Source organism: Rosa chinensis, chromosome 5 (genome assembly GCF_002994745.2).
Source record: "Rosa chinensis cultivar Old Blush chromosome 5, RchiOBHm-V2, whole genome shotgun sequence".
Taxonomy (NCBI): Eukaryota; Viridiplantae; Streptophyta; class Magnoliopsida; order Rosales; family Rosaceae; genus Rosa; species Rosa chinensis.
Genome location: NC_037092.1, coordinates 74561070 through 74633158, shown reverse-complemented (window position 1 = coordinate 74633158; position 72089 = coordinate 74561070). Strand labels below are relative to the sequence as shown.

At 38.6% G+C, this 72089-nt stretch overlaps 3 protein-coding genes and 1 long non-coding RNA gene across 7 annotated transcripts; 2 read left to right on the top strand and 2 right to left on the bottom strand.

The window, feature by feature from the left end:
* The first annotated feature begins 19510 nt into the window (after positions 1 to 19510).
* LOC112201897 (2-oxoglutarate-dependent dioxygenase 19) lies at positions 19511 to 21197 on the top strand. The gene is made up of 3 exons (XM_024342821.2): positions 19511 to 19883; positions 19986 to 20552; positions 20690 to 21197. Exons 1-3 carry the CDS (start codon positions 19608 to 19610, stop codon positions 20933 to 20935), a joined length of 1089 nt encoding a protein of 362 aa, XP_024198589.1. The 5' UTR covers positions 19511 to 19607; the 3' UTR covers positions 20936 to 21197.
* Positions 21198 to 39872: 18675 nt separating this feature from the next.
* LOC112166578 (phosphomethylpyrimidine synthase, chloroplastic) lies at positions 39873 to 43676 on the bottom strand. Of its 3 annotated transcripts, XR_002923327.2 has the most exons (6): positions 43526 to 43676; positions 42815 to 43136; positions 42549 to 42676; positions 40899 to 42408; positions 40377 to 40477; positions 39873 to 40220 (listed from the first exon to the last, which is right to left on the bottom strand). XR_002923327.2 is itself a non-coding variant. In XM_024303453.2 (5 exons), the coding sequence occupies exons 2-4, from the start codon at positions 43132 to 43134 to the stop codon at positions 40901 to 40903; spliced, it is 1956 nt and encodes a 651-aa protein (XP_024159221.1). In that variant the 5' UTR covers positions 43135 to 43136; positions 43526 to 43676; the 3' UTR covers positions 40269 to 40477; positions 40899 to 40900. The 3 variants fall into 3 exon arrangements, 2 of the variants coding, with proteins under 2 accessions (XP_024159221.1, XP_024159222.1); XM_024303453.2 differs by lacking the exon at positions 39873 to 40220 and having other exon boundaries at positions 40269 to 40477; XM_024303454.2 differs by lacking the exon at positions 39873 to 40220 and having other exon boundaries at positions 40269 to 40477; positions 43414 to 43541.
* Positions 43677 to 43811: 135 nt separating this feature from the next.
* LOC121049444 lies at positions 43812 to 46531 on the top strand. The gene is made up of 3 exons (XR_005800236.1): positions 43812 to 44279; positions 45056 to 45162; positions 46236 to 46531. It is a non-coding gene; the product is annotated as an uncharacterized LOC121049444 (long non-coding RNA).
* A 16774-nt stretch (positions 46532 to 63305) lies between these two features.
* LOC112166577 (ATP-dependent zinc metalloprotease FTSH 9, chloroplastic) lies at positions 63306 to 68506 on the bottom strand. Of its 2 annotated transcripts, none has more exons than XM_024303451.2 (13): positions 67468 to 68506; positions 67096 to 67161; positions 66873 to 67007; positions 66684 to 66749; positions 66180 to 66365; positions 66001 to 66087; positions 65805 to 65918; positions 65562 to 65686; positions 65327 to 65435; positions 65105 to 65230; positions 64596 to 64913; positions 64395 to 64518; positions 63306 to 63947 (listed from the first exon to the last, which is right to left on the bottom strand). In XM_024303451.2, the coding sequence occupies exons 1-13, from the start codon at positions 68341 to 68343 to the stop codon at positions 63820 to 63822; spliced, it is 2460 nt and encodes an 819-aa protein (XP_024159219.1). In that variant the 5' UTR covers positions 68344 to 68506; the 3' UTR covers positions 63306 to 63819. The 2 variants fall into 2 exon arrangements, with proteins under 2 accessions (XP_024159219.1, XP_024159220.1); XM_024303452.2 differs by lacking the exon at positions 63306 to 63947 and adding an exon at positions 63983 to 64044.
* Positions 68507 to 72089: the final 3583 nt, after the last annotated feature.

Genomic DNA, 72089 nt, shown 5'->3' with positions numbered 1-72089 from the left:
TCCTAAAATATATTAAAGTTTCCTAATAAAATCATAATTTGATTTAGTTCCACTTTTTTATTTTTTTCATTCAATTTCAATGTTCGTTTATTTCAATCCATATTAAAAAAAATTAGTAAGTGCTACTATGAGCATTGAAAAAAAGATTGATTTTTTTTTTCGTGTTTTAAATTTTTTACTTTCGGTGTTTATAAAGGTATTATAAAGATTTTGATGCAGTTAACACTAATGGTTTTGTGAATTGAATAATGAATTAACGATGAGGACGCAACAAAAAGAAAAAAAATAAAATTGTAATAAATTAAAATTTGGATGGAGAAGATGAAAATTAATGTTATCAGAAGAGAAATTAAGTAGTTTTGTATTTAATGAAGGAAAAAACAGAGGTGAGGATGAGAGGGCCTCCGGTTTTTGCGGAGCAACCCGGAAGAGCGAAACCTAGGTTTCGTGATTGCGGTGTGGTTTCCAAACCAGACAGAGGTGAGTGAAGGGCGGCGTGGATGTGGAGAGGCCATGGTCTCTTTTGCAACGACGTCGGGATCTCGACCTGGCTTTTCAAAGGCTCTGGTTGAGTTAATGCTCGGCTGAGGGTGGTTCTATGAACATGGGGTGCTGGATCGGGTTGGAGCAGAGGCGTTACTGTCGACACCGTTAGGTTTCGGGGCGACTGGGATCTGTATCGTTGTGGCGGCTTCCACTGACCAAGGTTAGGCTTAAGTCGGGGCTGTTGGAGACGATGGCTCCGGTGTTGTCGAGCTATGGGGTTGTGCTAAGCTTCGTGGAGGTGGCAGGAGGGTCGGTGATGATCGGGCCGGTGGCTTGGACTGGTCTGCTAGAGATTAGTGCGGCGGCGGATCACGGGCAAGAAGACAGTCCAGAAAAATCGCCGAGAGACCCTAGTTTTGAATTAGGGTTGACTGGTTGGTTGACTTGGCTGCTTTCTGGGCCGATGATGACTGGGCCTAGGGCACAAACTGGACTGAAGGCAGGGACTGGGCCTATTTGGCTCAAATCTGAAAATGGGGGCTATATGCTGCAAACTCTCAGGAAGAGCCCAAAGAGCAACTTGATGCTGAGGTTGTCGGCTACGGAGGAAGCTGAATATGGTGTTGGTTCCAACCCTATAGGGAAGGGACTTGAACTTTCTTAAGTCCTCTCAGCTTTTAGACATTCTGGACTCAAGCCTTTTGAAGTAGGGGTGATTTCTATATGCTTTTCTAAGACGTTTCTAGTTGATATTTGTACCACAATTGCGTGTTTAGCAGATTAGACTAGATGAATATTTTTTCCCTAGAGAGCGAGATTATTCTTGCATAGGTTAGGCTTGCTGTTCAGAGAGCGTCCCTTTAGACTTTAATGAGTTTAGATATGGTTTAGATAGGTTATCTGGATTATCTCTGGAGTTCTTATTTAAGTTCTGTTAAACTCTGGCCTGTTTTCATGGCTTGATTACTAATGCAATCATTCCTATTCAAAAAAAAAAAAAAAAAATAGTTTTGTATTTAATTAGTTATGTATTTAGTTTTCCTTAAAGATTTAAATTTTAGAAAATTAGTGTACTTATTAGTCATTTTGCATTTGGGTAATATAGTCTTTCAATAATTCAAATATTTATAAGGTGAATAAAGAAAATGGTAGGGTGGCAATAGCCGCACCCTAATAGTAATTATAAGGAATGGTAATTAGGGTAATTTTTAAAAGAAAATTGAATTAAAGAAATAAAAAAATAGAGGGGGTGTGTGAATAGAGGAAAAGAGTGTGTGAATGGCACCACCCTTTATTAATACTAATTCTAAATTATTATTATTATTATTATTATTATTATTATTATTATTTTAGAAGAACTAATTCTAAGTCTAATCATGCAACACGTGACAAATGTGTATGGAATGGTCAATGGTAGAATCAGCACCTTTTGGTAAGGTGGGGAAGCAAATTTGAGTCCCTTTAACCCAAACTATCGAAATCCCTTTCCTTCCGCCCAAGGTTTTCTCTTTAAAAACATTCAGAGTCTGTTGGCGCTCATTTTCCCCACCATGGGCACTTTTGTCCGGAGCTCTTCTCCGATCCGAGGTCATGTGCCTCTCCATTGGCGTAGCTGCATTAGGACCGAAGGAGTCAAGCGACCCTTCTCATATTTCTAAACTGACACTATTAGTAGAAATTTTCTGATTTTTCCTTGAATGTAATGTCATAATAGCATGATAACTAACCCTTCTGGTAAAGAAATAAAAATTCGCGGCCCAATTTAAAACTCAACCTTCAGCTCATTGAATAACCCTCCCATAAATTTTTCCATTTGGATTTTCTTCTATTCCTCTTTTTATCTCACCACAAATTCAACCTCCCATGATTTTTTATTAATTTTAGGACCTAAGTTATTATGTAAATAGGTTACCGGAAGGATTTTATTATCAGTCTTCGTTTGTTTCTTCTATGGTAAATCCAATCAACAAGCTACTGAAATTATTATTCATAATATCATCTATATTCCTCAAAATCTTAAACACGCCTTTTAGTTGTTATTTAATTGTTTATTTTGTGTGTGTCTATATATATATATATATATATATATATATATATATATTTATACAGTCCGTCTCAGCTGCGGAAGTCCGTATAGTGCGGACGGCATGGATTTCCAGTTTCCCCCCACTTTCCAACCATATTTTCACACCTCAACCGTTCAGTTTATAGGTCCTAATGTATAGATCACCTCTGCAAAATTTCAGCCAATTTGGTGATCGTTAAGGAATCCAAAACTGCAATTTATCATTATAAATATGAATGGTTCCGGTTTGACAGATTCGGTCCGTTCGTGTAAATTGCAGTTTTGGATACCTTAACGATCACTAAATTGGCTGAAATTTTGCATAGGTGATCTATACACTAGGACCTAAAAATTGAACGGTTAAGATGTGAAAATGTGATTGAAAAGTGGTCGAAAACAGGAAATCCGCACCTGAGAAAAATCCTATAATTATATATATATATATATGTATGTATATTATATATATATATATATATATATATATATATAAGAAATTTCCTGAACCTATTCACTACGATTATGATTGTTTTAGAATAATTTTTTGAACCAAACATCAATTTTATTCAACTCAAGCCAGGATGGCACGGATACATACTTTTCCTTGCCATGCCAAGGACAAGTTTAGGACGTGGTATGCTAGCACCACTTATTAGACAACTAGTGCTCACTTATTCAAAAGCGAGCCTAAGAACTATGAAAACTAACGCATAGTAATTTGGCAAAGTTTAGAAAGAAAATAACAAAAATTAAATTTGTTCCTTGCCCTTAACATTAGGCTAGGAGGCTTGGAAAGATAAGCAAAACAAGTCTCTTGCGCATCCACAATCTTCTTGGACTTTGGGGGATTTTTATTCCTTGACCCCCAGAGGTCTTCCTCTTTTCTTCTTTGTCTCAGAGCTTGTTGGCATCACATCTTTAGGGGCCAGAATATTTCCAGGCGCTTCAATCATACCCAGGGACCTGGAAGAGAACTTACTTGTGAACATTGGCATTTTTTGCTTTTTTGCCTGAATATTAGGGAGAAGAGGCTTGAATAACTCTGGCAGCAGAATCTTGAGCTTTTGGGGAGATTCAACAGGAGAGGGAGGTAGCTGGCACTTGTCCCCCCTATGCTCTTTGTTACCTTTTACAACCGATGCAGCTGTGCCTTTGTCTTCAAAAGCTTTTGGGCCATTAGTCTTGCTAGCCGGTTCAGATAACTCCTTCTCAAGATCCATGTAGTCACTTGGAGCATGAGATACAGGTTCTGGTGTGTCTGTGTCTGGACCTGCAATCACCGCCAACGCTAAAGGTTGGTGTACTGCCTTTTCACTCTATGTTGGCTTTAAGGCTCTGTCACGCAGTATGATAGGTTTGCGTGCTTTACCTGTATCCTTGGGTTGGAATAGAGACCTGCAAATAGATGGGAGTATTGAAAACGAAAGGTTCCATCCATGAATTTGTTAGTAGCAAAACCTAGAGAAGAACTAACAATTTCCTTCCTTCGTTCTCCAGTCCCACGAACTGAATCTAGTGTAGCATGGGTACCATGTAATGGACAATGATCTCCCTCATGATAGATTAAATTACAATTATCACACTTACCCACCAGATTCTCAAAAAAAATAAGAAATTTCAACTTCAACCTTAGGAGCAAGTTTTAGGGTTTTCTTGAGGGAAAACGGTTTGGAGATGTCATATGCAATATGAACCCTAATCTTACCCTCATTTGCAAAAGTTTATCATCTAATTCAAGGAACTTACCGGCCACCGATGCAATGTTTTTGATCATGTCAGGTTCCTCAAACAATGGCGGGATGTTGTGGATTCGTACCCAGAAGAAGAGACTAAGGTCTGATTAATTTCTTCAATTGGCGTGATTCCATCATATTCCTGAAGCACAACCGATGCATGATTGAACCTCCATGGTCCATCCTTTAACACCTTGTTGCGATCCTTACGTAGGTCAAAAGCTAGGACGAAGCGGTTTGGCGACCTTTCTTGAATCTTGAAACCCTTATCAAGGACCCATACTCTCTTGAAAAAAGTTTCAAATCATTCAACAACGGCGGCTTTTTGATAGCGGATGAGTGAACAAGTAGGATTGTTTGGAACATCGAAGAGAGCCCTCAGAGGTTTGGGAGAAGTCGATCACATCGCTGCTAGCAAGTGCAAGCGACGCAACAAAAGATAATGTGACATCGTCAATGATGGACATATTGACTGGATTGGGAGTCGGAGGTTTATTTGCTATGTTTGACGGCTGCACACAGAGCACGATCTTAGGGTTTGCTATGCTTAAACCAAGACTTTTTTTGTTTTATTGTTTTAGAATAATTTGTTATGCCTAAAGTAGTGAAAATCATTTACAAATATAATTTTACGATTTTTTTGTTTAATCTTATAATTACTTATATTTTGACCCTTCTAAAATTTTTTAGCTTTGCCACTGTACCTCTCCTCTCCCTTTTTTGTCTTTCCCTTTATGTTGATTGTCTTCTTGTTTGGTCTTCACCTTTGTTTATTCCTCAAGTGCAAACCCCCAAAATTTCAAATCTCTTCTTCTTCCTCTTAAACCGGTTGTTGTCCCTGTGTGTCGCTCTCTATGGCGGCTCTTATCCCTTTCCTTCTACTCTGACTTGTAAATATGCTCCTTGGAGCTCTGTTCAAAATGGGGTTTGCCCGTTAGTGCACCCGGTGATGCTAAAAGGGTCTGAACATCCTCTGGATGCCTGTCCCTCCAATCCCTTTGTGGATCTTTCCTCCCTCTCTCTTCAACTAGTTTTTCAGGTTGATCTATTGGCAGAAGATGTTCTCCAATTCGGAGATGGTTTGAGATTTGGGTTTCTTGTCTTTGATTCTGGTTTGTTGTTGGTTGGGTGTTTGATCAGAACTATGATAGGTCTGCCTGGTTTAAGCCATGTTGTCTTTCTTTGTTTGTTCGTCTGAGACATCTCGATCTTCCTAGTAGTGAAGTTTGCTGTTCTCTCCATGGCATCAATGCATTAGATATCACGGTGTCGTCCTCCTTGCTGAGATACTACTAGGGCGGCTCTTATTTTGGCCCGCCTGGTTTCTGTCGCTGAGTTTGTTTGCCTTTTTCTTTCCTCTGTTTTAGGTGGCCTGTTGGTTGGGTCTTGCATTGTATTTGGTCAAATTGTAGTCTTACTTTTGATTCATGCAGAGCTTGTTTGCTGGCCAAAAAAAAATTGAATCCCTTTTCTCCTAAATTTTTTTTCTTCTTGTCTTCACTTTACCAATTATGTCATTCTCTTGCACTCCCATTCTCTCTCCTACCAGGGGAGTCTCCATCCACTGGTGGACCCAGCATAGGACAACTAGCGGATTACGCGCCCACTGACTTTTTGTTCACAGTGTTATTCAATGATGATGTATAATCTAGCAGACAAAGTTTTGGTCTAAATATAGCATATATGCCCCAACAACCAATCATTTTCAACTTACAGTAAAGAGATGTGTCATGTACCCACTAAGCCCAATGCTTTAATAAGATATAATATTAATTGATAAAATAAGTCTGAAAGATGTGGCAGCCAAAAAGACCTATTCTTTTTTTTGAAAGAAAGGGTTGGTCCATTAATGAAACCATAGAATACATGGGGGGGGGGGGGGGGGGGGGGGGGACATAATACCTTAACCCCAAATTACAATAAACCTCAAGAGAACCACCCGAGATAATAACAGACTTCTCATCTAAGAATATGCATTCTTACATGCACCCTTTAGTGAAGAGTCCTCTACGGGCTACTCTATTCATTTTACAATTGTGGTGACAAGCCGGAAAGATAATGCTCACTCGGAGTCATGAGTTACCAATACTATCAACTTTCCTAGTATGCTGCCACCGGAAATATAACCTGGTGACACTTAGTTTCATTATGCCACTAAGAGGCTGCGACAATTTAATAAAGCAAGGAACTCGCCTCCTACCTAGAGCAGACATGGCATGCAAGGTGTGCAGGCCAGGACAAAGCCCACATCTCCAAACCAAAACGTGGTAAGGACTTATGAAAATCATAAAATAAGTTGCAACAAAAGAACAAAACAATCTGAAAATTAAAAGCAATACAACCCTGATTGGGCCTAACACCATGACCTAGGCCTAAGACCCAACCAAAAATGTGGAAAAGCCCCACCAAGCCTGGAAGAGTTCCAGTCGCAATCCCACTGTCGCACACCCACCACCATCCGCTGATCGAGCCTTCACCACCGCCGCAGCACTGCGGTGAATACGCTACCACTCGCCGGACCTGAGATGACAACTCCCGTTGGCCAGATACTAGATCTGGAATGGGTTTGGCATCACCGATCAATTAAGATCGGATCGATCTTCCCCTGGCAAAAAGATCTTCGATCCCAGCTTCCCTCGTCCGCGTGGCCCCTAACTCCGTCTAGCCTTAGCACCCCATAGCTGTGAATGCCGCATGCACGACCATCTCAACCCTGACAGCCACCATCGAACCTGACCACTCTTCCAGCCATCCCAATCTCCTTTCCCCATCCTTGATTCGCATTTCAGACCCAAATCCTCCACCAACCAATCAAGCAGCCAAAGTAGTGCTAGAACACGAGGTCCTGTCTGACAACGATGTCACTAGAACGTGCCGCCGGACGGAGAAGCAAAACAACTTTTTCTAGATCTAGCGCGTGGAGGCGCGTTCACTTCAATGTCAATTTTATCTCTTGCTTTTCTTTGGACAGAGAGCTTTTAAATAATAAAAGAAATATTAACATTTAATAAAAGAATAAACATAAAAGCTTGACCTATATTCCTATAGAGATTATTGATGACATGCAGAAAGCTCCCAAACTCCCTAAATAAACACAACATGCAGTCTTATACACAATTTATTCAATACTGTAGATCTTTCTCTTTATTATTAAATGTTGTTTCTGTATAAGACTTCATTTTAATTACTCTTTCTTATAGCTTCTTTTGTAGATTTTTCGCAAATGGCAAAACTTTATCTTTCGATTATGTGCTAGTAAAGTTTTCAATTTTATTGACTAATACACTTCAAATTTTCCCCCACATAAATAAATTTCTTGTCCGCCACTGTCTCCATCCCATTCTCAACCCAATCAAAGCTCATTGGATTTCCCCTATTCCCTTTTCTGAAAACTAAAATCAACAACTCAACGACAAAAGATTACATAAAGAAAAACAAAAACAAAATTCAATAAGATGGTCGATGGATAATAGTAGCAGGAGCGTTAATGACAAGACCATGATTACCATCTTCATTCGCATTTATTTTTTCCATCCTCAATCCCTCTCCTCCCCCATAGGATTCTCCATCTCCATCTCAATGTTCATCAAATTTCTTTTTCCCTAATCTCTAACTAAAATCAACAACAAAAGGTTATAATAAAAACAACATGAATTCATCTTTTACAAAGTACAAAGTACAACGATTTTTCTTGTCATCTTAATCTTCCATAATAATAATAATAATAAATAAATAAATAATAATAATAATAATAAAACCACAAAAAATTGGGTCAATAATTAGGCCTTCTTGATCACTGAAGACTTGAAGAGGTTTACTTATGCCCCATTTCTACTCTATGACTTGAGAGTATATAGTAGCATGGTTTTATTTATTTATTTTATTATTATTATTATTTTTTTGCATTATAGTAGGCACTAGGAAATTCCTGCTCGCACGATGCCACATGTATTTTTTTTCTTGCCAAGTTTTATTATTCAAAGTTTATGAAATATTGTACAGTTATGTTACAAAAGTGGAAATACTAAGTAGAGTCGGGTATCTTAATTAGAGTTATCGATTTACATTTTTCAAAAAATTGATCTCCTAAAGCTATTTTGTAATATCCTAGTTGCAAAATTGGTGTGTCAACAAAAATAGCCTAACAACTTTTTTACATCTACTCCTCCGAGGTGTTATCGGTTGTTTCTTATGCAGTTAATGTTGGCTGTGACTTGCTGTTACTGTAAGTCATAACAGCGGAGGGTTAGTAGATATTTTAATATCTGCTTGAAGCATGTAAATAATAAGGTTTCGAGTTGGAACCATATTATACGTAAAAGGCATGATGTGTTTGTAATTATTGGCTCTACATCAGGGTTTCCAATATAGAAATGATGTGTTTGTTATACAAATAAGTAGAGTTTCTAAGTGTAAACTCCAACATACATAAGAGAATATTTCAACATTGGAACTTCATATGCAGATGAGAGCAATATCTAAAATTTAAGTATAAGGTCGTTGACCCAAAGCACCAAAATAAGAAAAAATTATCCTACTTTTCCCAACAACAGTTTTTTGTTCCCACTTACTCAATATGACCATTTTGCCCTCAACACAATTATAGAATTACAGCTACTGCCATTCTGTCTCCAGACGTCTCTCTCTCTCTCTCTCTCTCTCTCTCTCTCACTCTCTCTCTCTCTCTCTCTCTCTCTCTCTCTCTCTCTCTCTCTCTCTCTCTCTCTCCCCCCCCCCCGGTCGCTCCACTCTTAGTCAACGACGTTCTCACTGGCGACGAAGTTACCAATAGCAATGGCGACTAGAGCCTCCAAATCCAGATTGAGACTCCTCGCTGGCGACATCAATTTTCTTCTGCAACTCGACTCTCTCTAGACGCCGTCTCTCTCTCTCTCTCTCTCTCTCTCTCTCTCTCTCTCTCTCTCTCTCTCTCTCATCCTTCTCAACCCAACGCCTCTGATTCCAATCGACAAGGCCCAGCCTTGATTCCGAATCCGAAGACGATTTGGTGACCAGCAACAGAGGAAGATGATCCAAGTCACTGGATGCCGATGCTTGAGAGCTCTGTCCCCGATTCGTGGTCATAGTCAACGTCATCATTTGGGATTAGAGAGCCCAAACGTCTCCGGCGCTCGACTCAAGCCAGTGGCAGTGGAGAATGATAATCCGGGTGCCCAAAGCTTTTCTCTAGGTGCCCAAATTCCTGTGGACGGCAGCTGGTGACTGGAATCCTGCGAAAGTTGACCTGATTCCTGCGGCCGGTGACTGGGCTTTGGCGAAGTCTCCTATGGTCTCTCTCTCTCTCTAAGTAACAAAAGGGTGAGGGTAAAATGGTATTAAAAAAAATTAAAAAACAAAATAAAAATCTTAATGGGGTATTAGGGAATACCTCATTAGAGTGTTTTGGGTAAGAGGGAATTAAAAAAACTTAATGGGGTAAGTGGGAAAAAAATCTCTAAAAATGGGGTAAATGGACAAAAACCCTTAAGTATAAAATATCTAGGCAACACAGTGGGAAAACTGTTCTTATTAGTATATTATGGCTTCGAGTAAGCATTTACTTTCCCGTATGTCGCCACATCTGTAAAGCGAATAGAGTAGCCAGAAGTGCACTCTTCGCTAGTTGGTGCCTATTTAGAATACATACTTTAGTGGAGACTCTTGTTATTATCTCGAGTTGTTCTCCTTATATTTATTGTAATTTGGGGTTCAGGTATTATGTCCCCCCCATGTATTCTGAAGTTTCATTAATGATCAAGGTGTAAGGGCAGCTGTTCTGGCCCTCTTTCAAAAAAAAAAAAAAATCTAGGCAAAATTGTGCTAGATATTTTCTGGCAAATAGTAACAGGGGCTACTGAGGTATCTAACTTTGAGTAAAAACATCAAAACTCGATAGTCCATGAGGAAATTGTTGGAGGCTAAGTAAACCTTAGAAATATCATGACATCAAATTTGTCATAGATATTTAGTGAATCCAGACAACTAAAACATGTATAGTCAACATTCCAAATCGAAGCAATGACATTCAGGAAACACAGACAGTGAGAACACGTAAACTTAACACTCCAAATAGAAGGTTATGCATCTGGAACCTTAGTTTGTCTCATTTCAAAACATAGAGCAATTCATGAACAAAATTAATTAAAGACAGGAAGAATAGAAAATGAAACTACTATTTTATATTTAGGGGGTGTATATCATTTGAAATTGAAAACCCAATGATCAAGTCATGTTGAAGAACAATTGGGAATGCAGGATGCTAGATTTGAAAAGCTTGTTTGAGAACAGAGATATCCACCACCTAAGAAGATTCATTGGATAATGCAGGCTAGGGTTTTCATTATAGAATAAGAAGAATATACAAAAAAATCAATAATAAGAAAGCAATAGGCTGATAATTTAGTACTAATCACTCAACTTTAGCAAAAACTACGGAGAAGTATTGAAATTAAAGCAAACAACTTTCATTGAACACAATTGTAGAGTACGTGATTGCTTACCCTCAAGACCTTATTGGATCAGTTTCAGACAGCCCCCAGGTTCCAACTGTCTCCAACAATTTTGTCCGGCTCACTTAAATCTCTTTCGATGACATGCACGCGGCATCCTCCCTGTAACAAAAAGCAAATTCATGTATAAGTTTGAAGCTCAATTTAGAGCCATTACAACAATGATCTCAAACCTAAATGTAATATACTTCAGGTAATTACATGAGAAAGAAAGAAAGAAAGAAAGAAAGAAGCAAAGCAATGTAGTCCTCAAAAGCATTAAAGGTTTTACATTTTGGCCAGATCTTTGAAACTGGGGGAAATGTAGCAGAAATTTGATTCCAACAAATAAAGCAGGAACTATTTCCAGTTTTTATATTACGAAGTAACCACAATGAGAAACTAAATAATCCAGGTGTTTCGTCTGAGTTAGTTCTTTAAACTATCAAATATCTAAAAAACCGAAATTCCAAACCACATGCATAAAATTAACTGTACTACAAAACTGCGTCTTTCACAGTAGTGAAAGAATATGTTAGTTAGTTTTGAATTTATATTATTTTTCAAATAAAGATTCAATAGTTTGAATGTATTTATATATTACATAAAATAACTAAAAATGAATGTTTTAAATCAACATAAATTATTGAGAGCCTCATCTCGCTTTCTATATTTATAGCGAGATAGTTAAAAGTTATAATGGACAGCTACTTAGAGAGTGAGCATCTTTAGCAAACTCTCTATTTTGGCTCCTTAACTACTTTGGAGAGCATGTTTATCTTTTAAATACTTTAGCAGCTGCACCAGACTCCTAAGTGACCCTCCATTATAACTTTTAACTATCTCGCTCTTAAATATGGAGAGCTAGATGAGGCTCTCTATAATTTAAAACATTTATTTTGAGTTATTTTTATGTAATTTTATAAATATATTTAAACTGTTTAATCTTCATTTAAAAAATAATATAAATTTAAAGCTAACTAAAATAGAGAGCACTGTTGATGTGAACGTATTTCTAAAGTGGCTAGCCAAAATGACTTTTTAGCTACTTTGGCTATAATTTGACTCAAAAATGGCTAGCATTGCTACGAACTTCTTTAGGAGACTCTCTATCTTGGCTCATTAACTATTTTAGACAGCATGTTTAATTTTTTATTAATTTTAGCAGCAGCACTAGACTCCTAAGTGACTCTCTATTTTAACTTTTACTCTTTTAGCTATCTCGCTTAGAGAGCATGTTTAATTTTTTATTAATTTTAGCAGCAGCACTAGACTCCTAAGTGACTCTCTATTTTAACTTTTACTCTTTGAGCTATCTCGCTTAGAGAGTATGTTTAATTTTTTATTAATTTTAGCAGCAGCACTAGACTCCTAAGTGACTCTCTATTTTAACTTTTACTCTTTGAGCTATCTCGCTTAGAGAGTATGTTTAATTTTTTATTAATTTTAGCAGCAGCACTAGACTCCTAAGTGACTCTCTATTTTAACTTTTACTCTTTGAGCTATCTCGCTCCTAAATATAGAGTAGGGATGGCAATGAGGCGGGTTGAGGATGGGGATCACAATACCATTCCCATCCCCGAGATCATTCTCCACCCCCATCCCTAATAAAAATATTTTGGGGATTCCCCATTGGGGACTAAGCCTCCAAACCCGCCTCAAATCCCTCATAAGAATTTAATAAATAAAATAATTTTTTTCTCATATTGCCTTTTTTAAAATCAAAATTTACAACAAATAAAATTAAATATTATTAAATTCATAAATCATAATTCAGTGAGTGCAAAAGTCAAAACACCATTAAAGTAAAAGTGTAGTCATTAAAGTAAAGTAGTAAATGTATATATTTATGATTTATATTATAAAAAATAATATATATAAATTAAATATATGTATATATTATTAGGGCGGGTTTGGAGATAGGGATCACAATACCATCCCCGCCCCATCCACAATCTTAGATAGCGGGGATTGGGGATCCTCATCCCCATTCCCTATTTGTCCCTGAATTCTCTCCCCATTAGGGGTGGGTATCCAATGGAGCTCCACCCCGCTGGGGATTTTTGTCATCTCTATTATAGAGAACGAGATGAGACTCTTTATTATTATTATTTTTTTAATTTAAAACATTTCTTTGAACTCATTTTATGTTTAAAAAAAAAAAAAGGATTAAAGGATTTCACTGCTAGCCCCATGGTGACTCAATCCTAGGTAGTGGGCGCTCTAACTCATTCAATGTAATTTTCAAATAAATTTAAACTATTTTTCCTTCATTCAATAAATAATATAAATTCAAGTCTAACTAAAATAGAGAGAACTGATGCAGACGTATATATTTATAAAGTGATTAGCCAAAATGACTTTTTAACTACTTTGACTAAAATTTGACTAAAAGATACTCAGCATTGCTAAAGATGCTCTTAGAAGTCTAGTGCAGTTGCTAAAATAAAAAATAAAAAATAAAAAAAAAAGTTAAACATGCTCTCCAAAATAGTTAAGGAATCAAAATAGAGAGTCTGCTAAAAATGTTCTTATTCATGCATCATTTTCAATTAAATGTAGGGGTGCGCACAAAACCGAAACTGGGCAAAAAACTACCCGACCCGAACCGGAAGAACGGTCCGGTTAACTGACCCGATCAAAAAGAGTAGGAAAATTCAAAGGACCGAGCCGATCCGAATTGATGCGGTGCGGCTTCGGTATCGGGTTTGAGACTGACCGAAAAAAACTGACCCGACCGAATTTAATTAATATATATTTATATTTATTTTTATTAGCTATTTATTTCCTATTGGTGCATATATCCTTACAATATATCTTATCGCAGAGTATTCCTATGACTAAATAAAACTGAAAAGTGGGAACCCTAGCTCTCATTCGCAATTGTCTCTCTCCACACACAGACACAGCCGCTCTCAGTCTCTCTAGTCTCTACTCTCCAGTCAAAAACCCTAGCCCTAAACCAGAACCTAGTCAGATCGGCGATTGCAGCTCGCAGCTCTACATCAGCTCGCAGCTTGCAGCTTTACATCAGCTCTTTGGCTCTCTTAGACTAAGATCGATTCAGATTGGCTCATTCGATTCATTCGCTCTCGGCTCTCTGGTGAGTTTTTGAAACCAAAATCTCTTCGATTCATTCCATTCATTCGCACATTTATACTGGATTTTGACTTTATACTGTGTTTTGGCTTTTGACTATGTTGATGTGGTTTTAGTGTTTTACTGGTTTAGATTTACAGGTTTTGAGACTAGGTTTTGACTATTGAACTGTTGACTATGTTGCTTTATAGTTTATACTGTGTTGTTGTGTGTTGATGATAAGCTTGAGTTTTGATTTATAGCTTGCGTTGCTGAGTCTAGCCTGATAAGCCTGAGCAAGGTAAAATTTTGTTTTAAGTTTTCTTCTTTTAAGTGTAACTTTTGTTCAAATCTGTAAACTTTTCACTTTTGCTCAAATATGTTAGTTTTTGTTCTAACATTGTTTTCATGTTTGTGCTGCTAGATGTTGGAATTACCAATCTTTCAGATATTGAAGAGTGATTCTGCAGATCCGCTTGGTACAACCGTACAAAATACAAAGTTAATTGGATTAGTTTATCTTGCTGCAGCTCTGCCTGTCTCTTACAGTTGCTAATATGCTTTGTTTATAGATTATGGTCGATGGAAGGGAAGTAGCCAAGATGAAGAATGAAGAATGAAGAATGAAGAGGAGAAAGCCAAGCAGAAGTGTTGGTTATGTTCTTAGTTTTTTTTTTTTTTAAATTTCTTTTCAACTTAAAGCTTATGGTCTTGAACTTTGGATTAGTTGGTCTGTAAACTTAAGTGGTTCGGAACTGTAAACTTTGGTCTGTAAACTTTAGATTTGTATTGCTTGGTTGCATGCTTCTGATTCTGGATTAGTAATATGCATGTTGGTACGGTGATTAACTGATTATGCTTTTTTCTTTGTGTGTTAGTAAGTCATTAGGTTTATAACTTGATATATCATACGTTGATCATTTGCTCAGTACGTGACTAAAAGTTGTAGACTTGTAGTCATTGAAACAGGTTCAAAAATATGGAAATCTTCAATATTGGGCCTTAGAAAATTTGTAGCCCCTTTTTTTTGTTTTTTTTTCCTGAAAACTGGGTTAGTATTTAAAAAGCCCATAACCGAACCGGCCTGAACCGGAAATCCGGTTCAACCGAAAAAACCGGCCCAAAAAAAAAAAATATCGGTTGCGGTTTGGATTTTGGCCCAACCGAAGAATCCGGGTCAAAAACGGTTTGGGTCCTAACCCGACCCGATCCGACATATGCCCACCCCTAATTAAATGTCTTAAATTGGTCAAGTGGTGACCCATTTCAATAGTTTAAATACATAAATAGTTTATTAAACGGGTTAGGTGAGTCATCGCGAGCCGCCGATTTAATAAATTTTTGTTTATTTATTTATTTAATTTTTTTTTTTGAAATTAAGAGCTCATAAATTAATATGGCCCCGGTTCATTGACCAAAGAATAGTACAACGTAGACGCTCTATTCAGACATTGAAAGCTCGGAGTAATCTATGCTAACAGAATCTACTCGCCTCGTAGGCACTATCCTATTAGACTCTAGACGCCGAACACGCCATTATGGTACACTAAAGCCATATACTTCTACAAAGGATTATAAAGAAGCTTCTACTAGCGTAGACAAAAAATCTAACTAACCAACTAGGCTAAAAATACAATGGCCCAAGACCTGAGACCAAGCCCAAAGCTCGAGTCCCAGGCCCAGGAAAAACCCAAGCTACCAAGAGGATGAAAACCTTGCACCTCCACCAATCCATCTCTACCACCACCGCCAGGCTTTTCGACGGCTGACCTTTCCAGCACCCCATCGAGCCAGGAACCAAGGAGCAGTTCCAACGCCTCCCTTTTGCAACACAACCGGCAGCAAGATCGTCGATCACACCAAATCACTGCGCCATCAACAAGCCGCAGCACCACCCAATCCACTAGCCTTGAAGTCGCCTCCGCAGAACACGGAGCCCTCTGCAACCAACACAGACCAGTTACCTCTTCCGCTTGCTGCCGACAACACTCGACCTAGTAAAGCGATCCCCGAGAAAGAGATCTCCTCACAACTCCGTTAGACCCACTCGTCCTAGAAGAGGCTCTTTCCTCATGCAAGATTCTTGACGTCCGGCATCGCTGAACGCAACGGCAGTGAGGCGTCGTTGATGGACTCGAAACCTAGGGTTTAGGTTTGGGCGAGAGGCAAATGATTCATTTGTGTTCGTATTATATCATCGTGTTATGTATAATTTTTAGTTTAATAAACTTGTTGGGTTTGAATCACTATTTTTAATTTATACTATTATTAAGAAAATATGTTTTGTTAGTCAAAATCAAAAAATTTGACAGATTTAATTCTGAAAGATTAAAAAACTTTATTCTTAAATGAAATCACAATGATAAATATGATAATTACAAAATAGATTTTTATTAAGAAAATTAAAAAGAAATGATCCCACAACCCTAAATTTTTCCTCTCACAATTTTCTCTCTTCAATAATTTTTTTATATATTTTTTTTTATAAAAAAAAAAAAAAAAAAAAACAAGAAAAAGTTACACATGCATAGTATGTGTGAAAAATGCTAGTATGACTATTAAATAAGTCAAGTTTAAATTTATCCCTTATAACACGTTTAATATCTTGACATGACACAAACCCAACACGACCCCCGATCAATTAACAGCCCTACCTTGGATGCTTAGTTCAGAAATCATTCTCCTGGACTGCGGCATCCCAAACGTGAAGCAGAATTAATATTCAGTTCAATTAGACAATTAGCAAAAAAAACCGCATTCCCTTCACTTGCTCCGACCCGGCGGAGGAGTCGTGTTCGGGCCCAAGCCGAGGGATTGGAGCATCAAGATTAACCGCAAGGTGAAGAGGCTGGCGATTTCGACCGAGCGCGGCGGAGGACACGGTTGTGGTGGAGGATTTTAGCGATGAGTTTGAGAAGTTGATGGTGAAGCCGAAGACGACGGAGTTCATTGCGGCGATGAAGAGGTGGGAACTTGACCCCAAGGAGAAGACGACCTTCTTTATGCTGGAGGTTGCGGATAAGGTGAAGCTTTCCAGTAGGAATATTGGGACTTTGAAGATGTTGATCCCCAGGACGCTGAATCTGTTTGATATTTTTGAATGCTGATAAGTTGATTCTCACGTCGGAGACGGTGGACTATTTGAATGGAAGGTATGGGGTTGATTTCGAAGGCGAGACTGAGGATGAGGGTGAAGAAGATGCAGGGGAAGAAGAAGGGAGTGAAGGTTGACTTCATGAATGTGCATTGATGTGTGGTTTACTTGAAATTCATTTCAGGGTTTCGGTAGCATTGAAAATTTGCATATATGTGCTTGTAGGTTAAGTTATGCAACTCATGGATGTTAATGTATGCAATTTGCTTTATATGCATTTCTGCATTTAGTTTTCAATCTGGGTTTCTACTTTCTAGTATGTCCAGTGCTTTAGCATTGAGAATGCACACATATATACATACATACATATATATATATATATAGAGCACTGAAAGCTTATGGTTGTTCTGACAAGGTTATGCAATTCGGGCACTATGCTTTAACCCAGCCAAAGTTAGCAGTCATTCTCATGCTTTTTAGAATAATATGTCATTGGGTTCCAGTTTTCTACATTGAAAACAGTTTTGCAAGGCAAAGTGCACAACTTTATATGGTGTGCACTTACTATGCTTTTCTGTGGAATCTTTCATTGTGCTTGTTTATTTATGAAAATCATATTGGCTTGCTCATGTGAGTTTCACCTGCGGGAATGATTAGTGATAGGATACCATGCCTGAGAGTAGTTTTGAATTTAACACTAGCTATCAAAAAAGTATAAGTTTATATCAAGCTTTACCGACATTTTTTATATGCAAGCAGCTGTGGCTTCTATGTTTTAACAGTTACATGAAAGCTGCTGCTGTTTGCAACTTTGGACAAGAGAAGTGTTATTGGATGGTCTTTTGGGATATTTCTGTTTGTTGATCTGATCGATTTTATTTTTGATTTTTTCCTTTCAATCTGTGTTACTGGAGCTGTAGAGAAAAAGAGTTCTGATGCAGCAGTGTGATGGCACAGAGCGAAGAGTTTTTTTTTTAACCGCTTTTTGTTCCTCCAAAAATTGACCTAGGATTCATTTCAATTTATGCCAGTAAGGGTCTGTGCCTTCTAAGTAACAACCATTTCTGCTTGGATTGACTAGATTGCAGGATGGTTTGGTAAATTGAGAGTGCATCATTTTTGTTTGTAAAAATTTGCAAATTAGATCAATACAAGTGTATTTACTTGGACATCATCCGATGTTGTATCTGTCAGTCAATTATCCCGAGTAATATCTATTGGCTGCAACTTGTCATCAATTCATCGGCTTTCTAGTAGTGTCTTTCTTGAATCTTGATATTACATGCTTCTGTGCCCTTTTGCTCGTGATTTATTATTGTCATTGAAACCTTATGTTTTTGTGCCTTATATTTCATATTTCTTTTTTGTTCATAACAAGGCTGGGACGATTTAAAAGGTTGAAGTATCAATGAGTTGTTATTGAAGTTTGTGGTCCTCATACGATTCCATTGGGTGAGCACAGATATTATCTGGTTAGTTTGTGTTGAGTTCAAGAGATTAGTCCTTGAGTAGAAGGACTTTTGCTGCTTCCTCTGTTATGCACTTTTTATTAGAAACAAACTTTAACTAACAAAAGAAACAATTACAACATAGAGGAAAAGGAGTCCACTAGCCTAACAATGAACAGTAAGTCTAAGTCCAACTGCATTCAATCATAAAGAATGATCGCCAAATAAAAAATATATAAAATTTCTCTTGATCACTAGCCCCTTACTGGAAGTGGTGTAACTGGAAATGAGTGACGGGAGATGTGCGGCGGCAACGGAGGTAGCTGGCATTGCTGTTGGCTGGAAGCTAGATGGGCAGATGTAAGTCATGTAACAGAGCTGGACATTGACAAAACAAAGTTTAAGAGTTAAAATTCAAAGTGAATTCCAACAGGTGCCTTGCAAATATCGAATTGTTTTCGTCACAAGCTGGGCACTAGCCATTCAATAATCATGGTCACTAGATGAAAGCTTCATACTGATAGTGATTTTCGTTTTTTCCAGTTTTGGACTTGTAGTTTTTTTCCATGAATATAGGTGGAGGTCCTTACGTGAAAGGTGGATGTTCCAAGCTAAAAATTGAGTACAAGACTGCAAGAAGCCAAGACCCCAAATCAGATCATGTCCAAGAAAAAAAAAAAAAAAAACCAAATCAGATACACACAATTAATCATGTGGTTCAGACATGAACCAAGATGGCAGGAAACTTTGATTTGTAATTAAAACGAATGAGTTTGAATTAATTTGATTCCAAACAGCTACTTGGTCAATAGGATTTTGAGATTTCAACAATGTCAGATTTCATAATAATTATACCTTTACCAGATCGAAGTCATTTATGAATTAAAAAGAACATTATTGTGCAACAATTTAAATTTTGTTGTTTTGGTAAATCCTACTAAGGTATCACATACGTCACAGGATATATATGCTCTAATGTGGAATGGCTGTTTAATTAATTGGCTATCATCTTTGTATGCATACAAAAATGTATTCCTTTCTTTGTTTTCGTTCTATAATCTGATGATTATGACCCATATGCACGTTCTAGCGCTGAGTGCCTATAAGTTAGTTTCAGCTCTTTCACAAGTCCATAACAACTCAACATCTCCTCCTCCTCTGTCAATAGAGATCTTTTGAAACTGCTTCTTACTCTTTACTCTCTTTATCACACTCTCAATGGCGCCAGCAATAGCTCAAAATGTGGAGACATCGACTGTCACTCCAACCAAAGTGACTAGCATTAAAACACTTGCTGAGAGTTCAGCTGCTCTCAGCTCTGTACCTTCTGCATACGCCTTTACCATAAATCCCAACGATGAAGCTGATCCTAATGACCCCGAATTCGCAGTTCCAATTATCGATATGTCTCTTCTCACCTGCGGTTCACCTGATCAACGCTCCAAGATCATCCAAGACCTTGTCAAAATTTGTCAAGAATGGGGATTCTTCATAGTACGTTAGCTAATATGTTTCTGTTTCTGTTGCACATATTGTATACTTTATTATGAACTAAGACTGTAAGGCTGATAATTGTACCGTTTCTATTTATATCAGGTGATTAACCATGGAGTGCCAGAGAGCCTAATGAAGGCGATGATCGATTCATGTCATGGATTTTTCAGTCTTCCGGAGAGTGAGAAGCAGGAGTTTAAATCAGGAAACGATGTGCTGGAGATGTTCAAGTACGGGACTAGCTATAATCTTGCATTGGACAAAGTCCTTCTCTGGAGGGACTTCTTCAAGGTCAGAACACATCCCGAATTCTACTCCCTCAACAAACCGGCTAGCTTCAGTGAGATATCATTGGAGTTCAGCAAAAGAACAAGAGAAGTAGCATTGGAAATCATCAAAGCTATATCGGAAAGCCTGGGATTGGAGCCCAACTACATATATGATGCCATGAATATGGATCGGGGCTTACAAATGCTAGCCGGGAACTACTACCCTCTTTGCCCTCAGCCAGAACATGCAATTGGTATACCACATCATACAGATCATGGTCTAGTGACACTTCTCATTCAGAATGAGATGAAGGGTCTCCAAGTCGAACACAATGGGAAATGGCTCACTGTCGATGGCCCTGCAAACGGTTTTTTTGTTAATCTTGCTGACCAAATGCAGGTATTCTATTTAATCTGAAACACGAAAAGAATGAGCTAGAAGAACCTGCAGAATACTTTGAACATTGGGAAGAATAAACCTCAACCATAGATATTGATTCTTCATATTTTAACATCGTTCATTGTCAATTTATGCAGATTCTTACAAACGGAAAGTACAAGAGTGTGATGCACCGGGCAATTGTGAATAACAAAGCTGCAAGGATATCTATAGCCATACCACATGGACCATCTGTAGATACAACTATTGCACCTTCACCAGAATTGTGTGACAGAGAAGGTCAGGCTCCAAAATACCTTGCAATGAACTACAAGGAATACATACAACTTCAACAAAGTGGCAAGAATTACATGAAGTCAACCTTCGATCACATACGAGTCTAGACCTTTCACAGTGGCCTGGTTTCCGATATATAGTTCAATCATATGAAAGACTTGCAACTTTCGTTTGGTTTTTTCCTTTCCGCCTTCGATAATCATGTCATCTTCAGTTTTCATCAATGCTGTATTACTGTCTAAGTGTCAATAAGCTCCCTTGTCCTCTACTTTTCAGTGTGCTTGTATTTGGACTTGGCATGAATAATTGAATAGTTATCAGTTCTATGTCTTACTGCCAGAAGGCTAATTAATGTCCTCTGCTTTCCAATCTAAAGTGATTTCAAACAGGTAACATCAGTAATAATTTCCTATAGATTTTCATCAATTGTTGTACTGCATGTCTGCACAAAGTATTGTTGACCAAATTTTAGGCATCCCTATACTTCTGAATGACCAAGAGGATGAACTTATTTGGGGTCCTTCGAATGGAAAATTCTCTATGTAGACACAAGAAATTTAATGAAAAATACAATTCATTAAATAAATCTGTCAATCTTTGAAATTTTGACTAAATTAACAAGCTTAGTTGGCACATGGGTCCTACAAAAAGGCACACGTGGCTCATATGTCACCAAAATTATGTGAGCTTCGAGGATGACACATGTCAAAACAAGAGTGATCCATTTGTTGAATGACGTCGAAGCATCAATTGTGGAAGCTTCAAATTATCGCTGATTGATTGTTGCTCAAGTTAAGTATTTAAAGCGGATCAATCGCATTCAACTGATTGATCTCGATGAAAATCAAGTATTAAATACAAATATCGATCAGATTAAATTGTTTAATTCTGATTGAAATCAAGTATTAAATTCAAATATCAATCAGATTAGATTGTTTAATTTTGATTGAAATCGGGCATTAAATCAAATCGAAATTGATTGTCATATTCCTTAGATAAAAGATAACTAAATCAATCAATTAAAACTGATTGATTTAATTACGCAATTACGGAATGTGATTAATGCTATGTCATCGAGACGCCGATACTATAAATACCCCCTCTCAGATCAAGAGAAGGACTTCGGCCGGAGAGAAAAATCACTCCCAAAGTTCATAAGTCTTCAAGCGCGTGAAGAGCCTTCAAGCTGCCAAATAGTCGGTTCATCACCAACCTCAAGTCAAAGCACTCGTCACGTGTCAACCCTCGTGGCCATCATACTACTCAAGATCAAGCATCAATCGCCCTTGAGCCAAGTACACCATCGAGGACGACGACAGACAGAGGGACGCAAGCAGACGGAAGAAACCTCTCCAAAGCTCAGAAGTCTTCCAAGCTCGTGAAGAACCATCAAGCTATCAAATAGCCGGTCTCTTTACCTCGCCGACTTCAGACAAGCACGGGAAATCACCTAGAAGCTCGGAAGTCGTCAAACACGCGGATGATCAACAAGCACCAAACACATGTACTGATTCATCCACCATCAAAAGCCATACTCGCCACGTGACACCGCTCGTGGTTAAAATCTGATCAAGTTCAAGCCGCTACAGCCCTTGATCATCCGTCGTCTTCAAGTTGTCAACAAAGCAAAACTTCTGCCAAGTTCTTCATCAAGCTTGTGGAGAATCAACAAGCACCAAACACACGTGCTGGTTCATCCCCTACCAAAGCCAAAGAACACTCATCACGTGACACCACTCATGGCCTAAATCCGATCAAGATCAAGCTTCTATAGCCCTTGGTCAATCATCTTCCTCAAATCGTCAACATAGCAGGAAGTCCACATTGCAACCGTTTGATTCAAAATCAAGTGCTCGCCACCCTTGGATTAAATCAACGTCAGAGATCGAATCAGAGGAGAATCTTGTGAAAGAGCATCTACAGAGATTGTAACCCGCATTTAAATTAATAAAATTATTATTTTGTACACGTGTTCTTCTTTAATTCGTTGCAGGATTTTTCGTGTTTACAAATTTGGCACGCCCGGTGGGACCATCTCTGCCTCTCATCTCTTTCTTTGACAATCTCAAGTGGTCATCCTCAACATATGGCTTCAAAGATGATTCAACTCAAATCAACAAACAAGACCAATAAGGTGACTACTCAAAAAATGAGTAGAAACCTTAACAATCATATCGCTCGAGGTGAGCCGTCTCAACTCGCGACATTCATAACTCATCCATCTAGGTCACGTCAGCCGATCATCACTTCGACAACAATGGGGGCAAACCTCATTAAGAAAAGATGGTCAGCAAGCTCAAGCGACTCAAGAGAACATTCTTCTTTGCACACTGCTAGTGTTGATCAACGTACACACCTACGCCCCAGTTCGTCTTTTGATAACCAAACGGAAGAGACATTGGAAGATTCCTCTTTTGCTATGCAAGTCATGGTAGTAGGGGTCACCATCGTGGAAGAACAGACGACTCAAATAACCCAATTGGCTGAAGCAGTTGAGAAGCTACAGAAAACTATTGAAGATAAGGATATGGAAATTGCTGCGCTCATGGAGAAGTTAGAAACTCAACGTGGCGATGACTCAGAAAAAGGTCTGCGTGGTCATAAGAAAGACTCATCTAGCAAATCATTTTCTGAACAAAAAGAAGAATCAAATTTCATTCTAGCTTCATGGTCAATTCAACAACTTCAAGACATGATTGCCAACACGATCAGAGCTCAATATGGTGGTCCATCTCAGGATACACTAACGTATTCCAAACCTTATACGAAGCGGCTCGACAATTTGAAGATGCCAACTGGATACCAGCCTCCCAAGTTTCAACAATTCGATGGCAAAGGTAACCCCAAGCAACACATTGCGCATTTCATCGAGACATGCAATAGTGCTGGCACGGATGGCGACTATCTTGTGAAACAATTCGTTCGCTCACTCCGAGGGACAGCATTCGAATGGTTTACAGAATTGGAGTCTTAATCCATTGACAGCTGGGAGCAAATGGAAAAAGAGTTCTTGAATCGCTTCCTCAGTACACGTCGCATTGTGAGCATGTTAGAGCTCACCAACACCAAACAACAGAATGACGAGTCGGCTGTAGAATTCATCAACCGTTGGCGTGCACTAAGCCTCGACTGCAAGGATCGACTCTCAGAGTTGTCAGCGGTAGAAATGTGCATTCAAGGCATGCATTAGGACTTACTGTACATCCTTCAAGGGATAAAGCCTCGCACCTTTGAAGAACTTGCCACTCGAGCTCATGACATGGAATTTAGCATCGCTAGTCATAGTCGAAGAAAAGATGAAATCGTTGAATCACATAATCAGAAACGTGTCATGGAGTCTTTGGCGATCACAACTCCTGTCAAGATCACAGCACGAGTCAAGTCAAATAACCAAAACAAGTTGGAGCCGACTCATGATCAAACAAGGCGGCGCACTCTTAAAGAGCTAGAAGCTAAAAGTTACCCTTTTCCAGATTCCGATGTTGCTGATATGTTGGAAGATTTGCTTCAAAAGAAAATAATTAAATTGCCATACTGCAAACGTCCAGAAGAGATGCATCGCATCAATGACCCAAAGTACTGCAAGTACCACCGTGTCATCGGTCACTCAACAGAGAAGTGCTTTGTGTTGAAAGACCTCATCATGAAGCTTGCACAACAAGGAAAAATCTGTTTAGACATTGAGGATGATGTGGCTCAATCAAATCATGCTGCCATCATCTTTGATCAACTCGAAGTAGTGTCGTCCACGCCTTTGCAGGGGGCATGCTACTTGCCTAAATTTTCTTAGAGCACACAAGAATTGCAACGCTCCTAGCCAGCACGAGCTTAAACTGCACATGGCGCAAAAAAAAGACGCTCCTAGCCAGCACGAGCTTAAATTGCACATGGCGCAAAAAAAAGACGCTCCTAGCCAGCACGAGCTTAAACTGCACATGGCGCAAAAAAGACGCTCCTAGCCAGCAAGAGTCTAAACTGCACGTAGCGCAAAAAAGACGCTCCTAGCCAGCACGAGCTTAAACTGTACATGGCGCAAAAAAAAGACGCTCCTAGCCAGCACGAGCTTAAACTGCACATGGCGCAAAAAAAAGACGCTCCTAGCCAGCACGAGCTTAAACTGCACATGGCGCAAAAAAGACGCTCCTAGCCAGCAAGAGTCTAAACTGCACGTAGCGCAAAAAAGACGCTCCTAGCCAGCACGAGCTTAAACTGCACATGGCACAAAAAAAAAAAAAAAAAAGTCCGTTGAGTTGAAAACCCGAAAGGGCGGCTCAAGCAAAAAAAAAAAGACCAAAAAAAAAAATTTCACTTCATCCATAAATCCTTGAACTACGTGATGACTTGATCTCTTTCTTTGGAAGGAGTACGTAGGCAGCTCGGAAAATTACTTCGAGTCCAGTCATACCAAAGCAAGAAGATGGGTCTGCTCAGAGATGTGTCAAGATCATGATTGAATTCAATGACTCAAGCATTTGGAGCTGTCCACCAACTCAAAGAAGAGATGCACGTGAAGAACTCAAATATTAAATATCTACCGAGAGCATGACTCCGCACAGTCTTTGGAAGTTCGCGCCTTCTTTGGTTATCGACGAATACGCAAAGCCTAACTGCTTGAAGCGAATTCTCCCATGTCCAAAAGATGGAGGAATCCAAGCATTTAGGAAGTTCACGTTCTTCCTTCGGTAGTTGATAAATATGCAAAGCCTAACTGCTTGAAGCGGATTCTCCCATGCCCAAAAGATGGAGGAATCCAAGCATTTAGGACGTTCACATTCTTCCTTCGGTAGCTGGCGAGGTGCCACATGAGTCCACTGGAGGATGTGAGCTGAAGGGTCATAAGGAGGGATATCGATTGCTTGAGGCCCAGTCAACGATGGATACACCTGAAGAGTAGTGCCATCACTCTGAGCGTCCTCCGGATCGTCGAGGATGGTAACTGTTCCTTTCTTGAAGCACTTGAAGAAAGCCATGGCCGCAAAAGGTTGAGAAGCGCGATCGCGAGTGTCTGAAGGTGTACGCAAAGCCTAACCGCTTTTAATGGACCCTACCACGTACAAAAGTGGAGGAATCCAAGCGTTTAGGACGTCCGCGTTCTTCTCTTCGTGAATCACCAAATACGCGAAGCCTAACCGCTTTTGGTGGACCCTACCACGAGCAAAAGTGGAGGAATCCAAGCGTTTAGGACGTCCGCGTTCTTCTCTTCGTGAATCACCAAATACGTAAAGCCTAACCGTTTTTGGTGGACCCTACCACGAGCAAAGGTGGAGGAATCCAAGCGTTTAGGACGTTCACGTTCTTTTCCTTGACGTCGATAAACACGCAAAGCCTAATTGCTTTTGGCGGACCCTGCCACGCACAAAAGTGGAGGAATCCAAGCGCTTAGGTCGTCTGCGTTCTTCAATGATCACCAAAATCCTGAAAAAGAAAGAAAATATATATATATATATATATATATATATATGTTGAAATACATATGAAATTGTGCGCCATTAAAAAAAAGGAGGTGACATCATGAAAAAAATTCAGAACCGTGCAACAGCAAAAAAAAAAAGAAAGCATTAACGTCATGGCATGTGAAGGAAGCATGATTAAGAAAAAGAAGAATCATGTCTTAAACTCAGGCAAAAAAAAAAGAGGATCAATCCTGCTTTAATTGCACGTGCATGCATACATACATTGGTAAAGCATGGATGGACAATTGAACAAAGATTGAGGCAGATTATGAAAATATATATATAAAACATTCATCAGAAGAGTACAGAGAAGCCATACCTCAATCTTAATAATTTGCGGAGCCCAAAGCAAGAAATCAGTAACAGCAAGCAGTAAATAAAGAAAGCAGGAATGGATTTCTTCAATTGTCACCAAAGACCTGAAAAGAAAGCAAAATATATATTTAGAACAATTTTCAGAAATGTACGGTGCCAAAAAAAGGGCTGCGGCATCATAAGGAAAAAAGCGTGTGGGGCAGGTGACAGAAATTAACAAAGAAGAGTGAGCCATGCTTTGGATGTCATCATCAGAAGAAGGAGGGGCCATGTGAGAGCAAATTAATAAAGAAGAAGAGTGAGCCATGCTTGGACGTCATCAGAAAAAGAAGAAGGTGAAAGGGACATGTGAACAAGAATGATCAATGGTGAATGAATCGTGCTATTGGTTGTTATCGAAAAAAAAAAAAAAAAAAAAATTTCTTTTATGGTCGCAGTGCTGCACATGCATATATATATATGAGTATGTGATTAAGTAAAAAGATGAGTCATGTTTTGGTCTACACGTCCATGCTTATATATATATATATATACATATATTGTCAGAGCACGATATATATATATATATTATTCATTAGATTTGACATGAGAAAGGGTAGTGATTTCTCAAAGAGAAGCAAGCCCGAGAAAAAGAATCATGTTTATACCATGTCAGAAGGAGGAACATTGGAATCATGGATAATTCACAACAGCATAAAGGTACGGCACGTATATAAAGCATAATAATAAAAGAAGGGTTAGTTAAATTAAAAGAGGAAGGCAAACAGATACCTCAGCGTTGCGACAATCAAGAACTCGTGTCAGATCAAGGTCCCAGGAAAATCAGTACCTCAATAGCCCTAAGTCCTGTCAGAAAATAGAGAAAGAAAAAGTCAGCACAGGCCATTGATTGTCTCAATTATCAATGAAGAAACAAGCAAAGATAAATCACCTTAAATGCTAGATATTATTCTGCAATACAGAGACAAAAGTTAACCAAAGAAAAAAGCGCAATGAAGTGCACCAGCAGCCGAGTCTAGAGTATTGAAGAAGACAGGTTTGACAATCAAGGCCTTTATTTATATTGAAAGGTCAACGGATCATTTCATTAATTTCCTAGTTGAGACTAGGAAAATATGGCAGAAATCCTAAATTTTCTGCTATATATGGCATCAATATACTGATTGCTGAAATTTTGAGAATAAAAATTTTATTCAGGAAAAATCAAGGATTTATTCCATAAATATTTAAAAAAAAATATTCCTATATTATGGGCTTTGTCACCTGCTCATTTGGAGTCCTTGCCATATTTGCAAAATTAAATTCTGATTGCGAGGGAATTTCTACAAAAAAAATTAAATCAAGATTTTTGGAGAATCTCTACGAAATTAAATCAAAATTCCAAAGGAATCTCTACAATTTTGGAGTTCTACAAGCCAGCTCCATTAAAGCAAAGCATTGCGACAAACTAAAATGGAAAAGCCGTCAAAGTCAAGGCGACCAAAAAAAAAAAGAAGTCGAAATTCAAACTTCAAGTCACACTTCCAACACGTGACAACCACATGTTTACAGTGCACCTTGAAGTGGGGGCATTTGTAGACACAAGAAATTTAATGAAAAATACAATTCATTAAATAAATCGGTCAATCTTTGAAATTTTGACTAAACAAGCTTAGTTGGCACATGGGTCCTACAAAAAGGCACACGTGGCTCATATGTCACCAAAATTATGTGAGCTTCGAGGATGACACATGTCAAAACAAGAGTGATCCATTTGTTGAATGATGTGGAAGCATCAATTGTGGAAGCTTCAAATTATCGCTGATTGATTGTTGCTCGAGTTAAGTATTTAAAGCGAATCAATCGCATTCAACTGATTGATCTCGATGAAAATCAAGTATTAAATACAAATATCGATCAGATTAAATTGTTTAATTCTGATTGAAATCAAGTATTAAATTCAAATATCAATCAGATTAGATTGTTTAATTCTGATTGAAATCGGGCATTAAATCAAATCGAAATTGATTGTCATATTCCTTAGATAAAAGATAATTAAATCAATCAATTAAAACTGATTGATTTAATTACGCAATTACGGAATGTGATTAATGCTATGTCATCGAGACGCCGATACTATAAATACCCCCTCTCAGATCAAGAGAAGGACTTCGGCCGGAGAGAAAAATCACTCCCAAAGTTCATAAGTCTTCAAGCGCGTGAAGAGCCTTCAAGCTGCCAAATAGCCGGTTCATCACCAACCTCAAGTCAAAGCACTCGTCACGTGTCAACCCTCGTGGCCATCATACTACTCAAGATCAAGCATCAATCGCCCTTGAGCCAAGTACACCATCGAGGACGACGACAGACAGAGGGACGCAAGCAGACGGAAGAAACCTCTCCAAAGCTCAGAAGTCTTCCAAGCTCGTGAAGAACCATCAAGCTGTCAAATAGTCGGTCTCTTCACCTCGCCGACTTCAGACAAGCACGGGAAATCACCTACAAGCTCGGAAGTCGTCAAACACGCGGATGATCAACAAGCACCAAACACATGTACTGATTCATCCACCATCAAAAGCCATACTCGCCACGTGACACCGCTCGTGGTTAAAATCTGATCAAGTTCAAGCCGCTACAGCCCTTGATCATCCGCCGTCTTCAAGTCGTCAACAAAGCAAAACTTCTGCCAAGTTCTTCATCAAGCTTGTGGAGAATCAACAAGCACCAAACACACGTGCTGGTTCATCCCCTACCAAAGCCAAAGAACACTCATCACGTGACACCACTCGTGGCCTAAATTCGATCAAGATCAAGCTTCTATAGCCCTTGGTCAATCATCTTCCTCAAATCTCAACATAGCAGGAAGTCCACATTGCAACCGTTTGATTCAAAATCAAGTGCTCGCCACCCTTGGATTAAATCAACGTCAGAGATCGAATCAGAGGAGAATCTTGTGAAAGAGCATCTACAGAGATTGTAACCCGCATTTAAATTAATAAAATTATTATTTTGTACACGTGTCCTTCTTTAATTCGTTGCAGGATTTTTCGTGTTTACACTCTATTAAGCCACTTGGTTACAATGCAAGGATCAGAATGATCACAGTCAGTCTGGTCTTATCTTTTAAGGAATATGTGGCACCTTATCTTCCTTCAAAGGTTAAAATTTTAGCTGGACTCTACTAAGGGGAAGATTAGAAACCAGAGTGAAAGTACTAGAATGCCCCCGTGGGGTGGTTGTTGAATAGGCAAGACTTGTGGTTTAAAGTACTTGAGACTTTGAAGATGTTGACCCCGAGGACGGTGGATTATTTGAATGGAAGGTACGGGGTTGATTTCGAAGGTGAGACTGAGGATTAGGATGAAGAAGATGGAGAGGAAGAAGAAGGAAGTGAAGGTTGATGTTTTGTCTCTGTTGCATGTTTGTTACATGCTACGAATGTGCATTGATGTGCCGTTTACTTGAAATTCATTTCAGGGTTTCTGTAGCATTGAAAATTTGCATATATGTGCTTGTAGGTTAAGTTATGCAACTCATAGACGTCAATGTATGTAATTTGCTTTATATGCATTTCTGCATTTAGTTTTCAATATGGGTTTCTAGTATGTCTACTGCAATTAATGACTTAAAAATCAAAAATATCGTCGAAATATCGGCGATATTTTCGTTTTTTTAGTATGGCGATATATTCTTTAGTTACCAAGAGAATTTCATCAGAGATTTTCGCGAAATATCGCGAAATTATAGAAATATCACGATATTCTCGAAGCTTTCCGGAAACTTCCAAATGATAACTCCAAATTCTCGTCCAAATTATCGCATTCAATTATCAAATCAGCGACCCCACCACGTGCCAACTAAATTCCAAATAGAATTCCAAGCAAAAATCAAAATTGGGAGACTCCTAGGCTCGAACTTTGGCCCTTTGCTGGACTTCAAGCACCTTATGAGGTGTTTGCCAACTCTGCTGCACCCGCAGATGTAACATGACTCCAACATTGTAATATATATCATTTTTTATAAGAATCTGAAAACTTATGTAAATGTCCAATTAATATCCAACTTACAACAATCAATTACTGTATTGAATTTTATTTACCAAATATTTAAAATTTTTATTTCTATAAATAGTTTAAAGTTTAACTCATTTCTTGCACCGAAGGCAATTGCAAGTTTCTTTCTTCATTTACGTAATGTATGATATGTACAAAAAAATGCATATAACTCTTGATAGCCTCCCATTTGGTTTCCAGTCATAAAAAAAATTAATTAAATGTTTATCAAAAAATTTAAGAGTTGTCGGCTATTCAACTTTTACTATTTCATCTTAAATTATTACAACTCACTATATAACAACGTTTGTTCAAGATTTTCTTTTCACATATAGTATATAATTGATAAAACAAACATATATAAAAGTTTCACTTAAATTTCCATATTTTTCTTCAAATTTCTATCATTTTTTTTAATTATTTACCAAAATAAATATATCCACGATATTTCCGTCAAAATTTCCGTTTTCGGGATCAACGATATTTCCTCGAAACTCGATATTTAGTCATTGGTCTACTGCAGTGTTTTAGCAGTGAGAATTTACATATATATATATGGAGCAATGAGAGCTTCTGCTTGTTCTGATGAGGTTATGCAATTTGATCGAGCACATTCTATTCTTTAACCCAGCCAAAATTAGCAGTCATCCTCATACCTGTTAGAATAATCTATGTCGACATTGGCTTCCAATTTTCTACATTGAAAACAGTTTTGCAAGGCAAAGTGCATAGTAAATACACACCAGGTAAAGTTATGCACTTTGCTTGTGATTTATTAGATCAATACAAGTGTATTCTGTTGGACACCGTCCGATTTTGTATCTTTTAGTCGGTTATCCCGATTAATATCCAATGGCAACTAGTATGTTTACTTGAATCTTGATATTAATTATATGCTTCTGTGTCCTTTTGCTCGTGATTTATTATTTTATCATTGAAAGTTTGAAACCTTCCTTGGAATAATCATGTTTCTGTGCCTTGTATCTCATATTTCATGTTGTTCACAACAAGACTTTTGACAATTTAAAAAATAAAAGTATCAATGGAGTTATAAAAGTTTATGGTCGTTGATAAGGTTCTATAGCAGCCGGGTGAATATAAAATTAAAGCTTGTGTTGAGTTCAAGAGGTACGTCCTTGCAGTAGGCATGACTTTGTTGTCTTCTCTGTTACGCACTTTTTATGAGAAACAAACTTTAACTAATTGACAAAAGAAACAATTACCATTTACAACACATAGGACAAGGAGTCCACTAGCCTAACAATAAAGAGCAACAACACCCATGTCCAACTGCATTCAATCACAAAGAATGATCTATGCTCAAACTCTAATCTGGTACTTTCTATATCTAGATCATGATCTTTTGACCGCTGCGGTTGACTGGTTGTTACTTGTTACTCTGCTCTATCTACTACTATTATTACATGCATCTTCCTATAAATTCTGCTCTATCTACTACTATTATTACATCTTCCTATAAATTAGGATTACCCTGAAAGAGAAATTATTATTATTATTAGTGGACTTTTCTGCATCCGCATCCTAATTGGACTTTCCTATTAATAGTAATTATAATAGTGAACTTTTCTGCATCCGCACCCTAAATTATCGGAGGCAAATCCATGAATGTCAGCGGCAATACTGCACCCGTCCGAATGCCTGACACAGATCCATGAATGGCTTGCCGGTAAGTCAATTGACATGGCATTCGGAGCAACTGAAAACACTCCCCAATAAAATAGAAGACTAACATCATGTATGGCACACGGTGACAGGAGCCAGGAAGAAGAAGTGAAAGCAGGGAAGCTAGTGCAAGTAGACCAGCAGATCTCATGGTAACACGAAAAACATGGGCGTAACTAGGAAATCTTTTCGTGGCCCAAAGAGATGAGCAATACGAAATTAAGCTAGCAAAGAAAACCATGATGGTTGTGTGATGGGTTTCAAATGGTGAAGAGGACTGAGTTTCTGGGAACCTGATTTGGACAAAGGAGACGAACACGGAGACGATAAAAACAAAAATGGCATGAGTGGAAGTTGAAGTGGGAGGAGGAGGAGGAGGAGGAGGCGGAGCGGCAGCAGGCCCTTGTTGATTGATGATGACCAGAATGTTGAATGAGGGCTCGGGACTAGCTTCCCTAAAGGTTAATGTGTGTCTCCTAGAATGGGCGAGAGACATTTTTCTACATGCTGATGGGAGAGGTAGAAAAATTAAGCTATTGTTAAACGGGTATATATAACTATATTAGGTCCCGCAAGTACCCATTTAATTTCTGTTTAACAGTTGGGGATAGATCGAGTTGGCATTTACACCTATTTTGCAACGCCCGCTGGCTAATATCCACTCAATAATAATTTCTATATGCTGATGGGAGAGAGACATTTTTCTACATGCTGATGGGAGAGAGACATTTTTCTACATGCTATTGTTAAACGGGTATACTAAAACCGATTTAGTTTCTCTTTGACAGTTGGGGAATAAAGCCGAGTTGCGACATCAAAGAAAACATGAGGCCGCACCATAAATATAGGAAACAAGGTCCAAACGACGGGATGTTTCCTGGTGATTTAACGCTGATCCTGGTGATTTAACGCTAATCCAAGTCATTATTGAAGAATAAAAAAAACAACAGTGATGATCATTCTAGGAAAAAAAAAAAAAAAACACTGATCCAGGTCAATTCAGTGGCGTCCAAAAGGAAATCCAATGTGAAATTACCAAAGGGACTGAGTATACCATTCCATACCTCATCTATTTTTCCAATTCCAATCCGGCAATCCCATTCCCGCTCCTCTCAGAAATTGCACTAATATTCCATTCAATTAGCAAAAACATGCGCGCTTCCTTCACTTGCTCAACACAATATTGAATTACTGAGAAACGGGAATTTTTACTTTATTTTTTATTTTTTTAGTAAGAACGGGTTTGGATCTGTTAGCAGAAAGAAAAAAAACAAATAGATTTGCAAATTTGAAAACTGAAGCACAACACTAAATCATATCGCAGATTGGTTGATAAATCTCTTGTGAATCAATTTTGTTGTTTGCAAAATTTTACTTGGATATCATATGTAGTAAATTATTGCCACCCTACATCAAAATTTTACCACCCAAACTTTCCATGCTACCTTCCGATTATAAAGGAAATAAAACTACGAGACCATAAAACAAAAATTAGTCTGAAGGGTTGGGTTATACCTGAAGTCATAGATTTTCCCAACCATGTGGCATTGAATATAACAAGCTGTGAGGGCACAGATTTGAGCAAAATATATCAGAAATTCTATGCTACAACCTCATACGTGTACATGTTTGCTACTCGAATATTATGCTTTGATCTGCAGATTCTAATGAAATTTGCAGTCATGATCATGTTTGTTAGGCTACTGGTATATAATTCGGTTCCAACTCTAATGTGGCCCTTCATGAAATGACCTGCAGAATTATTAGACTGGCTTTCTTTCTGCAAGAGCATAATTTTGTGTAGGTACAACTCTTGTACCTGTCGTATTGGCATTCCCATACAAAGAGTCCCTTTATGTGGAGTCAGTTTTTAGGAAGTGGTTTTGGGCTTTATGGAATTATATTCTTAAAAGATTTTCTCTGATAAATAAAAGGATAGTTTTTAAGTCCAGGTATTCTAGGATTCTGTGGATATCTTAGAATAAAAGCTCTTTCCTAATAGAAGTCTAATTAGGGTTGTTTCTGTTTAGTTTTGAGGTGTTGCCGCTGGTAATATACATATTGCTGGAATATACTCGGCAAAGGGTGACTTTGATAGAGGCAAGAATTTTTTGTTTGAGTCTTGCATGTTTGTTTGAGTTTGTGTCTTCACAAAGAGTCAAGACACTTGGTCCATGTATAAGTGTTTGTGATCATAGTTTTATATGCATAATACTCTCTCGAGATCAGTAGGGAGACTGTGAAGAAAGAAGAACAAGATTTGAAGATCGTTCAAGTGAAGGAGTTCTAGAAGGAAGACAAACTTTGTATTAGATTTTGTCTGAATCTTATAGTCGAGCTAGTGCTATTCAAAGTTTGTAAAAGAACATATCCTTTTTAATATGATGATCTTTATTTTGGGTTCTCAAGAGTAAGAGCCTCGTAGTGTTTTTAATCTCATACTTGAGGTTTTCACTGCGGAACCGAAATCTGGTGTTTAGTTTGTTATTTTGGTTTCTGCTGCCCAGTAAGGATTGATCAGTGCATTGCAATCCTCGTTTTCTAGAAAATCATATTCTGTCCCTGTATTTTCACTTGGCATCAGAGCATGTTCTAAAGCTTTTTAGTTGATCCGTGGTCAAGGATGGAACGTGAATATAACAGAGCCTCCAGTTCGATAAATTGCCCTCCTTTGTTTGATGGTGAAGATTACTCACAATGGAAGATCATGATGAGGGCTTTTCTCTACTCTCAAGATGAAAATATGTGGAATATAGTTGAGAATGGATGGGAACACCCAACCAAGGCAGAAGAATCAAAGAAAGTAGAAGGGTCCTCTGCAAGGGTTCTCAAACCTAGGAAGGAATGGACAGAAGAGAAAGTTCATGATAGAACTTGTGACTTTAAGGCAAGGAATTCACTATTCACAGCTTTGTCCAAGAAGGAGAGGATGAGAATTAGCCACTGTGACACAGCCAAACAAGCTTGGGATCTACTTCAAGTTACTTATGAGGGAAATAAAAAGGTTAGAGGTCAGAAGCTTCAAAGACTCTTATTGGAATTTGAGAACATGACCATGGGGGAAGAAGAATCAATTGATGATTTTCACGCTCAACTTCTCAATGTGACAAACCAATGCCGTAGCCTTGATGATCCTTTTGAGGAGCACCAAATAGTCAGGAAATTTCTTAGGGCTCTTCCTTCAAAATTTCAAGCCAAACAAATTGCCATAGAGGAGACTCAAGATCTGGACACCTATTCTCTTGACGAACTAATAGGTAATCTCAAAACCTTTGAGATGAGGATCAAGCCCGAGAAAAAGGTAAAAAATATTGCTTTCTCTTCTGTTAAAAAGAAAGATGATGTTGATGATGATTATGTGGATTTATCGTTGTTGACAAAAGAGTTCAAAAATTTTCTGAAAAACAAAAACTCCTTTGGAAACTCTTCAAAAAAATTTCCTAACAAACCTAAATGCTTTGAGTGTGGTGGAATTGGACATCTTGTTGTCGATTGTGGCAACAAGAAGTATAATTCACGTGGTAACAAGGCTTTAAAGACCACATGGAGTGATAGTGATGACGAGGTAAATCTTGCTCTTACTTCCTCTTTTAATTCTGATTTATCTGATGTCTCTGATTTAGAAGATGACACTTTTGATGAAGAAACAAATGAAAAATGCAAGCAATTGTATAATGCCTCAAGAATTGTTCTTAAGAAAAATAATAAACTTGAAGAGGAAATTGAATTCTTAAGGGGTGAGAAAGAGAAGATTGAGAAAAGATTTGAAATATCTTTGAAAGAATGGGAAGATGAGCGTACTGACCTTGTTGCTAAGATCAATGTTTTGTAGGGTAAGGTCAATTCCCAAAATTGAGACAAGGAGCATGATGAGATTACTAACAAAATCAAAGTTTTGCAGGTTGACATTAAGGCTCAATCTTCCTTAAATGTGTCTCTAACCCTTGAGAATGAGAAATTGCAAGAAGAATTATTAAGGGTCAAGGAAAGCTTTAACAAATTCTCCATTGGATCTGAAAAAGTCTCTAAGATGATGGGAATTGGCAAAGCTCATGGCAATAAAGAAGGATTAGGATATAATGGTGAATCCTGCAAACCATTGGCTTTTGTAAAAAGTAAAGGAGGTGAGAGTTCTTCAAGTCAGTCACAAAGTTCTTGTGAAAATGGGTCTGGTTCCAAGTTGCTTGCAAAATCAGAACCGCGTGTGGCTCACCAAACACTTCAGAAAAGCTCCTCGGAAAGTCCTGACAAACTTTGTCAGCCCAGGTATATTCACAACCCCAAAAACTTCATTCCTACTTGTCATTATTGTGCAAAATTAGGACACATACGTCCTAGGTGCAATATGCTTCGCAGGCTTACTCAAAATCAGAGGAAAACGTTGAGAATTAACTCACCTGCCTCGTTGCAAGCTGAGTTGAAAGAGGGTCTGAATCTGACAGCCAAAGCCGGCTTCAATCCCCGTGGATCTGGAAACAAAAACGAAGCAGAAGCAAATCTGGATTAAAAAAGGTTCAAATAATCGTTTTTCTACTCATATGGATAATCTTGATAATATGCTTGAGCGTGCTTTTGTTCCTACTGATCACAAATTGGCTAATTCGTTTACTAGGCATTTAGATATAACTCAATTTGAATCACTTAGAAGCACCGTTGGTGGATGCTCTAAGTATTGATACTCTCACTTCGGTTGATTCATTTTGCATGCATTCATGGTGTATGTCTTCATGATAGTATAGGTGCATTTTCTTTACGTTTCTGCATTGTTAGGTTCAATTTCTAGAATTTTAGGACTGAAAAATAGTGGTTTGTATCCCCGAGTGTGTGACAGATTATTTTGAACTTAGATTGATAAGGGCCATACTCTTTTCTTTAAATATGTGTACAATAAGGTGCCTAGCACGTTTTGAACTTGTACTTACGTCACTCTGTAATTGTGAGCTTGAACAACATATTCTCTACAATCTTAAAACCTCACATGCACACATACTCTAAGTGGTGGTAAGTCTTAATTGATGGTTGGCTTGTTCTCATTGCTCATGTACTAAATTTCCCTTGTTGGTTGCTCCTTGATTTTTTTTTTAAAAAAAAATGTAGTTGGTTAATGGATTATGGCCAGGCTATTCCCAAAGTAAACAGGCCTCGGTCGTGACGAACGATATGAGGATTGGGAAGAAACAAGAATGGTTTGGTCACCCCGATGGATTGTGAAACTATTGACTCGAGTAGATGTGCTCTTTGGGATGTCCTTGTTACATCTAGTACCCTAAAGTCATCTGACTTGGGAGCTGCTAGCATAATACTCGTTACAAGGGTCGTAGTCTTCTTGAGCAAAAATGTTACTTTGTGTGAAAGGCCAAAAGAAAAATTCAAAATCATGCCCACACGGTGTTATAAGGGGGAATAAAGTTTATGTGCTTAAATGTGTTTCGTATGTGAGCCTTGCTTTTCAGGTTTCCACAAATATTACACACCCCATCTTGAGATATGTTCACTCTTTAACAAGAGGTATAGAATACTTGATCACCCTCTATCTTACCTTGTGATTGTCGGAATAAATTCACTCGTGTGAACTTATTTTGTTGCACTCTTGTTTATGGTTAAGTGGTATTGCTCTTGTTGGAAAAGCTATGCGAATTAAATCTATTCTTAGCATTTGGATACAACCCACTCATTGTGTGTTTGCATTTCATTATTGCATCTTTCATAACATGATCACACTTAGAGGGAGTATTAATACTTGGACTATCTTCCTCTGATTGATTCGCCTTGGGCTAGTGTCTATTGTGCACCTTCTATTTGTGATCCTTCTACATCGCTTCCGCTACGTAAGTTACCTTTGTCATTCCTATTCAAAAAGGGGGAGAGAGCAGATTCAAAATTGTATTCTATCTAGTGTATTTTCACAATGTGTGTCTGATAAGTGTTTCAGGATTGACAGGTTTGTTCACAAGGGAAAGTTCTCAAGTACCTGTTGAGGGGGAGTTTTCATACGGTAAAGTTGTTTTGTATAGGAATGCCAAAGGGGGAGATTGTAGGTACAACTCTTGTACCTGTCGTATTGGCATTCCCATACAAAGAGTCCCTTTATGTGGAGTCAGTTTTTAAGAAGTGGTTTTGGGCTTTATGGAATTATATTCTTAAAAGATTTTCTCTAATAAATAAAAGGATAGTTTTTAAGTCTTAGGTATTCTAGGATTCTGTGTATATCTTGGAATAAAAGCTCTTTCCTAATAGAAGTCTAATTAGGGTTGTTTCTGTTTAGTTTTGAGGTGTTGCCGCTGGTAGTATATATATTGCAGGAATATACTCGGCAAAGGGTGACTTTGATAGAGGCAAGAATTTTTGGTTTGAGTCTTGCATGTTTGTTTGAGTTTGTGTCTTCACAAAGAGTCAAAACACTTGGTCCATGTATAAGTGTTTGTGATCATAGTTTTATATGCATAATACTCTCTCGAGATCAGTAGGGAGACTGTGAAGAAAGAAGAACAAGATTTGAAGATCGTTCTAGTGAAGGAGTTCTAGAAGGAAGACAAATTTTGTATTAGATTTTGTGTGAATCTTATAGCCGAGCTAGTGCTATTCAAAGTTTGTAAAAGAACATATCATTTTCAATATGATGATCTTTATTTTGGGTTCTCAAGAGTAAGAGCCCCGCAGTGTTTTTAATCTCATACTTGAAGTTTTCACTGCGTAACCAAAATCTGGTGTTTAGTTTGTTATTTTGGTTTCTGCTGCCCAGTAAGGATTGATCAGTGCACTGCAATCCTCGTTTTCCAGAAAATCATATTCTGTCCTTATATTTTCACTTTGTATCTGGTAGAGGCTATCTTTTCTGGTTTACAAATTGCCAACGATGGTTGAATAGTAGCTTACTATTAAATTATTTAGTATATACTAAACGTCCTATACTTTTCATCACTGTTCACATAGAACGGTGGTTTTACCCTCATCTTTTGATTGAAATTACAATTTAACCATAATCTTTCATTTTATATTTTATATTTTTATTTTTTGTAAAAGTCTGTCATATCATTTCAGTATTTTTTTTTTATTTACTTTTTTTTAAAAGAGAATAATTCTATTTTGTATTTGTAAATTTCTACAAATTATAAAAAAAAATTATTTTTTGTTGTATCCTATGTATTGCTAATCTATTATTAATAACAAAACAAATCATATTTTAAGTAACATCGATAATTTTTAGATTGTCAATATTCATCTATTATATGTGAAAACTTTAAAAAAAAAAAATTTTTAAAAAATCAGCAGCATCACGCAAGTCAATTTGCTGGTATATACTAAAGCGCAAAAGCTCTTTGAACATTACTGGCCAAATTGATTTACCCATTTGCCCCTGTTTGTTTATTTATCACAAATCTATCATCCTAAGAGAAATATTCATTTACCATTTTGCCCCTCTCTCCTAATTAAATTACCCGCATAATCCAATATTAGGAGTGAGATAAGGGAAGATTTTGATTCCATAACTCACATCATTCATACAGTGTGTAGGCAATTTCTAGTTTAGTGCAAGTTCAAAGAAGTTTTCCAATGAACCTAAAACCAAGTTTGGAGGACAGCTGGAATTGACGAGAGGAAATAAATACGGTTTACTACTATGCAGCAAAATAGCAAATTATCGCATAGCTTTCCTGTTTGGTAAAGCTTTCTTAAAGAAGAGCAAGCATCAAAGAATTGCCAGGCAGATGCCTCCCAGCCTTGTACGTGACTAATCAGCTAGCCCGAGCCATGAACGAAAGCTCTCTCTCTCCCCCTGTGATAGACAGGAAAAAGAAATGCACACTCCCTACGCAGGTATTAACCTGTTCAGGTTCAAAGGGACTATCTCAGCCTGACCTGCTCTAATCCCAGCCAAAGAGCCAGTGGTCGAGCAGATACAGGCACCCCTGGTGCGTCGTTTATGTTAATAGAATGGCAAAAAGATAAACCAAATGTCTATGCAATATGCAGGAAGCATTTTATTACGGAGAAACACACGCACAAGCAGAAAAAAGATAGATAGAAGTCTTGAAAAGTACTTCAACCCAACTACTGGTCTATACCACAGAATGAAAATGAAAACCTAAGATCTCCGTTTTGGACAAGCCAATCATGGACAAAAGCCTCCAGTGTTGTCAAACTGGTTCTGGTTATTCACTTGATCCTGAAAATAAGCATATTCACATATTAGAACAAGGAAATGGGAATAGATCAGGACCAAACTGCCTAGTTAAACACATACTGAAATGTAGATAGTAGAGATTAAAGCCACAAAGAAGTTCTATATCCATGCTGGGTGCAAAAAATGAGGTATGCTATTATATCCATACAGCGGTCCATAAATCCATGCTGCTTCAAAAATAATATATTAACATATGGTGTGCTCTGCTTGAGTGATATGTCCCATAAAGTCAAATCCTAACACTATTGGCCCAGTTTGTACAGCTTGAGACTTGACTATTGCTTTATAACATGCAAATTGTATCCTTGGTTTGAAATTAGGAGATATTGCAACCATTTTAGTGCAGGTATACTGTAAAACAGTGTATTCGTGAGGAAAAGTAAAACCAAAAACATCTACTGACCTTCACCTCTCAGAGGATTTTACATAACTTTCTGGCAAGTAAATTTCTCCACCAATTTCACCATGTTGTTCTCCACTGACAGTTTTCTTGGCAGCAAGAAACTCAGCACTCATGGCATCCATACCACGCTTCACAGCTTCCTCGGTAGTTCCATAACCATGCTCCTCAGCATACTTCCTAACATCCTCTGTTATCTTCATAGAACAGAACTTTGGCCCACACATTGAGCAAAAATGGGCCACCTTGGCACCTTCTGCGGGCAGGGTTTCATCATGGAAGGACATGGCAGTCATAGGGTCTAGAGACAAAGCAAACTGATCCATCCACCGGAACTCAAATCTTGCCTTGCTTAATGTGTCATCCCACTCTTGAGCATGTGGATGACCTTTGGCTAGATCAGCAGCATGAGCAGCTATCTTATATGCTATAACTCCAGCCTTCACATCATCCCGATTGGGCAATCCAAGATGCTCTTTAGGGGTTACATAGCAGAGAAGGGCAGTGCCTAGAGCACCAATATTGGCAGCACCAATGGCAGAGGTGATGTGATCATATCCAGGAGCAATATCAGTTGTCAAAGGACCGAGAGTGTAGAAAGGGGCTTCATTACACCATTCCAGCTGCTTTGCCATGTTCTCAGGAATCTTGTGCATTGGAACATGTCCAGGTCCTTCATTCATTACCTGTACATCCTTTTCCCATGCCCTGCGGGTCAGTTCTCCCTGAGTTAAGAGCTCCGCAAACTGTGCGGTATCATTGGCATCATAAATGGAACCGGGTCTCAAGCCATCACCTATTGACAGGGCCACATCATATTGATTACAGATGTCAAGTATGTCATCCCAATGCTCATAAGCAAAATTCTCCTTATGATAAGCTAAGCACCACTTTGCATGAATGGATCCTCCTCGCGAGACAATTCCTGTCATACGCTTTGCTGTTAGTGGGATGTAACGCAGTAGAACCCCAGCATGGATGGTGAAGTAATCTACACCCTGCTCAGCTTGTTCAATCAGAGTTTGTCTGAAAACTTCCCAGTTAAGATTTTCTGCAATTCCATCTACCTTTTCAAGTGCTTGATAGATTGGTACAGTCCCTACTGGCACAGCAGAGTTACGTAGGATCCACTCACGGGTCTCATGAATATGGCGACCTGTAGAGAGGTCCATAACAGTGTCAGCACCCCACATAGTTGCCCATTGGACCTTATAAACTTCCTCTTCGATAGAGCTGGCAACAGCAGAGTTTCCTATATTTGCATTAACTTTGACCAGAAACTTTCTCCCAACAATCATTGGCTCAAGCTCCAAGTGCTTCTTATTGGAAGGGATAATTGCCCTCCCACGAGCCACTTCAGATCTCACAAACTCTGGGTCAAGCTTCTCACGGGTGGCACAATACAACATTTCCTCAGTGATAATTCCCTGCTTAGCATAGTACATCTGAGTGTATCTTGGTGTACCTAATTTCTCCCGCCTGTCAACCCAATCTTTCCTTAGTTGAGGGAGCCCTGTTATCAATATCAACCAAAAGGGTGAATAAAAAAAAATGTTAAACACAGAATCCAACACAAAGTCTGAAGCTAATGTGAGAAATCTTTAACAAAGACTGCCAACAAAAAAGATAACAAAATAAACTTATTGTGCATACCAACACGTGGGTTAATGTTTTGCGGACCACTGGTGTCATAGTTATCAAAGGCTGGTTCATCTCCAGACAGGTGAACTCGTCGAAAGGGAACTTTGAGCACATGACCAGTTTCTTCATGAACAACTTCCCTGCAGACCATATCACAAATCAGCACATCACAACTCATTTCAAAAAAGGACCTTGCGTGTGTTACTGGATGTTACAAGTTACATGTACAATAGGAAAAACAAATCATGTAAATCAACGGAAGAGAAAGGGACACATACCTTTGTTCTTTTGTGCTCTTTGGAAAACACTGTTCGAAGGACGGAAGAGGCAGGAAATCAGGAGAAGCAGGATCGATTGTATGCCTCGGTAGGTTGGGTAACTTGGCTTTGTCTGAATTGGTTGCTGGAGGATCAAAAGTTAAAGTGGCCTTAGGACCTGAGCTGATGGAACTCAGGCATATGTCCTTCTTAAATGGGCTTGAAAGACGCCCCACAGCATCAAACCCAGACAAGAAGGGAGTACTCGGGAACTTCGCAGGGGAAGAATGATTGCCATTCTTGCACACAACTGATGTCAAGGCACTATGCACCGATGCCATCTCTGAATTTAACAAAGAATTAAGGCATTATAAATCCAATCAACAATCAGCAAAAAAAACATAAGGGTAAGCAACATTTGGGCTAGCAAATCAATTCGATTTTCTTTTCATGATAAATATCTAAAGGCTATTTAGCTCCAACCACTCTATTTTCACACCATATGAGATTTACAAGAACAGAGAGACAAAAATATAATGAAAAGGCATATTCTTTTATAAGAATTCCATCTCAAATTCTCAATTAACCAGATTCTCAATTCACAATCTGGGTTCACTCACATTTCTGGGGAAAAGAACCAGAAAAACAAGACCCAAGTGAGCTAGAGCTTTAAACAGAGAGATGGTGATGTTGGTTTTGAAGGTCGGAGAGAGAGAGAGAGAGAAGACATACCTGGGAATGTGGGGCTGGAAGAGAAGAAGGCTTATCTTGTGTGAGATGGGGTGTCTCTCACTCTCACTGAAAGTTTCAATGGCCACTATCTGAGAGTTTTGCGCAGCATTTTATTGAACGATAAGTTCGCCTCCCGTGACTGACAAAAACCGCATGCCTGCGTGGTCCTGTGACTTCCATTAAAATCTCAGATCCAATCTCGACAAGTACAATACCATACACCCAGCCTTAATTATGACCGTTGACTGGGGGCCCCCGTTGGTTTGTCCGTCACAAAACCCGTGAAGCAACAGTTTGTAGTAAAATTTCAAAGCAGAAGGTAGAAAAGAATGCATGAGTTAAGGTGAATTGAGTTTGAGTTTAGGGTTGGGTAAATACTGGAACCCATCCAAGCGGATGTGGAGGACAATGGTGTTGGAGCGACATCTCACTGCACCATCACTCTCTTCCCTTCAAACCCCCAGGCCTCTCTCTCTCTCTCTCTCTCTCTCTCTCTCTCTCTACTAGTCACCAAGCAATGCACGCTACATTAACCACAATCAAATCCTCCAACTGATTTCCCCACACTCCGATGGCCGCCGCGACCATCAACGATATTTTTAGCGCAATATTTACAACGGGACTCGTTGATGGTCTGAGTTTCTTTAATGTAATTCTGACTGCTTATGTGTATTATAGTGCTCTCGATCGAGTTCCACCCTGATGTCAACAAGCAACCTGGAGCAACTGAAAAGTTTGAAGTGCTGCATATGAGGTCTGGCTAATTTTTTTTTTTTTTTTTGGGTCTTTCCTTTATGTAATCTGTATTAAAGACATTTTGTTGCATCTCTAGATTAAGGCATGACGTGATGAACTAAATACCGTAACATGGGTTTTATTGATAGTGTATTACTGCACTGTGTTGGATATTTTTCTGGTACTAGTTCTCTTTAAATTTGAAGTACAGGAAAGAAATTATCAAATTTCCATCAGAAAATTTTCTATTTTTTTATTTATTATTATTATTATTATTATTATTATTATTATTACTAGCCTTTTTAACATGTGCGAATTTTATTTTAATTTTTTTAAATTAAAAAAGTTATCACTTCTGATTTTAGAGAAGTTTCTCTGTTTTTTCGTGTGAAGTATTGCAATTTTTTTAAATATGATATAGTCAATTAACTATCATATCCTCATCTAAAAATAATTTATTTATTAATACCTATACTATGTGAGGGCATATATGGCAGTTCAAAAATTTAACCATTCCCTCAAGAATTGGCTTAATTATATAAGATTATTATTATTATTATTTTAACTAACACACTTTTAGGTCTTGTATTTCACTTCTGGGTTTTTCACTTTTTCTTCCATATGAATCTTGAAACATGATAAACTCTTTTTGTTTTTCAGTTAGTCTCATACTCTCATTAGATCTGGCGTTAGTTTCCCCCTGCAGTGAATATAATTCTAATATTCTCCCATGAAGTATATTATGTTGTTCATTTCAAATTTCAAATTTATGATATTGTCTTTTGAATTCTGAAGTACCACACTGTCAGATCCTATCGGATGATAAGAAGCGGGCTTTATATGATCAATATGGTGAAGCTGAAGTTAAAAGCACGATGAGTGGGGGATCTTCAACCTATACGGTAGTGGACTTGGGTTCAGATTTTTTTTTTCCTTTCTAATTTCATCTTGTAGATTATAGATTTGAAAAGGTGGCAGTTTCTTGATGCATGTGCAAATTTGCATGTCAATGATTTGGTATGCATTATCAATTGTTGGATATGTTCTGAGACAATCTGGCCTCAATTTGGTGATTCTGTCTTTATCTCAGGATTTAAGCAAGCACAATAACTATACACAGACTTGCACAATCCCCACATATATACCTTTTGGTCTTTGCACATGAGAGCCCACTTGGCTCCAAGTTCCATCACGATTAGTGAATCAATTATTATTATTATTTTTTTTCACAATTAGCCTTATTTAATATTTACGGTATATGCTACTTCCTCGGCAACATTTGTACACTATAGCAGTATTATTTGAAAAGCTATAGACTATATGCCAGTGTCTGTGCAACATTCTCTATAGAGCAGAATTATTTCAAAAAGTACGCATTCTCCGTAGAAAAAATGTTTAGAGTATGTATGCTATTTTTGGACAGTCGCTTTGTTTCTGAAATGTGTGCCCAAGTTTACATTTGGGTTGATTTATTGGTTATTGTTCTTGTTATTTTCAGTACTTCTCTTGAAGGGCCTGTACATTCTGTATATATACTTTTAGCAAATGTTGCTTACCTGTAATCCATGGAAAAGAATGCTCTCCCAGTTTCTATATTGATTTCCTAGTTTCTCATGTATATGTTAATTTCTCATGAATATGTTGAAATCTCTAAAAACTATCTCTACTTGTTCCCCAATTGTTAATCCGAGTTATCTGATGAATGTTTAATTTAGTTAAATGCAATGTTCTTATTTTTTTACAGGGGCTACAGTATTATTATGTGGTACTGGAATAGACCTGTATAAGCAACTATAGAGTTGTAAACGATTTCCATAGCCAGTTGCTTAATGATGCATATTCTATGTTTAAAACTTACACAATTTAGTTTTGTTTTTGTGCGGACTAATCCTTTTGATTTATTTGAGACATTTTTTGGGTCAAGCAATCCTTCCCTGATCTCTCTTCTTAATGACTGTCATGGCACTGCCCGTAGGCCAAACCTCAAGCCGGCGTGCCGTCGTACATGTTGGCACGTTGCTCGTTACTTCGATTCGTCCCTACCCCTTCCATCCTTTCGTTTTTTCTTCCTTCAGCCTGGCGAGGCTAATCTCCCACACTTGGTGTTTTTTCGGAGGCCAGTCTCTCACACACTATGTTTTGCTCGACCTCATCGGCACTTGACAATCATTTCGGACTCTACTTGGCCTTGCCGGCAATGCCATGGCTGACAGAGGCTTCCTAGCGAAGGCTAATGCAATGATGGGAACTTGTAGAGAATGATTTTTGGAACATTTTGGAAGCAATCTCTCATAATTTCATCGAGTTTTCTATTTTTTATGATTTTCCAAAGTTCAAAATGGAAAAAATCATAAAAAATAGAAAGCTAGATGAATTCATGATCTCTTGCTTTGAAAATGTCCTAAAATTCATCCTCTACAATTTCGATGGATTCTCGTTTTGAAACGCGTCGTGGCAGTACTGTTACTAAGGGTGAAGACATACAGTGAGTCATAATGTGGAAATTATTCAGCTTGTTGTAAGTTGTTATAATACGGTGAGTAATAATACGGTGAGACAACATTGTAAGTTGTTGAGAAACTTTAATAAGTTCTTTCCGTGGAAATTATTGCAGATTAATTTAATGGTTAAATGAATTGGTTTCTGGAGAGCACAAAACAGACTTGGTAGCAGGAATGCTAGCTATGGGTACTCAAACTATTTATTTCCACTACAGTTTGTTAAGTATACAAAACCATGTAGGATGTTGTTATTAACATTTACATCAACCCTCATTTTTCTGTTCTTTCAAGTTAATTTCCATAATTCCCCCTCGCAAGGAACTGCAAACTATGATAAATTTAACCGAATGAGGTATTACAAACAGTTTATAATCAATTCAGATCAAAAGAATTAGATAAAAAAAAAAATGAAGAGGGGTATAGATTGACTCTTAGGGTGTGTACTAAAGTGTGATAGTTGTGCCTGTGTGTCAAAGTGCAATATGAGTAAGAAAGAAATCAAGACATGAAAAGGCAAACTACAAGATTATATCAAGGAAGCAGGCTTTCATTTGCTGCAAGCAAGTTTCCAAAACTTCAGCTTTGCTCTTATTACCTTCGCTGACTGCTTTCATGTCACACTCCATATATAACAGCTCTAAGGTAGGGATTCCAGAGTTTATACCTAAGAAAAACGTTCGAGTAAATAATAAAGATCCCTTAAACCGTTGATAGGCTGCACATATATAATACTACATGAAAAATGATTTCAAAAATATTGTAAACAATTACGTAATTGATCTAAATCTCATAAGTCATAACAAAGCGAAGATTCTTTTTACTTTAGCAACAGCTGCTTCTTTCGCATCAATAAACACAACTCTCCAATAAGAACATTCACAACAGCCTAATTTATAAACTCCCCAAAAAACTCCAAGTGTAGGCTGGATAGCATCGCTCTTTTCATGCACATTCTTAAAGGGCCTACGAACGTTTTTCACTCTTAATTTTGCAACAGATGCTTCTTTCGCACTCAAGAAACACAACTGTCCAATAAGAACATTCACTGCAAACCTAGTAGGAACCAAACCTGTTAATTTCTAAAAGTTCAGCGGTAGCTGAACCTAAGTTAACATTGATCCGATGGGCGGACCGCTACCTGCGATATTCAGAGCTTCCGTTTACCTGTCAAGTAAAATACAGAGGGCGTCAGAGGAAGACCGTGTTGGGCGGTCTTCTCTTCTCTGATGTCTAAGTTAGTCGATGTATTTATGTTGACAAAGTAACAGTAGGTAAGTAGTAAATGCATAATTAATGAGGAGAGAGGAGAGAATCTTTTATGGGTGAGGAGGGAGCTGATCTTCTCCATGTTTTCGATGTGGGACTGATATGCTTCAGTTCCCAGCTTCTAGAGCTTCTAATGCTATCTTGGCGCGGTGATATAGGGGTACGCCGGGGCTCAGGTGGTAGCCTGCTTGACTGTGTTCCCGTAGGTCATCCCTTTGGCGGCACTACTAGAATAACTTAATCACACGACAGCCATCAGACGACATATGAGTTTTTGCTGTCGTCTGAGTTAGTCAGACGACAGATTTCTTAAACCTGTCGTCTCACCTCTACTCATCCAACACATGATCCTTTAGTAAATTTGAGAAATTTCAGACAACACCAATAAGGATATATGTTGTTTGAAAAACGGAAAAAAAAAAAAACAAACAAAAATTAATTTATATTTATTTTTTTCCCACTCAAAACCTAGCGGCCTTTGTGACAAACCCGTGTTTCGTCCCTTAGCTAAAAATTTAGGTCACTCTCCCTCCCAAATTGCTCTTAGCCTCCCTCTGACTCAGTATCGCGCTCACCCTCAATCACCCTCACCATCGCTCTCACCCTTAATCCCCCTCACCCTCTCAACCTCATCGAGCCTCTCAACTTCGCTGTCACTCTCAGCGGGTTTTTCTTACTTCAAGCTCTGATACAACAAGGCCCAGCATATAATTTGTAGAAGTAAGAAGAGAAACGAAGAAGGAAGAGATCGGCAAACTAATTGCAGGCCTACTCAGGCAACGATTAAAGCAGAGAGAAGACACTAGTGTGAAATAGGAGCAACTGGAGTTCGAGAAAGCTGGCAAAGGTGCAAATCAAGGTCCAATTTCAACGCTTTAATTATCCAATTTCTGAAATTTCCAATTGGGTTTCGCGATTTTGATTGTTATTGAAAACCTAATTGCAGTTTTGTCCATTGCTTCTGGAGACGAGGATACGATTAAGTGCAATTTGGTGGGCTTAACTCTCCTTTCCATTTTGCTGGAGCTAAAGGGCACAACGAGGTCGTTTTGGGTTTTCTTTTTTTCTTTTTCTGGGTTTGCTTCCCATTTGAAATTGATGGACCGTTTGGTTTTTCTGATTTGGGTTCTTTTTTGGCTTTGATTCAGATTATTTCATTGCTTTTGGAGAATGGAGTTGATGTAAACTCCAGACATTACTGTGGGCAGGTATGATACTTGGTGCTGTTCTAATCTAATCGTGCGTTTGTTTATTTGATTTTGAGCATTCCAGTCTCTATTTGAGTTAATTCTGAGATGTGGGTAGTTAGAAAGATTTTAACTTTGTGTGGTTTGATGCATAAATTGGGACCTGGAATTGAAAATTGAAGATCATGATGGATAATTTTCAGATTTTATCTTGAATTTATTTTCTTTAGTTCTATAATACAGTTTCATAATTGTAATGATGGGGCATAATTGTAATACGTGGGTATCTAAAGGCCATGATTTAAACTAACCTAAGTGTGTCAATTATCAATTCAAGTAGGATGGGCTGCAATTATAGGTTGTTGAATAATTAACATGGCATCAACTTTTCACCAATGGCTTAATTCTACTTCAGTTCTTCAAAAATGTCAAGTTAGAAGTCTTTTTATGTGAGACTGATAAGCACTCTTTGGTTTAATTGAGCTACAAGACGGTGATATTCAAGTGTTGTACTGCTCTGTCTCTCATAATGCAATGTTTGGTAGCACTTTGATATAATGTTGCAAGGGCTCATTGGTTTCATTATGAAGCATGGTGATGGTGGCTCCTTTTACATATTGATGCATAGTCACCGATAGTTTTTTAATTATATGGTGGACTTGTGATGCTGGTGTAGTTTTTCATTCTCTTGGCTTGTTTCTTATGGCTAGTGCTAGCATATGTGGGTGTCATAATTGCTATGGTCACCCATACATCCTACTACAGCCTTGTTTTGCTTTTTCTGTTAGTTTTTTCTCAGCTTGTATTTCACCTCTCTCGGAGGGGTTTTGGTTATTGTAAAACTTAGTGGTTTTGAACATTATGAGTTGAAATTGTTTTATATTTGCAGTTAGAACTAATTAGTTGTTGCTCTTGCTATTTAAACAAATAAGAATTTGATTCTGATTGGTTTTTATTTGAATCGCATGTACAAGCAATTTTGGAAAACCAAAATAAGAAGAAAAGAAGGTAAACCAAATTGCTAGATCTATTCAATATATGATCCTAGCTAGGTACGTATAATTAGATTAATCCATCTGTTTCATTGATTGGGATTTTGAAAGTTACTGGTGTGCATGATTAATTAGTTTAGTCAAATCATCATTACTAAACATAGTCCAGATTAGTCAAGATATATATTACAATGACATTTGCAGTGTCCGTTCTGCACTTTCTTTTGTGCGTGTATGGAAGGGTGTGAACAACCGTTATGTATATATCTGACTTAGGTTTTCCTTCAATGATGATCCAGGTGGAATGAGCTGTTCATAATTAGAAAAGAATGGGTACTCTTATCATGCCTTATAAGAGTACACTATTCATGTACTAATCAATAATGTTTCTAGTTGCCTTTTGAGAAAAGGGTTACTGTTAAATGACAGAAGAGCTTTGCTTTGTCTTTGGTTGAAATGGCTGAGGAAGATGATTTGATACAACGAAGTCAGTGTTCTAACTTTCAATGTAAGTTTTTAGAATGGTTTATTCTCAATGCTAGACTGGAACCATCTACAATCTGTGGCTGATCCAGATTCATATTCCTTACTAAGCAGCAAGTATCAAGGATACCTTATAGAAGGCTATCAAGGTAGTGGTATCCTGTAGTTTTAGATCTCATTCAGAATTTAGATGACTAATCATATATGTTCTATTTATGTTCTCCTCTATCTTATCTATCTATCTTTCCATTTCAGAAAAATCCATATGGTATCCCATCCTTACTCACTTTGGCATTGAATGATGACTTATGATAAGGTCAGGCAGAAAACTTTTCCCTGTGATTGCTATGAGCATCGTAGTATTTCCTTGTCTGGTTATTTGTAGTGAATACACAAATACACAGGGAGGAAAGAAAATACTTACTTTGTCATCATGTTTTTTAGGCTTCAAAATTCGGGGTACCCAAATGGATCTACCCGATTCAGGTAACTGCTATGTATATAATTTTATGTTATATAAGTTTTGGCATTAAATTGTAAGACGAGCAATCTTGTATCCAAACTGGCCCCAGCACTTTGTTTCCACTTTTTGTATCCAAACTGACAATAATTATCTTGTTCTCGTTTTCATTTACTGATTTGCTCGATGGAACTAGCCAATCATGGATAAGACAATTATTTCTCATAGGATTGATTATGTACTCTGAAGTCTTATAGGGTTGATTCGTATGCATTAATATGTACAAAAGAAATGGTAATGATATTGAAAGTGCGTGGTTGTACACTTGTATCAAATACACAACTGTTGAAATGATAATTGTCACTGTAGTAACATTGCATGGTGAAGTTGCTTGATGTAGGCATAGTTGTTTCCTAAGCTCCACAGATGCTTCTGCATTTAACTAGCTACTCTTTTCCTTGCTTATGATCATTACACTTTGTTCTTATAGCTTTATCTGAAATAGTATTTGATGTCAGTTTAACCATGAAAGTTGGAAGCCAATTAGAAGTATATAATCCAATCATTGTTATCTCCATTGAAGTATTGTCATATGATATTGCTCTCTGAAAATATGCTTATTGAAATTGTGGTTGCTAGATTGCATTGTTTTATACTATTTTTCATGTTTTCAATCAGTTTATATATAGTCATGGATTATTGGATAGTTTTCTGAATACTAAGTGCAAACCAATTTGTTACAGTGTGAAAAAAGAGGGAGGCAGCATATACGCAGCACCATATTGATGCAGTCAGAACAGAGTGGGCAAAATTTGTTGTTAAAACATATATGTAAGTAGTATTGCATCTTGCTGGTTAGTACTTGGGTTCAGGGACTTATTTTGGTAACTTGGGATTGCTGAATTGATCTGGACATGAATTTATACTTTTGTAAACGTGTTGGATATGGAAATGTATGAAACAAATGGCAGTAATCTATGACAATGTGGTATTTTGAATATGTTTTGGACATGAAATTCCATATTTGCAACCAATTGTGCAAAGCTAATTCAGACAACGAATATAGGTCGTTTCTATTGTTTGAGATTCACTCAGACAACACATACTTAAAGCAGCAAATAATTCATGTTGTCTGAATATCCACTCACACAACAGATATAACAAAACTCATGTTGTTTGAGCTTATATTCACACAACATATATAACAAAATCAATGTTGGTTGAGATTCATTTCACTCATCATATATAACAATAAACTGTTGAATGAGGTTCATAAAGTACAACTAAAAACAATAAAATGTGTCGTCTGAGTGTTCAGTGAGATGACATATTTCATTTTGAAACTGTTATTGTTAATGCATCTCACATAACTGAGAAATGACGCAATGTTGTTGGAGATTCATTTCAGACAACAGAGGTATCTCAATAGTATGGTCTGAGATTCATTATGCACAACATAGTTTTCTTTAAAATGTTGGGGTAATATAATGTTTCTCAACAATCATTAAACGAACTGTTGTCTGAATGTCTAATAGACAATAGTTTATCCAAATCAAAATAGTTTGGTAATTTTCAGGCGACAGTTATGAGCTTATATATGTCGTCTGAGTGCAACACAGACAATAGTTTTGAACTGTTGTCTGAACGAAATCAATCAGACCACACGCTACTAGACAACAACACATTTTTCACTCAGACGACAGTTCAGGAACTGTCGTCTGATTAACTTTGTGGTGTAGTGCGGGTTTTGGTACCACTGGCGGTGGCGTAAGCGTGGCTCATTATAGTTAATTATGCTTGCAAATGCCTATGTAAGTACAAGTCCCCCAAGTCCCCAGTCAAGGAGGGCAATCTTGGTTAGGGAGTTGCCTAGCAATTCGAAGCGTTACTTCCGCTAGACTTGCAAAAGCATAATTAGCGTAAGTGCGTTGTCAACCATGGACTTACTGAGCAAATGCTTTATACCCTTTCGAGTGGGCTCCTGCTAGGCCCCCCAGGGAGTCCCCCACTCCCCGGCTAAGATAGACCTCCGTTTAGCAGGTGTATTGTTTGTTAAGGGGAGCTGCGTTGAGCAGAGGGTGTTGGGTAGCGAGCCCAATCTTTGATACCCAAGTGGCGGGGGTCAACGTGCCTGATCAGAGTCATCGAAGACTGTTGACGTGTCCCCTTGTCCCGGAGGACCATCACTTCTGTGACGCCGCGTGGCAATCGTCTTCAGAATGAGGTGTTATCTCAGGAATCTCCTTTGGTGAAATTTCCTCCGTTGATATTAAGCGGCAAGAAGCGTCGTGGGGACCCAGCTGGTTGCCGTTCAGCAGACTGTCTTGCTTGCAGGAGGGAGAAGTTTCGCTGGCGGAGTTGCGCTTAGTGGAGACTCTCGCTTGCAAGAAGAAAAGGGAGTTCCTGTAACGGAGTTGCGCTTAGTGGTAACTCGCTTGCAAGCATAAAAGGGAGGAGTTCCGCTAGCGGAGTTGCGCTTAGTGAAGACTTGATTGCAAGAAGAAAATGAAGTTCCGCTAGCGGTGTTGCGTTTAGCGGAGACTCTCACTTGCAAGAAGAAAAGGGAGTTCCGCTGGCGGTGTTGAGTTTAGCAGAGACTCTTGCTTGCAAGAAGGAAAGGGAGTTCCGCTAGAGGAGTTCCGCTAGAGGAGTTGCGCTTAGCGGAGACTCGCTTGCAAGAAGAAAAGGGAGTTCCTCTAGGGGAGTTGCGCTTAGCGGAAACTCTTTTGTAAGCAGAAAAGGGAGGAGTTCCGTTAGCGGAGTGTCGCTTAGCAGAGACTCGCTTGCAAGAAGAAAAGGGAGTTCCGCTAGAGGTGCTTGCAAGCAAAAAAAGGAGTTCCGCTAGCGGAGTTGTGCTTAACGGAAACTCGCTTGTAAGCAAAAAAGAGAGGAGTTCTGCTAGCGGAGTTGCGCTTAGCGGAGACTCGCTTGCAAGAAGAAAAGGGAGTTCCGCTAGCAGTGTTGTGTTTAGCGGAGACTCTTGCTTGCAAGAAGAAAATGGAGTTCCGCTAGAGGTGTTGCGTTTAGCAGAGACTCTCGCTTGCAAGAAGGAAAGGGAGTTCCGCTAGTAGCGTTGCGCTTAGCAGAGACTCGCTTGCAAGAAGAAAAGGGAGTTCCGCTAGTGGTATTGCGTTTAGCGGAGACTCCGACGATTGGTAGTCTCCTTCTTCCTTGGTTACTTCAGGTAGACGCTTCGTTTAACGATGCCAGACACATGCTGGTCACAGATTGGGTAAGCGTGCAAGATAACATCTCTTCAGCACGCCCGTCTTTTCGCCATTAATGCGAGTAATTATTGACTTTGTAACCGAGGTGTCGCCTCGGTTAATTCGGGGAGTAAGTGCGTTCGTGGGGCACGTGTACAGAAGTGGTGCGATGTCGTTTTTCAGCGGACTGCCTAGATTGGTTTGATGTTGACATAAAAGAGAGGGAAACTGAGTAGTTTGACACTTCGCACTTTGAACTGATATCGTCGTTGTCAAGCTTTGCTTTGAGATCCGAGGAGGAGATCCTATGTTTTCGTGAAGTTATCGATCGTTGAAGAGCGAAGGCCTCTTGAAGTGAAGACGAGCACCTTCAAGCACGCTAGAGTTTCCATCTTTAAGGTTGGTATTTTGAATCTCTTCCCTGTTTCATTGGATCTTCTTTGTTTGTCTGTTTCTGGTTTTGCTATTTCAAAGTGGTTTTTGTCGTTCCCTGGTGTATCTAAGGGTCTTGAATTGTGTTTTGGGGTGGGTTTTAGGTATTTGACAGAGGATTGGGGTTTCTTGCCTTGCTAGATGGTCGAATTTGGGTCTGAGTGTGGATGCGTTTTGTTCTTGTTTTGGCCTCTCTGAGATTTCTAGGTATATATTGGTGTTGTTGATGTTCTTGGATGAAAATTGACGTAGGGATAGCTTAGATCTTGTGTGAACTGACTGGTTTGGGTTTTAGGGTTTGTGATGGCTAGCATAGTAGTGGTCTCGAGCAGTGAGGATTCCGGGTCTGACGTGTTGTTCAATGTGGCAGATAGGGTGTTTATTGACTCGTTGCGTCTGTCTGCCCATGCAGGAACCTCACTGTCCGAACCGCTAGATCTCGAGCCGCTATAGACAATACCCTGGGAGGTATCAATGGGTCATGTCGGTCGTACAGAGAGCTCTAGGGTGGGGGAGGAAGCTGCCGCCCGCAATAGGCGTGAAGAGCGGTTAGGGAGCAATAGTGCCGCTAGTGGTTCTGCTGACGGGGGAGAGTATGGCGGTGGAGAGATAGAGTCCGCTTGGGTCCTAAGTGATGGCACCGCTGTTGAAGAGGCGGGAGGGTCAATGACTGTGGCAGCCGTCAACCTTCTGAAGCGGGTGTTCCGCTTGCCCGGAGTGGTGAAGTTGCGTCCGCCAAATGCTGGTGAGAAGGCCTATATTCTGCCAGTAGGGTATGTTGCCGTGTATGAGGCGATCTTCCTCCTAGGGGTGACGTTTCCCCTCCTGCCAAATATACAAATCCTAGTTTGCGAGTTTGGTATCGCTTTTGGGAAAGTATGCCCTAATATGTGGCGGTTACTCATAGCGCTTAACTCACTATGGAGCTTATCCGGTTGCGAGGGTCCAACCGTGGCAGAGGTGCTACATTTCTACGAGTTGGTATATGTGAAGCGCCAAGACTGCAGCGGGCAGGTGAATTTAAGTCCTTGCCAGGGGGCGCCCAAGCTAATCGAGAATTTGAAGGATTCCATGTCTCCCTGGCGGGGGACCTTCTGTGATGCTACCGCTGGATGGGAATATCAGGCGGGGGAGAATGTTGGGGAGCCGACATTCAGGATTAAGTCGGAGTTCCAACCTATCCGAGATTGTCGCTAGGCTCCGCCATATCTAGTTGCTAGCCTTGTTTGTATGAGATGTCGTTGTACCTTGTTCTCACTCTTATTTCGTTGTTTTTATAGCAAGATTGTGTTACAATCTGACGTGCGAGGAAGAGTGCAGTGTGGCGAGGATTAGAGGCTGTTGGCAGAACCGCAACCTGCTTGACCTTCGGCTTCTCACCGGTTGGGAATTGTTGGTCGATCAACAGTTGACATACTCCCTTGGTAAGTGACTTCCGCTGATCCCTGCCGTAATTTTGGTTTTGTATCAGGCTAACCTGTTGTCTTTTGTAGACTTTTCGTCGGGTAACAAAGCGAGTCGCGATGCTTTCGCCAAAGCGATGGACCGTGCCGAGATAAACAATTTTCTTGAGAGCATGTACACCGCCGGGTTGGCAGCCCAGCAGACGATGGTGAATCCACAGACATTGGTGCTGCCGATGCCTCACCACTCTCATCTCGGCGCCGACAGCCTGCCAGTCGTTTGGCGGTGATCATAGTGTTGCAGGAGGGAGTCAGGCTTCGATTACCTCTGTGCAGCCGAAAGAAAAGGTGCCCGCCAATTAGCACGGGTCCCAGCAAGAGAGGGCGGTGCCCACGAAGGCACAAGCTACCATTGCGGGGTTAGAACCGCAGATGACAACAAGGTTTGTCGCCGCTGGTACTACACGGGAGGTATTGCAGAGGAAGCGGCAGCAGAACGACGGTGATGAGGTGGACGAGGTTGTTGATGCGGAGACCATCGGGGCCCGCCAGTAGAAGAAGGCAAAGCAGGCTCCGCCTCAGGTGACTGCGGTCGCCAGTAAATTTGAGAGTTTGTGTGGACACGGGGAGGCCGAGGATGTAATCATCAACTTCTTGCGAAAGTGGATCCATTCTTGCCGGCAGACATGGACACAAGGGTGGACTGAGGTGTGCGACAACCCACCTCAACATTAATAATTATATATATACCAAGTTATAGCACTCCTAAAAAAAATATCAAATCAAATCAAACATATATTATTGATTCAATTTCGATTATCGATGAGTTTTATGCTTCATTTAATTGAAGAGCACAACATAAGTTGTTGAATTTGTATTAACATTAAATATTTAACTTTCAATTGTTTCAATTTTCTATTGTTAGATTTGAGTAACAAAATGCATTTTCTGGATGATATTTTAGTAAGTGTTATGCAATTAAGATATTCCATCAAAACAAAGTAGACTTTGCAAAATTTTTTAAAATAATTTTTCTTGCCAGCATAAGGTAAATTTAGCCCACCTCAAATCTAATTTCTGGTTCCGTCCCTACTTGCCGGTTCTTGATATCAGAAACCCTAGACCGGCGGAAAAGCTTGAAAATTGAAAGAAAGAATGAGAGAAATTGAAACCCTCCCAAGGGGTTTGGTGATTGTGGGGAGACTGAGGAAGGTGTATTGTATATGGAATTAGTTGAACTTTTTAAGAAATCTATAGAATTTAAAACTCTTAGTGTATTCAAAATAGACTTTCAACAGTCTATCGATTAGGATTTTTAAAAACTTTATGAATTCCACCAAAATCTAAGGGTATTCGATTAGAATTTTTAAAGACTTTATGAATTCCACCAAAATCTAGGGGTATTTAATTAAGACTTTTAAAAATAAATAAAAGTTCAGATGTATTCAAAATTTCATTCATACTTATGGAATTAGAAAATCAAGGATAATCATGGACTTTGTAGTGTTAACTATACATACCAAATTCTAATAATTTTCTAGCCACAAGACCAAAAATTTGAAAAAGTCTATCAAAGACTTTTTTTTTTTTTTTTTTAAATCTATCAAAGTTTTCTCTCTGCGCGCAAAGAGGTTGGTTATCTATCGTCTCTCTTTCTTGTTTCTTCTTATCTTTCATGATATCAATATTTTTTGATTCCTAACATGTTCATTGTAGTTGTTGAATGTGATTTTTTTTTTTTTTTTGTTCAATTGTGATACTTGGAACCCTAATAGCAATAAAAAAATGATTTATGAAACCCTAAGACCCAAATATTGTGGTCTACCCCTAAAACCTTGAATAGTGTTGCTATGAAATACTAGGTTTTGTCTTATTAATTAATTATTCTCATCGATTTGAATTTATATCATTGTTCAAGTTCTACTAGAAGATACTCAACCATTGAATAGGCAAACGAGTTATTATCTTGCTGTGCATTTGGATTGCATTGGTTGTGTTCTTTGTTTTTTTTTTTATTTACTAGAAAATCTATAGAAGTCGTTCATAATAAAGTATATGGATTTTCAAGAATGAATAAAAAGTCTGTTGCTAAAATCAATGGTTTTAAGAAATCAATAGCAGTCTATCAACTTTTTAAAGAGTCTGTGGACTTTTCAAAAAGTCAGTCAATTAAAAAAAAACTGCACAAATCCAAATACAATACACCCCCCTGAGAGTGAATTGAAACCATAGAAATGGTGAACCGGGGATATTGGGTGTGCAAACATGTGATGCGATGCTAGTAGTAGTAAATCAATTTTAACTGACTTTCATTTTAGTTGACTAACAGTTGACCCACTTAACATCTTCTCTATCTGTTAATTGCCACATCAGCCAAGTGTTGGTGTATGGCACTGTCACGCCCTTGATTTTTAACACAAATAAAAATCGATATATATATATATATATATATAATCTCATAATTATACAAGCGTGAACGTTCAGTCATCAATATCAAATACCTGGAAACTTTTTCCCTTTCAACTACATACATATTGATGCCCTGAACCTACCATGTTAATATTGACCCGCTCCACAGAGTCATATATATATTACATAAGCTTACAAATTAAATTGTCAACAACAAGATAAAACGTAAATGCTCCTCAGAGTTTACTACAACGGAAATCCTTATCAACGCTAAAGTCACAAAAATGGCTTCCTACCGTTAAGCTGCAAGAATGCTATCTCAGCCAGCCCCGATTATCCTACCCTGCAGGATTAACCCCTACACCGTTTGAATGGTTCAATGGGTTGCCACACAACAAACCCGGTAAGCTTTTGCAAGCTCGTATGAGTAACTCAAAACAGTTAATACAACTCACACCGAAAATAAGGAAAACAACTCACGCTTTGATTCCTTAAAACATGAAATAAAGGAGAATAACTCACACTTTAATTTCCTGTTAAATCGAAATAAAAGAAAGCAACTTACACCTTGGTTCCTTTTAAAACGAAACATAGAAAAGAACTAATTCCTTGGTTTCTATCAATTGTACCAAAATCGTACCATAGAAAACAACTCACACTTGAATTCTATCAATATAACATAGAAAGCAACTCACACTTGATTTCTATCAATTGTACCAAAATCGTACCATAGAAAACAACTCACACTTGAATTCTATCAATATAACATAGAAAGCAACTCACAATTGATTTCTATCAATTGTACCAAAATCGTACCATAGAAAACAACTCACACTTGAATTCTATCAAATCGTTAATAAGGAAACAACTTGAACCTTGTCCCCCTAAAAACCGTTAATAAGGAAGCAACTCACACTTGTTCCCTAAAAACACGTAATGTCATGAGTTATCAATAACCAGTTTCCGTTACCCCATGAATCACCTATATGGCAGACAGATTAGAGCTCTAACTGAAACATAACCACTCGTCCGGCCAAAGACGTCATAGACCTTCGTTCCTCTGGCCGCACAGTCCCTTGGAGCAAAATATTTAAAGAAGTCGCACAAGACTCAAAATGTTACACAAATCGCAACGCTTTTCAAAACAATTAAAATCAACATTTCTACAATCATTGTTTTCCAAAAAGCCATAACACAACAATAAAAAGCATCATTCCATGCATATTGTTTTCATACACAAATCTCAACGCTTTTCCCAATTCTCAACGCTTTTCAAAACAAATCAAATCAACAATTCCACAATCATTTGTTTTCCAAAAAGCCACAACCCAAAACAATAAAAAGCATCATTCATGCATATTGTTTTTATAAATCCACAAACCCACAAAAACATATATATTTCACGTAAATATATATATATATATATATATACGTAGTCATCCACTCAGGAATACCTACTAATACCAACTATAGTTTGCAGTTAAATCAAAAACTCTCAAAACGATAAAGGTAATTCCGTTCATTAATGAACCTTGTGAGATTACTCACCTCGAAACTCCCGATGCGTCTTCAATACAGAACAAAGCAGCCAAATCACAATAGTTGTCCAAAGAATACTTCGTCAAGTACCTACAAAATTACAGCTCTGATTCAGTCAACGAATCACAATTAAATAAAGTTTGAATCCCCAAATCGAACCAAAATCTCAAAGTAACGCCAAATTGAGGCGAAACCACTTCCGAGACCTCCCAAAGTCTCCGGAACACTTCTACGATCGATGTGTCCAAACCACAAGTCGATCCGATGCTCAAATCCTCACGGATTGAATAAATCCACCGGTATGAAACGGTAAAAATTATAACAAATCCATACGAACTCCAAAATTTGCATATTATATATCGAAATGCTCGTATCAACGAGTAGAACATATATAATACCAGAAATACTTCCCTACGTGGTCTGAACGTCGTCGCAACGCCGCCGGCCAAAACTCAATGTTTCACAAAACTTCCAACATCAAAGATGTTCATCTTAACATGCTTAACCATTTTCATAACTAGCACGAAGTCAAAAACTAAGCATAAAGGGTCGAAAACTACCTCGCAAGCCGTTAATTACTGTTCAATCCAAGTTGAACCAAGTTTCACGTGAATCGATCCAAACAACCACTACAGATCGATCCAGAAGGCTGCTACGAACTCACAACAGGAAGAATGAAGCCACGACGTCGCCGGAACTGCGTTTTCCGACTGGGTCCGAATACACCAACTTTCGCCGTCTTCCAGCGCCGTACCCAGTGGGAATCACCGCTAGAGGATGCCAGATAGACGACCAGAGCAAGGAGACGAACTGATCTGGAGAGTTTAATCGCCGGAGACCGCCGGAGTTCCCCTGAAAATCCTGGTCGGGTCGGGTCAGACGAAAAACTCAGATACTGAGGGTGCAGCCGAGAGAGAAGAGAGAGAATGAGAAAATTTCCGGAAAAGGAAATTGGATTTATGATTTCATTTTTCTGATTTTCTCTATTTATATCAAAACGGAAACTTCTTCCGATAGTCATAACTTCCTCATACGAACTCCGATTGACACATATCGCATGTCCACGAACTCGTATCGACATGCTCTACAACTTTCATGAAGGAAATTTTTGGAGAATCTCAACGTATCAAAATTCAACCTTGAACACCCCCCCCCCCCCCTAAATCCACACTTTTCGAATAAAAATTCGTCCGAAACACTTCCACTCCATCCATGAGCCACGAAACCTTCCAATAACCATAAATTAGATTCCGGAAATTCCTCGGAAAATAAATACGAATTTCAGGGGATCACAGGCACACCAGCGATGTGCAGAATACGCTCTCTCCATTTTTCTAGATATTTCTCTAATTTCTTTACCAGGATGCAAATGCAATAATATAGATATTTTTATATTTTTCACATATCAAAATATTAACTTTTGATGGGGAAAGATTTAGAGCACTGACGTGTACTTACACTAAATGAATAGATGACTGTATTACATCAAATACAATTTTTAGTTATTAAAAAAAAAAGCGATTATAAATATTAAGGATTAAGATTATCTTATAAGTGTTAGGTCACTTACACTGTCAGTGCATAGAAGAATTTCCAACTTTTGAGTGCAATTTTTCCTTTGGTATACTCTGTGTTCAAGTTTATTTTGTATTTTTATTTATAAATATCGAACTTTTCTCGACTTTCATGAATCAAATAATTCAAACAACTAACTATTTACAATTTCAATTTTGTCATTTGATATTTTAAGCGTAACATTTTACTATTGCTAGATTATCATCTACTGAGACATATAACATCAATGAATAATAATTACAAAATTTCAGTGTCATTCATTGATACGTAAAAAGAGTTGATTGGCTAAAAAGGACAGACATAAGATTTACTATCGTTGGTTAAGTAATAACAAACGGCTGTTATGATTCTTGACATATGTAACAATCTTGCCCCACATTGCTTCAAATTAAGGGAAGGGGAGAACTAATGCCCCTTATTTTTAATTTAAATTTGCTCACCACCAATACTTTAGTGTTGATACCATCACTCAATACAAAACTGTCACGTGTTATAAAACATAATTATAGTTTATCATGATGTTTTATTAAAAAATTATATTTTAAATATTTAATTAATTCTATATGAAGTAGCAAGTTTTAATAGGGTGGTGATATCACTAAAAAATAAAAGTGGTGAGCAAATTTGAATCTCTTATTTTTGCTTGGGAAAAACTAGTCTTCATAATCATCAGGAAAAATTTAGTAAAGAATAGGAAGCTCAAAGAAATTTTGTCAATTGCTTTCACGAATGGATTGTTACCCATCTCAAGCAAATTACTCTATGCATACTGGCTATGCAGTCACTTTCCCTGAAGGAATGATAATATTTTTATTAGTTGATGTTACCTCTATTATGTTCCCCATTGCATTGTGCATAGAATCATCTAAAAAGAAGGTACTATATGATCCAATCCCTTGTTTTCGTTCAAGTGGTCAAAGAATGTAGGAAACCCTGTTCCCTTCATTTAACAGAAATTTAACCTTTTTTAGTTGCTTGTTTCGCTAATAATAACGAGATCAAAATGGGAGGAGACATGTGGGAGTTCACTAAAAACAACTGAATGAATAGACTTTGTGAATGGACGAAAGAAACAGAACCACATGGTACAGTGGTCCTTTTGCAGGTTAAGCTTTCCTTTTCTTCCTTGGCTAAAACCAAATGAGAGAAAATGGATAGGTTGCTTTCAGAGAAGGACACTGATATTTTGTACCCCAAAATATCAATGCATCAAAGTCACAATATCATCTGCAATTACTATCCATCATTGTTTTGGGCCAAGGATTACATATACTCTTTCTGATCACAAAGAGAAAAAAGGAAAAGCAACCTTAAAAATTGTTCGACTCAGTTTTTCTCCAGATTCTATCATAATTCCAGTATTCCAGGATGAATGATATATCCAAAAAAAATTAAAAAATTAAAAAATCATCATATCTACTCCATCAGTGAAAACAAAACTAGCACAGCAAAGGGAAAAACAATAAACCCAACAAAGAAAAAACCAAACTGACCAACCATCACCTAATGCATTCGACTCCACTTTACCGTACACCAAGGCCAAATCTGGCCATAAACAGAATATAAATATGCACAGCATTCATCTGAACTCCTTGAACCAATAAATGAGGAATATATATCTATCATATAAGAAACATCATCTTAACTCTTCACCAACAAAAAGAACCAGATATTGTATACAACTTGATGGGAATTACAATTGCGGATAGCCAGATAATGTGATTAAGAGTTAATATTGCTTAACTTCACCAATAGCCAGATAATGTGTAGTTATTAACAGTCAATGTACAATAGTTTCATTTACCAACCCGCTTGAGTCGGTAGTAATATTGCTGGCACACTTGAGAAGGCTCAGGCAGATACTGATCACTGGTTTGTATCCCTATTTGCTGTCTGGGTGGGAAAAGTGTGAGTTCAAACCAAGAGCTGCGTAGGCTGGCATGTTCGAAAATGAACCCAAAATTCACCATAAGAAAATATACAAAGTTGTACGGGTGAGTTGCTGCCAATCAATAGGATGAATTCACTGACATGACAGTGGCAAAAAGGATATAAGTGACTCCATAATTTACTTGGCATCGGGGAGTAGGAGCAAGATTGTAGCTGTTAACCAGAGGTGGTCTGCAATGGAAGAAGGGCCTGTTGCTTGCCTTTAATGAAGGCAGCAAGTTCTGCTGGTGCAACCACCAATTTTAACCACTTGTGTAGCTCTTCACCTTCTACTTTCTCTTTTTCTGAGAGAGAAACATTATCAGAAAACCATGTCAACTGCATAGAGTTTCTTTTATGATGCAAGAAGCAGAGTCCACATCCTAAGCTGAAAGTTGCCAACTAAAAAGAACATAAAATTATATTGAGACCCGAGAGAAAAAGAATATGTACAAGCCACAATCTTATTCTTTAGAATTACAACCATGAGCAAGCATCTTTCAATGACACTAAAACTCATGTATATATTTAGAAATTTCACATCTGACCCAACATGCCTACATGTCAAAAATACCCAAATAAAAGTTTCATTCAACATCTCCCAAACAATGTCATGTGGGTTTCTACTGATTTGAGAACCCAGTAAACTAAAATGTGGATGCTTTTTCAAAGTTACAAAACTAGGAACATATGAAATACCATGATAAAATAATTAAATAAGAAAAAAGGAAAACAAAGCAAAAGAATATTACCTTCCAAATGAGCACCAAGGCCCTCCAAAACAACAGGATTAGCACGTACAACACAAAGGGCTACCTCCATAGCAGATTGCAGCAATTCTTGAGTCTCTCGTTGAGCAAGATTAACAAGGTGTCCCTGTTATTATCATTCTAGGATCAGCATTTACAGAAAATAAATTAACAAGGAACAGAGTTTAAAATAAAAAAAAGGACCTGATCCCTTCCAAAAAGTCCCCCAGACTCATCCATTCCACCAGCAGAAAGTGTTGCTATAGACACAGGGCCAATGTTCTCATTAAGACCATACTCAGATACTGCTTTATATGCCATTTCCGTGGCTCGCCGTATGTCATCAAGCGCACCAGTTGATACACGACCTGAATATACAAACTCCTCTGCTGCGCGTCCTCCAAGAAGCGTAACCAAACGTCCACGTAACTCATCAATGAATAGTAAATATCTATCTTCAGTCGCTGGAGGAGTGTAAGTAAAACCCAATGCCCCCCCTGTCCTTGGCAATATGCTCAATTTCTGTCAACATATAGTTATTGTTATATATCTATACATAAAGTCAATAATGTGCTATTTTATGAGCAGGACTTCAGTTATCTACAAACTCTTGCAAATAATTTCAAGTTACTCTAATAAAAACATCATTTGATGTATAAACAATTCAATGAGAGACATAAAAACAAGGGGAAAAAAAAACTGTAATAACTCACCTCCACACGTGGCTGTCCAGCAACAAGACTTGCAATAGCTGTCCCTACAACTGCATGACCAGCTTCATGTCGTGCAACTACACCCTTCTCACATCCCTGCAACTTGGCAGTCTTCTTTTCAATTCCCTACAACAAGAAATTCAACCAAGAGAACATAGAGTTAGCATACATTGAAATTGTGTGCATGTGTGTGTGTTTATAGAGAGAGAGAGAGAGAATTACAGCTATTGATCTCTCCACAGCCTGAATGAAATCAATCTTTTCCACAACCACCTTGCTTTGTCTTCCGGCCAACAAAGCAGCCTCATTCACCAAATTTGCAAGATCAGCCCTACAGAAAATGTACTGGAACAATTAGTGGCAATAAAGTAGTCACAAACATGACTTCTTCTCCAACCACTTAAATTTTTCATTGTTCAGTGCAAACCTAAACAGAGTGGAAGAGTAAGGTAATTACCCAGTAAAGCCTGTGGTCATAGAAGCAATGTCACCAAGGTAAACATCTTTAGCTAAAGGAAGTTCCTTTTTGGAAACATGAACTTTGAGAATTGATTCTCTTCCAATCCTATCAGGCGTTTCCACCTAACATTTATACACACAAAGATGTGTAATTACATGAAAAAAACTTATTCCAAGTGAAGCTGGCTTTCATATCATTATTGACATTCAGATAGGTAATATATACAACTGTAGTACAAACCATAACTACACGATCAAATCTCCCTGGTCGACGAAGTGCCGGGTCTAAAACATCTGCGCGATTAGTAGCTCCAAGAACAATAACCGCAGAGTTGCTGTCAAACCCATCCATCTCCTGCCAGTTGAAATAATATTCATTTGATTTAATTTAACCAGTTACCGAAATGCTCAAAACTAAGTTGCACCAAGAGTCTTACAGTGAGCAACTGATTCAATGTTTGTTCTCTCTCATCATTGCTGACAATGCGGTGTTTTCCATCACGACTTTTTGCCACAGCATCTATCTGCAAAACAGAAGAAATTTGAAATTCAATCCACAGTAGTAGGTCAAGAATCAAGATACTTACGCAACATGATCACATATCAACATCCAAACCTCATCAATAAATATTATTGACGGTGCTTCCTTTTTGGCCCGTGCAAATAGGTCCCTTACACGAGAGGCACCCATGCCCACATAGAGCTCTACGAACTCACTAGCAGAGCAACTTATAAAGGGTACTTCAGCTTCCCCAGCCACAGCCTTTGCAAGAAGAGTCTTACCTGTCCCAGGAAGACCCACCTGCAAGATATACAAGCCATACTTAGCAACCATGAAACAAACCACGGGGGAATTTTTTTACTTATCATTCCCAACATTCCAAACTATTTGCATGAATATTTCTCGCCAGGTATACTGCACACCTTTACATTCAAACTAAATAAGAATAGGATGCCAGAAGCAAAACAATGACCAGAAAGTACCCTTAGTAGGGAGCACTCTATACTAATACAATGGGAGATTTCTAATAGAAAGACGTATCATATTTGGGAATCAAAATTGACTGTTGAAAAAATTATGATAATTGCATTCAGACATCAAGTCCTAATTAAAGCTCACCAGCAGAACACCACGGGGAGGACGAGCACCAAGTCGTATATACCTGTCTGGATTCCGAAGAAATTCCTGGCAAGTAAACATCAGCATAAATAAAATTGAAACGCACGATTTAGGAAAACAGTAAGTTTTACCTCCTACAAGACCAATGATCTAACGTTGATTTAAAAGTAAATTGAGCATCAAACATACCACAATTTCCTCTAGCTCCTCCTTAGCCTCGTCAACACCAGCAACATCAGCAAAGGTTATTGCTTCCGAGGGTTCAGATGTTTTGGCACCACCAGAGCCCCCAGGTTTTCTATTCCTAATCTGACCAGCAGTATGCTGTACAAAGCACATATTTACTCAGAACCATGGGGCACAAGTTTCAAAGTACAAATAGAAACAAACCGTCGCAACACATGACTCGCACCTGAGAAAAGCTAACAGGGAACCGGTGGAGAAGCCCTGCAAGCACAGCAACGTAAAACAAAGCTATCTGCAAAAGGCAGAGCCAATGCCAATAAATTAGAACTTCCTCGCATGAAGTACTGGAAAATTCTCTGACAATACACATTATGAAATATTGCGGATATAATCATCCTTACTGTAGTATTTGATGGAGGATGATCAAGATTGTAAAACTCATTTTCAAAGCATTAAATCAATTCAGAGTTCAGAACTCTAATCATAACTGCTTATGCTAACTACTTTAATAACTAACCAAAGTCGTAACTTCACAACCATTGCTCTGTGGTTCACACACATATTAACATTTCTACAGCTTGTTCAGCCAAAAACTCACCATCGCAGAGTTCATGAATCCGCCGGAGCGCTTATCCGGGGACCCAAACTCCACCTCATTCTCAAGCATCTTCTCATACGGCGTCTTGATATCAGTCGGCCTCGTGGTCGTATAAACCACCCTCCTCGTCGGAGCCACACTTCTTATCAAAGCCTCCGACTCCTGAAACTTACTGGCACCATTCATTTCACTCTCCACCTCACCACCCGGCTCCGACTTGAGCTTAAACATAACATGAACCCCATCAACCTCCACCTTCTGCACCTGGTTAGTATTAATCTTACTCAAAAAGTCACTATACGGCACACTAATAAACGTCGTCGGCGGCCTGGGGTCCGACCCGGGCAACGGAATTCCGGGCCGGAGCAACCGCATAACGACAATAACAATCCCCAACTGCAACAGCAGAATCCCAATCTCCTGAGCCTGCACAATCGGCTGCCACTTCCATTTCCCTCCTTTCGAAAACCACCAGCTCTCCTTCTTCTTCTGCCTCTCTCCTCTTCTCGGATTCGACGCCGCCGGCGACGAGCTCGGACTCGGACTCGGCGTCTGGCCATTCACGCCCTGCCCCTCGCTTGCCTCGCTCTTCTCGCCGGAATCGCTCTCCGGCTCGTTCGCCAAAACCCTAACCGTCCTGAACCCTCCTCCATTGTAACCTCCCACATGCCCGAACCTTTTCTCGGAGACCCTCGCAACCTTCGGGAACGGCGCCGCCGAAACGCAGCGTTTCACGTCGGGACTGAAAACCCTAGACTGGGCGCCGCGGAGGAAGAAGAAGCCCAATCCATTACTGCAGTGACGGAGATTAGAATTGGAGTACAAGCAGAACCGAGTGTGGATTGTCGGACGTAAATACTCCACCGCCGATGACATCCCAAACGGAACCCTAGGAAATCCAGAAACCCAAATTCAAAAAGTTCATATATTTATCCACAAGCTATAAAAATCTCTAATCCTAATTTTTCAAGGAATTTTTCAATTTTGGTTTTGGTGGAGGTTTTTGGTTTTCTTGAGGTAAAGGCTGGAGCTTTGGGAGAGAGAAAGAGAGGGGGGGTATAAAAGACGGAGATTCAACTTGGAATGTGGACCGTTGGATGAAGACGGAGGTGGAGATCACGGCCGTTAAGTTTCCTTTTTGAGGTTATTTTTTTAACGTAGGAGGCTGTTAGCGCTATCCAGTTTGGCAGGGGGGATCGTCTGCGTCGCGGGCCAGGAGGGGGTATGTGGTCTGAGGTGACGTTTAGTGACACGTGTGCTAATGCACCACCAGTGTTTATCGATTTTGTGGCGGAGGGAGGAGGACCGCAGGACCCCGACTCCCCCCCCCCCATTTGTATTGTCTTCAAGCAAACCAATATGATCTTTAAGTCTCATCGTAACAACTCTTTTATTTGTCGTATCATGTTAATTAAATTTTTTTTTTTTTTTTGTACTTCATCAACAACTAGTATTTTGTAAGTCAAACTCACGACACCACACCTATAAATTGGAGACTTATGTCACTAGATCATATAATACTTAGCACATAATCATTAAAGTTGAGTGACACTAGCTCGACCAGCTTTATTATATTTGTTTAACAAATTGTGTTATGCAAAACCGGAGCCAAAAAAGGTGGGGAAAAAAAATACATATCAGCGATAACTAATGTTCTAAAAATCGTTTGGCAGTTATAGGTGATGGGAATGGACCTAGTGCTTAGGCACCTAAGCGAAGGCTACGGAGCCAATGTTTAGGCTACCTATGAGAAATTCTTACATAGAGCAAATATACTATGTGGCAGTAGGGTTGCCCAATCAAAACCCAGAAAATTTTAAATATGTTCAGAAACTATCTTTACTTTATTTAAGTGAATACCCACAACACCCCCTTTATATGTGCACTGACTGGTCAGCCCTACCAGACACGTGATACGTCTGCCCTACAGAAGAATCTCTTGGCTGTTTGATTCTATACATTAATTTTTCAATTAATGAGATGGTTGATTATCGCTTAAGTTTATATCTACTCTCGCTTTAACATAAATTCACATAGTAAAAACACATATCTATAATAATTAACAAAATTCACCTATTGCAGATGTTGTACAACACAATGATCGATGCTATAGAGTGTTCTGTTTGTTTAGTCTGCTTGGCTTTGTTTTTGCAACGGTTTTTTTTTTTTTGGCTGAATAGAGGGTTAAGAAAGGCAATGAATCTCCTTAATGATAGCCATGGCATCAGAGATGCGCTAGGGTTTGTGAAATGAACAAGAAAACAGAGAGAGAGACCTTTTGAGAGAGAAGAACTCACACTACTCTTTCTATTTCTCAAAACTTTCGTAACCGAATAAGAAAGAGAATACATCTATTTATATAAGAAGCTTCGAGCACTCTACTTGTAACAAAACTAATTAGCCCTAATCAACTAATTAGTAACTAATTAGCCCTAATCAACTAATTAGTAACTAATTAACTACTTAATTGCTGACACGTGTTCAACAGCCTCTCGAAACTTCCATAGTTTCTTAATCAACTAACACCCCTCCTCAAGCTCAGCTAGGGTTACTAGCCTGAGGTTGACACAATGTGTCCGAAAGATAGGAGAAGGCAACCCTTTTGTCAAAATATCAGCAGTCTGCTCTGTAGTGGGAACATATTCCAGGCACAGATCATTGTGTTGCACACGTTCTCGAACAAAATGGAAGTCATTATCCAAATGTTTAATCTTGGAATGAAAGACTGGATTAGATGCCAAGGCCAAAGCTGACAGGTTGTCACATTTGAGCAAAGGAGCATGAGGAATCTTGATCTTCAAGTCACATAGCAAGTGTCTGATCCAGCTAATCTCAGCAGCAGTGTTGGCAAGACTCCTGTATTCAGATTCTGTTGAGCTTCGTGATACAGAACCTTGCTTCTTGGACTGCCATGATACAGGACACAATCCAATATACACAACAAATCCAGTGGTAGAACGCTTCTGTATAACTTCTCCAGCCCAATCAACATCACAGAAGGCCTTAACATTTACAGTATCATTTAAGGCACCATTAGAACTATAGAACAGTCCTTTATGTAATGTTCCTTGTAAGTACCGTAAGATTCGTTTGACTGCAGCATAATGAACATCTGTAGGATTCGTCATAAATTGACAAACAGTGTTGACAACATATGCAATATCTGATCGTGTAAATGTTAGATACTGTAAAGCACCTACAATACTTCTGTACATAGTGGGATCCTTGAGAGGAGTACCTTGATCCTTTGTCATTTGATAGTGAGGAAGACATGGGGAGCTGCAGGATTTAATAGTATCCATACCTGTCTTGGCATGGAGGTCCTTGGCATACTTAGCCTGACTCAGAAATATACCACATTGAACTTTGGCTACTTCTAATCCAAGAAAGTATGTCAAAGTACCTAGATCCTTCATGTCAAACACCATACTGAGCTCAGAGATAACCTCATGAATGCCTTTTGAATCTGAACCTGTAATTACTATATCATCAACATATAATAGCAAAGCAATCATTCCTTCTGCAGTATGCCTAATAAAGAGGCTTGGATCAGAATGAGAGAAAGTAAATCCTAGGCTTGGCAGGAAACTAGTAAACTTCTCATTCCATGCTCTTGGAGCTTGCTTTAGGCCATAGAGAGATTTTCTTAGTAAGCACACATACTCAGGATGCTCATGATCAATGAAGCCTTGTGGTTGAGCCATATAGACTTCTTCCTTCAAGTCTCCATGCAAAAAGGCATTTTTAACATCTAATTGTCTTAACTCCCAGTTGTTCATGGCAGCAAGAGCTAAAATGACTCTCACTGTGCTATGTCTTACAACAGGACTGAAAGTCTCATCATAATCTAGACCTTTAGCTTGACTGAAACCTTGAGCTACTAACTTGGCTTTGTGTCTTGAAATAGAACCATCAGGGTTTTTCTTGATCTTGTATATCCATTTGCTTCCCACAATATTTCTGTCCTTGGGACATGGAACAAGAGACCAAGTGCCTTGCTTCTTGAGAGCATCAATCTCTTCCATCATTGCCTGATCCCATTCAAATCTACCAGTAGCTGTCCTGAATGACTTTGGTTCAACAATATCACTAATATCTGATACAGCAGTAAAACCACTAAAAAAGGGATACTCATCATACAATTTTTGTTGTGCAATGGCAGAGAAACAGTAAAAATCTTCAAAAGTTTTCTGCTTAACAATGCCATTTTTGGCTCTAGTCATCATAGAATGCTCATTATAATTCTGATTCACAATGAACTCTAATTCCTGAGGAAGATTCTCACCATTAATATTTCCACCAAATTGTAAAGCATTAGCCTCATTTGTATTCAAACCATCAACTGGAACAACTGGAACAATTGCAGGGTTTTCATTAGCATGTTGGTCAACACTTTCAGTACCTACTACACTTTCAGTACCACTTCCCATTTCAGTAACAGCATCAACAACATTACCAGCCTCATTCTGTTGTTCATCAGTGCCTACTTCATTAGCACCACCATTTTGATCATCACTAGCCTCTACTTCTATGTTGTTCATATCACCACTGTTGACATTACTACTACCAACATTGCCCCCCTCCAACTCAGTGGGGGCCTCACTAAGTGGAACAGGAGAACC

Excerpts from the sequence above, each read along its gene's own strand:
- LOC112201897 (XM_024342821.2), top strand. The coding sequence starts at position 19,608 with ATGGCGCCAGCAATAGCTCAAAATGTGGAGACATCGACTGTCACTCCA. Across the intron at positions 19,884-19,985 it reads AAGAATGGGGATTCTTCATA|GTGATTAACCATGGAGTGCC; the intron begins GTACGTTAGCTA and ends TATTTATATCAG. Across the intron at positions 20,553-20,689 it reads ATCTTGCTGACCAAATGCAG|ATTCTTACAAACGGAAAGTA; the intron begins GTATTCTATTTA and ends CAATTTATGCAG.
- LOC112166578 (XM_024303453.2), bottom strand. The coding sequence starts at position 43,134 with ATGGCATCGGTGCATAGTGCCTTGACATCAGTTGTGTGCAAGAATGGC. Across the intron at positions 42,677-42,814 it reads AAGAGCACAAAAGAACAAAG|GGAAGTTGTTCATGAAGAAA; the intron begins GTATGTGTCCCT and ends TATGGTCTGCAG. Across the intron at positions 42,409-42,548 it reads AAACATTAACCCACGTGTTG|GGCTCCCTCAACTAAGGAAA; the intron begins GTATGCACAATA and ends TATTGATAACAG.
- LOC112166577 (XM_024303451.2), bottom strand. The coding sequence starts at position 68,343 with ATGTCATCGGCGGTGGAGTATTTACGTCCGACAATCCACACTCGGTTC. Across the intron at positions 65,436-65,561 it reads ATGACCACAGGCTTTACTGG|GGCTGATCTTGCAAATTTGG; the intron begins GTAATTACCTTA and ends CATTTTCTGTAG. Across the intron at positions 65,231-65,326 it reads CTGTGGAGAGATCAATAGCT|GGAATTGAAAAGAAGACTGC; the intron begins GTAATTCTCTCT and ends TTCTTGTTGTAG.